Source organism: Tympanuchus pallidicinctus, unplaced genomic scaffold (assembly GCF_026119805.1).
Source record: "Tympanuchus pallidicinctus isolate F22 unplaced genomic scaffold, pur_lepc_1.0 scaffold34, whole genome shotgun sequence".
In the NCBI taxonomy this organism is placed as follows: domain Eukaryota; kingdom Metazoa; phylum Chordata; class Aves; order Galliformes; family Phasianidae; genus Tympanuchus; species Tympanuchus pallidicinctus.
The window spans coordinates 1-52,722 of NW_026294752.1; the positions used below are offsets into that span (position 1 = coordinate 1).

Genomic DNA, 52,722 nt, shown 5'->3' on the forward strand with positions numbered 1-52,722 from the left:
GCGACTCAGCCCCCGCTGCATCCACACGCAAACCTCACACGCACTAACCGCTCCTCAATACTCCGTTTCCCTCCTTTGCAGCCAGCTCCTTGCCTGCACGCAGCCCCACAATCCGCTCTTTCCTCTCCAGCAGTGCAGCAGGCAGGCGGGCAGGCAGGCAGGCAGGCAGCAGAAGGCAGTGCCGTGTACCAGTGCACCGTGCAGGCTCCTTCGTGGAAGGAGGAAGACGCCGACACGCCAAGCCAAAATGGCAGGCAGACAGTCTTGACGTGCAGCCTCTCCTCTCCTCTCCTCTCCTCTCCTCTCTCTCCTCTCCTCTCCTCTCTCCTCTCCTCTCCTCTCCTCTCTCCTCTCCTCTCCTCTCCTCTTCTCTCCTCTCCTCTCCTCTCCTCTCCTCTCCTCTCCTCTCCTCTCCTCTCCTCTCCTCTCTCCCCTCTCCCCTCCCCCTCCCCTCCCCTCCCCTCCCCTCCCCTCCCCTCCCCTCCCCTCTCCTCTCCTCTCCTCTCCTCTCCTCTCCTCTCCTCTCCTCTCCTCTCCTCTCCTCTCCTCTCCTCATCCCTCTCCTCTCTCAGTCTCCGGCTCAACAAGGTGCCCCTCGCAGCACCCAGGACGCTCCACACGCGCCGCTGCCCATGACGCGCTCGAAGCCATTGCAGCTGAAGCAGCTGAAGCAGCACGGCTCGCCGCCCTCCCAGCTCACGCCTGAGCTCTGGGCCCCAGGCGCTCACCTGCAGCCCTCCCGCTGCCCTCTCCTCCTGCCCCACTCCCAGCGCTGCTCTTCACACCAGCCCACCCGCACTTGAACTCCCCTTCAATCTGGGGTTTTTTACCCGAAATATGGCTTTTTACTCCCAGAAATCCCGGTTTTTACCCTTCAATCTGGTTTTTTTTTCCCCTTAAATACGACTTTTTCTGCCTGAAATTCCTGTTTTTCCTATTGAATCTGGGGTATTTCCCCTTACATGTGGCTTTTTCTGTTAGAAATATGGTATTTTCTGCTAGAAATCCCTGTTTTTCGATTAAATCTGGGGGTTTGCCCCTCAAATATGGCTTTTACTGCTAGAAATCCTGCTTTTCCATTAAATCGGGGGTTTTTCTACCAGAAATCCCTGTTTCTCTCCTAAAATCTGGGTTTGTTTTCCCCTTAAATATGGTTTTTTCAGCTAGAAATCCCTGTTTTCCCCTTAAATCTAAGATTTTTTCACCCTAAATATGGCTTTTTCTGCCAGATATCCCTGTTTTTCCCCTCAAATCTGGGGTTTTTCTCCTTTAATATGGGGTTTTTCCCTTCAATACGGCTTTTTTCTCCCAGAAATCCCTGTTTTTCCTCTTAAATGTGTGGTTTTCCCCTTAAATATAGCTTTTTCTCCCAGATATCCTGTTCTTCCCCTTAAATCCAGTGTTTTCTCGCAGAAATGCCTGTTTCAACTTAAATATGGCTTTTTCTGCCAGATATCTCTGTTTCTCCCCTTAAAAACTGTTTTTTTTCCCTCAAATATGGCTTTTTCTGCTAGATATCCCTGTTTTTCCCCTTAACTCTGGGGTTTTCACAGAATTGCAGGGGTTGGAAGGGACCTCCAGAGCTCATCGAGTCCAACCCCCCTGCCAAAGCAGTTCCCTACAGCAGGTCGCACAGGTCGGCATCCAGGCAGGTCTTGGACATCTCCAGAGCAGGAGACTCCCCCACCTCCCTGCAGCCTGTTCCAGTGCTCCTCACCTCACTGCACAGAAGTTCCTTCGCACATTGGTGCAGAACTTCCTATGCTGCAGTTTCCGGCCGTTTCCCCTTGTCCTGTCTCCACTCACCACTGAAAAGGGTCCATCCTCGCCATTCAGCCCCCCCACACCTCAGATACTGATAGACCTGGATCAGGTCCCCTCTCAGTCTTCTTTTCTCCAGGCTGAACAGACCCAGTTCTCTCAGCCTTTCCTCATAGCAGAGATGCTCCAGGCCCTTCACCATCTTGGTGGCCCTCCACTGGACTGTTTCCAAGAGATCCCTGTCTTTTTTGTCCTGGGGAGCCCAGAACTGGACGCAGTGCTCCAGATGAGGCCTCACCAGGGCAAGAGCAGAGGAGGAGGATCACCTCCCTCGACCTGCTGGCCACGCTCTGTGCAATGCACCCCAGGATGCCATTGGCCCTCTTGGCCACAAGGGCACACTGCTGGCTCATGGCCAACCTGTCGTCCACCAGGACACCCAGGTCCCTCTCCGCAGAGCTCCCCTCCAGCAGCTCATCCCCCCAACCTGTAGTGCTGCATGCAATTATTCCTCCCCAGATGCAAGACTCTACACGTGCTTTTGTTAAACCTCATCTGATTTTTTTCTGCCCAGCTCTCAGCCTGACCAGGTCTTGCTGAATGGCAGCACAGCCTTCAGGCTGTCAGCCAATCCTCCCAACTTCGTATCATCACAAACTTGCTGAGGGTGGCCATTATCCCCTCATCAAGGTCATTGATGAAGATGTTGAACAAGAGCGGACCCAGCACCGACCCCTGAGGAACAGGGCTGCTTACAGGCCTCCAACCGGCCTCTGCACCACCAACAGTGACCCTCTGTGCTCTGCCAGTCAGCCAGTTCTCAACCCACCTCACTGTCCACTCATCTGTCCCACACTTGCTCAGCTTTGTTATAAGGATGCCTTGCTGAAATCAAGGTAGACTACATGCACTGCTCTGCCCCCGTCCACCCAGCCAGAGACAACATCATAGAAGGCCACCAGGTTGGTCAAGCACGACCTCCCCCTGGTGAACCTGTGCTGACTGACATACCAGCTAAAAAAGAGGGCTACGAGGTGGGCACAAAACTGCCCCAAGGGCCAGACAGAGAGGGCTGCGAGAACTGGCAAAAAGCTCAGCTAGAAGCCAGTTCATAGAAAGGTGCCTTGGCCTCTACCCAGCACCAGCAACGTCCCACCCCTCCATCCATCAGGGCCCCGGCAGCACAGTCTGCAGATGATGCAGAGGTACGAGGAGCAGTTGAAACAGCACATCATCGTGCAGGAATTCAAAGGCAGAAACTCCAAGGAGCGACAGGAAAACACTGGGCAAAGCAGTGGCCCCTCATGGCTCAGCACAGCGCCCTCGCAGCGCCCTGGCACAACACGCGGCGCTGCCGTAACGCGCCTGAAGCCACTGGAGCTGCAGCAGCGCAGCACGGCTCAGTGTCCTCCAAGCTCGAGGCTGAGCTCTGCTCCGAGGCACATTCCCCTGCCGCCCACCCGCTGCCCTCTCCTCCTCCCCGCTCCCAGCGCTGCTCTTCATACCATCCCACCCACACCTCCACTCCTCGTGCCCCAACGCCAGGCTGACGCGCAGGCCACGGCTGCCCGCGTGCAGCTGGGCTTCCCGGGGCAAACAGCAACCCTCAGCACAGCCCAGGGCTGAGAAAGCCACCAGGAAGAGAGGCAAGCTCCAGGGGCCGAGTGCAGGGACGCCTGTCTCCCTCCCGGGACGCTTCCCCTCCTTCGTGCTTTTGCTAGCGGTCCTTGGAGAGCAAGGGCAGGCTCACAGCCTGTGGCCAGCAGCTACAGGGGGGCTGAAAGGCCACCCGTTGGGAAGACCCACAAGGAAACGGGGGAAAACCAGCAGAATTTCAGGGCAGAGCCGAGCGGTTCATGGCCCCGCGACTGCCAGCCCAAGCACGGCACCTTTTGACCAGCTACAGAAAGAGGCAGCACCGTGTGGAAAAAGTTGGTTTCGCTTTTATTCAGTACAAAAGGCTCTGGCTTGTATTTCTATCAACACAGCCCAAAATGAAACCCCAGCGCCCAGGGTTTCTGCTTAGCAAGGAGTCAATCAGCCTCCAGGCAGACACAAGCAGAAGCCTGACCCTGTGGCTACGTCAGCTCCTCTCCCTCCAGGCCCGGCTAGCCGTACTTCAATCTCACACTAGACCGGCCCTGGCCCTGAAGAGACGCAGCCTGAAGGAACACAGCCTCTCCATCTCTTGCCATAGATGAAGACCTGCCTCTGGCAAGCCCTCCTTGCTTGGAATGCAGCACAAGCCCTTCCCTTCCAGGTGCCTCAGCTCCGCTGCACTGTCCGTCACAGGGAAAGCACGGCCGTGCCACAAAACCGGACGCTGACTCAGTGCGCTGCCTTTGGTGCCACCTCCGAGGAAGCATTGCAGCTGATCCCAGTGTCCTGTGGGCCTTCTCGCTCAAGCCCTGCTCGGTTCTTTCTGCTCTCCTTCTGGGCTTTCTTCCTCAGCAGAGCAGCACTTGCCTTGGCTTTCTTCACTGGCTCGCCAGACCGAGTCCCAAGACTGTGCCAGTCCTACAAGAATCAAGGCACAAACGGTCAGGGAACCTGCACAGCTAACAAGTGGCTGACAGCTCGCGTGGGGAGCTCAAGTCACCGCCCGGGCAGCTGTGGCTGCCAGCACTGGAAACCACCTTCCTGCCATCAGGGCATGCCAGAAACTCCACCTCTATCTCCCTCCCCAAAGTCCCACACGAACTGGAACCCAAAGCCATCTCCTGCAAGGCAGCGCCTGCACACGGCTTGGACACTGCCTGGCAGCACGCACAGCACAGCAGCAGCAGCAGGTGAGCTTGCACCTCCAGGCTCCTTGCGTGCCACCAGGAACAGCACGCACGCCCAAGGAAGGGCACAACACACTGCCGCACTCTCAGCAATGCCGCGGCGCGCTACCGTAGGCAACGGCTCCAGCTGCTTCCCTCCCAGCCCATTTCCTCAGCATTTCTATCAACCTCTACCAAACAGAGCGCTACTTACTGTCTCTGGGCACTTGGCAACTGGCAGGGTTATGGCCCACACGCACACAAGCTGCAAAACGGCTCCAAAGAAGAGGCCGCAGCGCAGCACGTTCTCCATCAGCGTGGGCTCAGGGATCTCCGGGGCCGAGAAATGCACTTCAGCGGCCATAGCGCAGACAGCCTGCTGCTCTGCTGCTCTCCAGGAGGCTGCTTTCTGCAAGGGGGAAACGAGAGCCATCATTCCATTCGTGCGCCCCGACGGTGCGACTTCCTGCTAGCAAAAACTCCCAGCCTGACTCACAGACGTGCTCTCAAGATAGCCTTGGTCTTCCGACCCGACCACAAGGAGGGACGCCAAACTTGCATGTCAGCAAGAGCTGAGCAGGCAAGAATCAACTTCTCCCTGAGCTTGATCGCACACGCACGACCACTGTCTCATGAACACCACCAACAACAGTATTCCTACCATCAGCTGCACATCTGCATCTACCTGGGCACGTACATGTTCACGGCCTTGCTGCTGCTGTGCCGTACGGCACCAAGCACAGCAACAAAGCACGCAGAAAGCCCACCTGCTGAGCACAGGGGGAGCAGCTGGGCTCACGCCTAAGCACTGCTTACTGCAAAGGAAGGCACACCTACCTGGCAACGGCCACGCAGGACGCTCCACACACAGTCACACACTGTTCTCCTGAGGCCCAACGCAATGGCGCAGCCACTCACACTCTGCTCCTCGACGGTCTGCAACACAAAAGTCACAAGCTGGAAATTCAACCCATCCAAGATGCCATCGCGCCTCCGTGCTCACGGCACTCGCACTCATGTCTTCGCACCATCAATCAGGCGTGTGCTTACCGAGTGAGCGCTGCTCACTGCCACCTGACACCAGCAATCGACCCCTAACTGTCAAGTATGAACAGGAACCTATGCCTAACACTAAAAGACTACAAGTAACCTATGCCTAACTCTAACATAAGAACAGGAACCTATGCCTAACACTAAAAGACTACACGTAACCTATGCCTAACTCTAAAATACGAACAATAATCTACTCCTAACACTAACACTAAAATCAACAATAACAACAACAACAACAACTAAACCATAACTCCTGCAGCATTTAAATGGGAAGAGGAGATCTTGGCTCCCCAGGAGGCTCGGAGGAGGAGCTGATGGAAACTCATGCCACCCAGCTAATGCTGGGGGCGGGGGCCGCGCAGCGGGTAGGGAGCCGAGCGCCTGGACCAGCGGCCGTGGAGGGACGGCGCCGATGCGGGGCCTGGCACGGTGGTGTGGTGCCAGGCCAGCTGTGCCGCAGGCGGATCCACCTCCATGGGCTCATCCGGAGGTGGATCCACCTCCATGGGCTCATCCAGAGGTGGATCCACCTCCATGGGCTCCACGGAGGTGGTCGCAGCGCTGGCCCAGGCGCGATGGAAACGGAATCGCTGCCCCCTCCTCCGCTTGATCTTCAAGGCGGCCCCCCTCCTCCTCTTCGCTTCTGGGAAGCCAAGCTCCCTCTTCCCATTTAAAACAGGGCAAATTGTGCCCCTCGCCCTCTTCACTCCAGCCATGGCTGACAGAGCTCACAGAGGCGAGTGCGTTGGCCGGGGCAGCGGTGACCAAGGTGACGGCTGTGATGCGGCGAAGGTTCTAAAATGGCAGCCGCACTGCTGGCAATGGCGTTCCACAGAGCATGAGGAGGGGGCTGGAGGACAGGGCACGGGACGGCAGCTAGAAGGCACTCCCCGTGCCCAGCGGGCAGCCCTTCTCTCCGGCAAGCAAGAGGCCACAGAGGAGCCGGCCCCGAGAAAAGGGCCCTCGGCCTCCTTCATCCTCTCCCTTCTTCCACACCGGAATCTCTTGGGGCTGGCACACGCAGCACACAGCGCCATGTTCAGGGGCCTCCCGAGCCCAGCGCCAACAACAGCAGGCTCCACAGCGCACCTCACCACGCCTGCCTCCTGGCACACACCAGCTCCGCTTTCCACCTTAGCACCCAGCGCCTCTTCTTGCGCCTCACGGCTGGGAATTCAACCATTCCCTACCATCAATACGGCCAGCTGCATTTTCATTACAATCACTCTCACTCCATTCCACAGCCGCGCACAATGCCGGCACACACACACGGCGCCACCCTGGCTCACCGATGCCTCGCGGGGACCCACACAACAGCACGAGCAAAGCAGGCAGAAACGTGCCGTGCTCCTGACTGATGGCAGTCCGAAAATCTCCCTCTCCCTCCCCCCCGCTCTCCTAAGGCAGCACTTCTCCCGAGCAACAAACACAGTCACACACAACTGCAGCCCCGGCTCGTCCCGACAACGGACGTCCACAGGAAGCACATCTTCACAGACCTTCTGCCAGCTCCGCACCCTCCGGCCAACACAGCGCCCACGCGCCTTGCTCCACTGCCCGCCCGCCCGGCCTTTGCTGCCGACAACTCGGCCCTACGGGGCCTCCTCCTTCACACGCCCCAAACACCAACACAGCTCCGCTCTCGCACGGCCTTCCCTGAGAGGAAGCCGCCCCCCGACCCCGCACCACTCGCCGGCGCCGCACGCATCGCCTCCGCGTGCCGGCAGCACCGCCGGCTCCTCCCCCGAGCGCCCCTCCATGCCCCCGCACCGAGCCCCGACCCCGTTCCCAGCACACAGCCCGCTCCTCCCGGCCCCGCTCACCGGCCCGGCGCCGCCATGCCGCGCTGCCCCGGAAGTGCTCTCCGCCGGCACGAAGCACTTCCTGCCCCGGCCCTACCAACCGCCTGCGGCGTCCCGTTGCTGAGGGCGGCCCGGGGCCTGGAGGAGGGGGAGGGGCAGCCGGGGGGGCCGCTGCCGGATTCCCCTCGGGTGCCGCCGGCGCCATGTTCTAACAGAAATCCCTGTTTCTTTCCCCTTAAATCTGGGTTTTTCCCCTTAAATATGGATTTTTCTGCCAGAAATCCCTGTTATTCCTGTTAAATACAGCTTTTTCTGCCATAATCCCTGTTTTTCCCCTTCAATCTGGGTTTTTTTCCCCGTAAACATGGCTTTTTCTCCCAGAAATCCCTGTTTTTCCTGTTAAATCTGGTGTTTTCATAGAATCATAGAATCACCAAGGTTGGAAAAGACCTACAAGTTCACCCAGTCCAACCGTTCACCCATTCCCAACAGCTCCCACTAAACCACGTCCCTGAACACAACATGCAGCCTTTCCTTGAACACCCCCAGGCTCGGTGACTCCACCACCTCCCTGTGCATCCGTTCCAGTGCCTGACCACCCTTTCTGAGCAGTAACACTTCCTCATGTCCAGCCTGAATCTCCCCTGCCGTAGCCTGAAGCCATTCCCCCTGCTGCTATCACTGATGACACGAGAGCAGAGGCCGACCCCCAGCTCACTACAGCCTCCCTTCAGGAAGTTATAGAAAGCAATGAGGTCTCCCCTGAGCCTCCTCTTCTCCAGGCTGAACATTCCCAGCTCCTTCAGCCTCTCCTCATCAGCCCTGTGTTCCAGACCCCTCACCAGCTTTGTCGCCCTCCTTTGAACACGTTCCAGGGCCTCAATATCTTTCTTGCAGTGAGGGGCCCAAAACTGGACACAGCACTCGAGGTGCGGCCTCACCAGTGCTGAATACAGGGGAACAATCACCTCTCTGCTCCTGCTTGCAACGCTGTTTCTGATGCAAGCCAGGATGCCATTGGCCTTCCTGGCCACCTGGGCACACTGTGGGCTCATGTTCAGCCGAGCATCAATCAATACCCCCAGGTCCATTTCCTCTACGCCGTCCTCCAGCCACACCGCCCCAAGCCTGCAGCGTCGCCTGGGGTTGTTGTGGCCGAAGCGCAGGACCCGGCATTTGGCCTTGTTGAAACTCATCCTATTGGCTTCAGCCCAGCTCTCCAGCCTGCCCAGATCCCTCTGTAGGGCCTCGCTACCCCCAGGCAGATCCACACTTCCAGCCCATTTGGTGTCATCTGCGAATGTACTGAGGGTGCACTCGATGCCCTCATCGAGGTCATCAATCAAGATATTGAAGAGGACAGGCCCAGCACCGACCCCTGGGGAACACCACTCACGACCGGTCGCCAGCTGGATTTGACTCCGTTTTCCCCGTAAATATGGCTTTTTCTGCTACAAATCCCTGTTTTCCCATTAAATCCAAGTTTTTGCCCCTTAAATATGGCTTTTTCTGCTAGATATCCCTGTTTTTCCAGTAAATCTGGGTTTTTCTCCCAGAAATCCCTGTTATTCCTCTTATATCTGGGGGTTTCCCCTTAAAAATGGCTTTTTTTTTCCTAGAAATCCCTGATTTTCCATTAAATCTGGAATTTTTCTCATTAAATATGGCTTTTTCTCCTTGAAATCCCTATTTTTCCCATTAAATCTGGGGTTTTTCCTCTGAAACATGGCTTTTTCTGCTAGAAATCCCTGTTTTTCCATTAAATCGGGGGTTTTCTACCAGAAATCCCTGTTTCTCTCCTAAAATCTGGGATTTTTTCCCCTTAAATATGGCTTTTTCTCCCAGAAATCCCTATTTTTCCCCTTCAATCTGCGTTTTTTCCCCTTAAACATGGCTTTTTCTGCCAGAAATTCCTGTTTTTCCTATTAAATCTGGGGTTTTTCCCCTTAAATACGGCTTTTTCTGCCAGAAATTCCTGTTTTTCTTCTTAAATCCGTGGTTTTCCCCTTAAATATAGCTTTTTCTCCCAGATATCCCTGTTTTTCCCCTTAAATCCAGTGTTTTCTCGGAGAAACCCCTCTTTTCAATTTAAATATGGCTTTTTCTCCCAGATATTCCTGTTTTTCCATTAAATTGGGGGTTTTCTAACAGAAATCCCTGTTTCTCTCCTAAAATGTGTTTTTTTTTTCCCTTAAATATGGCTTTTTTCAGCTAGAAATCCCTTTCTTCCCCCTAAAATATGGGGGTTTTCCCCTTACATGTGGTTTTTTCTGCTAGAAATCCCTGTTCTTCTCATTAAATCTGGGGTTTTTCCTCTGAAATATGGCTTTTTCTCCCAGAAATCCCTGTTTTTCCATTAAATCGGGGGATATCTACCAGAAATCCCTGTTTCTCTCCTGAAATCTGGGGTTTTTGCCCCTTAAACCCCTTTTTCTCCCAGAAATCCCTATTTTTCCCCTTCAATCTGGGTTTTTTCCCCTTAAACATGGCTTTTTCTGCCAGAAATTCCTGTTTTTCCTATTAAATCTGGGGTATTTCCCCTTACATGTGGTTTTTTCTGCTAGAAATCCCTGTTTTTCCCCTTAAAAACAGGGTTTTTCCCCTCAAATATGGCTTTTTCTGCTAGATATCCCTGTTTTTCCCCTTAAATCTGGGGTTTTCACAGAACTGTAGGGGTTGGAAGGGACCTCCAGAAGAGATAAACGGGCAGGGTGCTGCAGGTGCAAACTTCTTCTCTTCCTGCCGTTGCCCGGTTTTGTTATTCTGGATAAGGCAGAGCAGCCCGGCCTTGTCTGGGCTCTGCAGGCACAGCTCTGATGGAAGAGGCAGCAGGAGGGCTGTTGGAACAGGGACTGTGGTGTTTTAAAGTAGCAGCTGAGCACAAATGTTTGCTGTTGGGCTTCGTGGGAGAAGGGGCACAGGCAGGTACAGCTCCCACAGTGCTTCTGTTAGCTGGCTTCTGTTGTGAATGCTGAAACCTCAGGCTTCCTGCACTGACTGCAGATTTTCACTTCACTGGGGAATTTGCAATGCATGTTGTCATCCTGTAATACTTGAATCAACCTTTTTTCTGTCTCTGGGCGAGCACTCGCACTTCCCCCTCCTGCTCTGTGTTGTTCTAGTCTTTCAGCTGACTTTTGTCTCCAGAGCTTCAGGGAGTGATGCACAAAAGAAGCACTGGTCGCTCCCCCAGAGCAGAGTCCCGTTCAGGAGGGAAAATATGCGATCCCTGAAGATGCCTGGTGCACAGATGGGTCCAGCAAGGGCACTTGCAAGAGCAAGCGGAGAGCAGCAGCGTAGCATCCTTCCAGCGAGACGATGCGGTTCAATGAGGGGATGGTCAGAGCAGGCAACGGGCAGAACTGCGAGCCGTGTGGATGGTTATGAGCAAGGCAGCCAGTGGTGGCATCCTGAACGTCTGCACAGGTGGTTGGGCTGTGTGCCGGGGGCTCCCTCTTTGCATTGCACAGTGGGCCGCCCAGGAATGGACTGTCCACCCCCCGATCTGGGGCAAGGACGTGGTTGGGGGTACAGGACTGCAAGTGCTACCGAGCTGCTGGTCATCAGCCCAGTGGCGTGGCCTGCTTGCACACTTGACACTCACCCCGTGTCTCTGCTCATTCCTAGGTGAATCTCAGTGGTTTCGACCCAGGCCCAGTGGTGGTGCACTGAGAGCTTCCTTCAGTGCCGAGCTCTCAGAAGCACGAATCGCTGCAGGTCTGATGGCTGCCTTGCACAGGACAGCAGTGATGGGGATAAGGAGCTGATCCACCCTCCGGCCCTCATTTCTCCTGGCTCTGCTGAAGATGCTGACCTGAGCCCAGCAGCCATCGCAGTCCCCGGCCTGGATTGGGACCCAGTGTCTTTGCAGTGCAGCCCAGCCAAGCGCAGTCCGAGTGCCCGGCCAGCAGCAGCTCCACGAGGAGCAGGTGGGCATCGCTGAGGAGCAGCCGAGCCTTTGGAGGAGGGCTTGGAATCAGGCAGCCGGTGCCAGGCAGCGGGCAGCACACACAGGGCTGGTGCAGTCACACTTCTCTGCAACTTCGGTGCTTGATTAAATCCAAACCAATCTTTATTCTATGACGAGCAAACCACGCTGTCTACCAAATGGTGTCAAAATATTCTTTCTCACCCTTCACTTCCCTTTCCTGCATGTGATACAGCAGCCCGCTGATCATCGGGGGCTCAGTTTGCCATCAGGGAGTGTCAGCGGTCGTCTGAAGGCTTCGTTGGCTGTCAGAGGGCTCCACTGATCATCAGAGATCTTCACTGAGGTCAGAGGGCTTTGCTAATCAGCAGAGGGTGTCATCGGTCATCAGAGAGGAGATCTGAGGAGCCCGAGGGAGGGATCTGGGGATTCCTTGTTGGGTAGGTAGTGATGGAGGGGAGGTGGGACTGAAGGGCTGAAGCAGATCCAAGTGAGGGGCAATTGGCTGCGATAAGAGAGGGGGTAAAAGGAGGCCATAGAGAAGGTGGAAGAAAGGGTGAAGGGTTTGGGAGGAACTGGAAGGAGGAAGTGGGAGAGAGCAGAGGGAGGGTACTGGGGCTGCTTGGCAGCACGGGGAGCTCTGTCCTTTTTGGAGCAGGCAGCACAGAGGGGTTGGAGAGGCCCATGGGTGCAGCACGTGGGGTGCGGGGTATGGAGCTGGGGACCCCTCCCAGCACTTAGAGGTGGCCTCTGCCAGGCAGGAGCAGACACGAACAGCCCCTGCTGAGCATGGGGACGCAGACACACACAGCGTGGCTCTGCTGAGGGCTTCATTGATCACTGGAGGATGTCAGAGCTGATCACATGCCTAGGACACCTCGAGACCCTCCTCCTCTGCACAGCTGTCCAAAGCATGAGGGAAGCTCTGCGGGTGGCAATGGTCCCCTGGTACGGGGCAGGGATGGCGCCCTCCATCCCATCCATCCCCAGGCCCTGACACACAGTGCTCAGGGCTCCAGGGATCCCCAGGGTCCCTCAGTGTCCCTGCTCCAGTGCCACCCTTATTGTAACTGACTTCTGCCCTACGTCCAATCTAAACTCTCTGACTCTTTCCCCTTCCTTCTTACAGCCCCCCTGAAGATAGCAAAGGCCAGAAGAAGAATAAGGCAGCAGAACTTATGCTCACGCTGCGTACAAATGCTACAGGAGCAGAAACAAACCGGGACGCTCTGGGTTCCTCCCGGGAAGGCAAAACTGCACAGAGACGCCCCAGCTGTGTTTGGCAGCGCCCTCCCTGCTCCTCGTGTGATCCCACTGCTGAGCCAGGATGCAGCTGCCCAGTGCTGCAGAGCACCGTCTAGAGCTGGGCCGGGACCTCCTCCCCTTCCTCTCCTGCAGCTCGGCGGGCAGCCTCACCTCCTCCTGTGGCAGAGCTGCTGATCCCACAGATGCCATCTGGATGCTCCTCTAACCCCGAGCTCCTGCCCACCCTGCCAAGAAAAAGCAAACCAACCCCCCACAGCAGGGAATGCACACAGCTTCACGCCGCTCCCCTTCACCCTGTCCTACCTCAGAGACCAAAGGAGCCCTGATCTGGAAATTGGCACAAAACACAGCAGCGTCACTTGAAAATGCAAGTTGTGTTTTCGTTGTCAGGGGTATTACAGCCCAAAGGTTGAAATAAAGTTTGTGCAAAGGAGGGTAAATTACAGGTGTTCCATGCACAAAAGCAAAGAGGAACGGTGTGAGGGTGTTTCCAATGAGACCCCAGAGGGAAACCGAGGCAAACAGTAACTGCTACACAACCAATGGTGCAGAGAGAGAATTCACTGCCAGGAGCAGCTCACAGTCCAGTGAGAAAGATTCACAGCACTGGCTGCAGGGTTGTCTTTTAATTAAAAACAATATACAAAAACAATCTGGATTTTTTGAGCTAACTTCTATAAATATTAGTAGGGGGGGAATTGCTAAATGGTGCTGCAAGCAATGTGGGGGCAGAAGAGCCAAGGCATGGGAGGTATCTTAATGCCTATGTGCACAGCAGGCTCTGCTGCCCCTGCTTCACTCCTCCACAGGAATCACAGAATTGTAGGGGTTGGAAGGGACCTCCAGAGCTCATCGAGTCCAACCCCTGCCAAAGCAGTTCCCTACAGCAGGTCACACAGGTCGGCATCCAGGCAGGTCTTGGACATCTCCAGAGCAGGAGACTCCACCACCTCCCTGGCAGCCTGTTCCAGTGCTCCTCACCTCACTGTACAGAAGTTCCTTCGCACATTGGTGCAGAACTTCCTATGCTGCAGTTTCCGGCCGTTTCCCCTTGTCCTGTCTCCACTCACCACTGAAAAGGGTCCATCCTCGCCATTCTGCCCCCACACCTCAGATACTGATAGACCTGGATCAGGTCCCCTCTCAGTCTTCTTTTCTCCAGGCTGAACAGACCCAGTTCTCTCAGCCTTTCCTCATAGCAGAGATGCTCCAGGCCCTTCACCATCTTGGTGGCCCCCGCTGGATCCCTGTCTTTTTTGTCCTGGGAGCCCAGAACTGGATGCAGTGCTCCAGATGAGGCCTCAGCAGAGCAGAGCAGAGGGGGAGGATCACCTCCCTCGACCTGCTGGCCACGCTCTTTGCAATGCACCCCAGGATGCCATTGGCCCTCTTGGCCACAAGGGCACACTGCTGGCTCATGGCCAACCTGTCGTCCACCAGGACACCCAGGTCCCTCTCTGCAGAGCTCCCCTCCAGCAGCTCATCCCCCAACCTGTAGTGCTGCATGCATTTATTCCTCCCCAGATGCAAGACTCTACACTTGCTTTTGTTAAACCTCATCCGGTTTTTCTCTGCCCAGCTCTCAGGTTGTCCAGCTCTTGCTGAATGGCAGCACAGCCTTCAGGCTGTCAGCCAATCCTCCCAACTTCGTATCATCACAAACTTGCTGAGGGTGGCCATTATCCCCTCATCAAGGTCACTGATGAAGATGTTGAACAAGAGCGGACCCAGCACCGACCCCTGAGGAACAGCGCTGCTTACAGGCCTCCAATCGGCCTCTGCACCACCAACAGTGACCCTCTGTGCTCTGCCAGTCAGCCAGTTCTCAACCCACCTCACTGTCCACTCATCTGTCCCACACTTGCTCAGCTTTGTTATAAGGATGCCTTGCTGAAATCAAGGTAGACTACATCCACTGCTCTGCCCCCGTCCACCCAGCCAGAGACAACATCATAGAAGGCCACCAGGTTGGTCAAGCACGACCTCCCCCTGGTGAACCCGTGCTGACTGCTCCTGATCTCCTGCTCTTCTTCCAGTTGTCTGGAGAGGACATCCAGCACAGCTGTTCCATCACCTTTCCAGGGACAGAGGTGAGGCGGGCTGGCCTATAATTGCCTGGCTCTTCCTTCTTGCTCTTTTTGAAGACCGCAGTGACATTGCCTATCCTCCAGACTTCAGGCTCCATTCCCCTCAAGTCGTCCCTGGACTCATTAAGAAAAAGGGTGACAGAGAGCAAAGGGGAAACCACGGGGTACCAATGTGACAGCTTCCCACGGGGGGGAGGGGCGGGGAAGTTTGGTTGGAGAGAAAACACCCGTGAATTCTGTTTCTCTCCACCTCAAGAAGGCTTTCCTCACTCTCTCTCACCACAGCCTCATAGGCAAGTTGATGACATACCAGCTAAAAAAGAGGGCTACGAGGTGGGCACAAAACTGCCCCAAGGGCCAGACAGAGAGGGCTGCGAGAACTGGCAAAAAGCTCAGCTAGAAGCCAGTTCATAGAAAGGTGCCTTGGCCTCTACCCAGCACCAGCAACGTCCCACCCCTCCATCCATCAGGGCCCCGGCAGCACAGTCTGCAGATGATGCAGAGGTACGAGGAGCAGTTGAAACAGCACATCATCGTGCAGGAATTCAAAGGCAGAAACTCCAAGGAGCGACAGGAAAACACTGGGCAAAGCAGTCGCCCCTCATGGCTCAGCACAGCGCCCTCGCAGCGCCCTGGCACAACACGCGGCGCTGCCGTAACGCGCCTGAAGCCACTGGAGCTGCAGCAGCGCAGCACGGCTCAGTGTCCTCCAAGCTCGAGGCTGAGCTCTGCTCCGAGGCACATTCCCCTGCTGCCCACCCGCTGCCCTCTCCTCCTCCCCGCTCCCAGCGCTGCTCTTCACACCATCCCACCCACACCTCCACTCCTCGTGCCCCAACGCCAGGCTGACGCGCAGGCCACGGCTGCCCGCGTGCAGCTGGGCTTCCCGGGGCAAACAGCAACCCTCAGCACAGCCCAAGGCTGAGAAAGCCACCAGGAAGAGAGGCAAGCTCCAGGGGCCGAGTGCAGGGACGCCTGTCTCCCTCCCGGGCCGCTTCCCCTCCTTCGTGCTTTTGCTAGCGGTCCTTGGAGAGCAAGGGCAGGCTCACAGCCTGTGGCCAGCAGCTACAGGGGGGCTGAAAGGCCACCCGTTGGGAAGACCCACAAGGAAACGGGGGAAAACCAGCAGAATTTCAGGGCAGAGCCGACCGGTTCATGGCCCCGCGATCGCCAGCCCAAGCACGGCACCTTTTGACCAGCTACAGAAAGAGGCAGCACCGTGTGGAAAAAGTCGGTTTCGCTTTTATTCAGTACAAAAGGCTCTGGCTTGTATTTCTATCAACACAGCCCAAAATGAAACCCCAGCGCCCAGGGTTTCTGCTTAGCAAGGAGTCAATCAGCCTCCAGGCAGACACAAGGAGAAGCCTGACCCTGTGGCTACGTCAGCTCCTCTCCCTCCAGGCCCGGCTAGCCGTACTTCAATCTCACACTAGACCGGCCCTGGCCCTGAAGAGACGCAGCCTGAAGGAACACAGCCTCTCCATCTCTTGCCATAGATGAAGACCTGCCTCTGGCAAGCCCTCCTTGCTTGGAATGCAGCACAAGCCCTTCCCTTCCAGGTGCCTCAGCTCCGCTGCACTGTCCGTCACAGGGAAAGCACGGCCGTGCCACAAAACCGGACGCTGACTCAGTGCGCTGCCTTTGGTGCCACCTCCGAGGAAGCATTGCAGCTGATCCCAGTGTCCTGTGGGCCTTCTCGCTCAAGCCCTGCTCGGTTCTTTCTGCTCTCCTTCTGGGCTTTCTTCCTCAGCAGAGCAGCACTTGCCTTGGCTTTCTTCACTGGCTCGCCAGACCGAGTCCCAAGACTGTGCCAGTCCTACAAGAATCAAGGCACAAACGGTCAGGGAACCTGCACAGCTAACAAGTGGCTGACAGCTCGCCTGGGGAGCTCAAGTCACTGCCCGGGCAGCTGTGGCTGCCAGCACTGGAAACCGCCTTCCTGCCATCAGGGCACGCCAGAAACTCCACCTCTATCTCCCTCCCCAAAGTCCCACACGAACTGGAACCCAAAGCCATCTCCTGCAAGGCAGCGCCTGCACACGGCTTGGACACTGCCTGGCAGCACGCACAGCACAGCAGCAGCAGCAGGTGAGCTTGCACCTCCAGGCTCCTTGCGTGCCACCAGGAACAGCACGCACGCCCAAGGAAGGGCACAACACACTGCCGCACTCTCAGCAATGCCGCGGCGCGCTACCGTAGGCAACGGCTCCAGCTGCTTCCCTCCCAGCCCATTTCCTCAGCATTTCTATCAACCTCTACCAAACAGAGCGCTACTTACTGTCTCTGGGCACTTGGCAACTGGCAGGGTTATGGCCCACACGCACACAAGCTGCAAAACGGCTCCAAAGAAGAGGCCGCAGCGCAGCACGTTCTCCATCAGCGTGGGCTCAGGGATCTCCGGGGCCGAGAAATGCACTTCAGCGGCCATAGCGCAGACAGCCTGCTGCTCTGCTGCTCTCCAGGAGGCTGCTTTCTGCAAGGGGGAAACGAGAGCCATCATTCCATTCGTGCGCTCCGACAGTGCGACTTCCTGCTAGCAAAAACTCCCAGCCTGACTCACAGACGTGCTCTCAAGATAGCCTTGGTCTTCCGACCCGACCACAAGGAGGGACGCCAAACTTGCATGTCAGCAAGAGCTGAGCAGGCAAGAATCAACTTCTCCCTGAGCTTGATCGCACACGCACGACCACTGTCTCATGAACACCACCAACAACAGTATTCCTACCATCAGCTGCACATCTGCATCTACCTGGGCACGTACATGTTCACGGCCTTGCTGCTGCTGTGCCGTACGGCACCAAGCACAGCAACAAAGCACGCAGAAAGCCCACCTGCTGAGCACAGGGGGAGCAGCTGGGCTCACGCCTAAGCACTGCTTACTGCAAAGGAAGGCACACCTACCTGGCAACGGCCACGCAGGACGCTCCACACACAGTCACACACTGTTCTCCTGAGGCCCAACGCAATGGCGCAGCCACTCACACTCTGCTCCTCGACGGTCTGCAACACAAAAGTCACAAGCTGGAAATTCAACCCATCCAAGATGCCATCGCGCCTCCGTGCTCACGGCACTCGCACTCATGTCTTCGCACCAGCAATCAGGCGTGTGCTTACCGAGTGAGCGCTGCTCACTGCCACCTGACACCAGCAATCGACCCCTAACTGTCAAGTATGAACAGGAACCTATGCCTAACACTAAAAGACTACAAGTAACCTATGCCTAACTCTAACATAAGAACAGGAACCTATGCCTAACACTAAAAGACTACACGTAACCTATGCCTAACTCTAAAATACGAACAATAATCTACTCCTAACACTAACACTAAAATCAACAACAACAACAACAACAACAACTAAACCATAACTCCTGCAGCATTTAAATGGGAAGAGGAGATCTTGGCTCCCCAGGAGGCTCGGAGGAGGAGCTGATGGAAACTCATGCCACCCAGCTAATGCTGGGGGCGGGGGCCGCGCAGCGGGTAGGGAGCCGAGCGCCTGGACCAGCGGCCGTGGAGGGACGGCGCCGATGCGGGGCCTGGCACGGTGGTGTGGTGCCAGGCCAGCTGTGCCGCAGGCGGATCCACCTCCATGGGCTCATCCGGAGGTGGATCCACCTCCATGGGCTCATCCAGAGGTGGATCCACCTCCATGGGCTCCACGGAGGTGGTCGCAGCGCTGGCCCAGGCGCGATGGAAACGGAATCGCTGCCCCCTCCTCCGCTTGATCTTCAAGGCGGCCCCCCTCCTCCTCTTCGCCTCTGGGAAGCCAAGCTCCCTCTTCCCATTTAAAACAGGGCAAATTGTGCCCCTCGCCCTCTTCACTCCAGCCATGGCTGACAGAGCTCACAGAGGCGAGTGCGTTGGCCGGGGCAGCGGTGACCAAGGTGACGGCTGTGATGCGGCGAAGGTTCTAAAATGGCAGCCGCACTGCTGGCAATGGCGTTCCACAGAGCATGAGGAGGGGGCTGGAGGACAGGGCACGGGACGGCAGCTAGAAGGCACTCCCCGTGCCCAGCGGGCAGCCCTTCTCTCCGGCAAGCAAGAGGCCACAGAGGAGCCGGCCCCGAGAAAAGGGCCCTCGGCCTCCTTCATCCTCTCCCTTCTTCCACACGGGAATCTCTTGGGGCTGGCACACGCAGCACACAGCGCCATGTTCAGGGGCCTCCCGAGCCCAGCGCCAACAACAGCAGGCTCCACAGCGCACCTCACCACGCCTGCCTCCTGGCACACACCAGCTCCGCTTTCCACCTTAGCACCCAGCGCCTCTTCTTGCGCCTCACGGCTGGGGATTCAACCATTCCCTACCATCAATACGGCCAGCTGCATTTTCATTACAATCACTCTCACTCCATTCCACAGCCGCGCACAATGCCGGCACACACACACGGCGCCACCCTGGCTCACCGATGCCTCGCGGGGACCCACACAACAGCACGAGCAAAGCAGGCAGAAACGTGCCGTGCTCCTGACTGATGGCAGTCCGAAAATCTCCCTCTCCCTCCCCCCCGCTCTCCTAAGGCAGCACTTCTCCCGAGCAACAAACACAATCACACACAACTGCAGCCCCGGCTCGTCCCGACAACGGACGTCCACAGGAAGCACATCTTCACAGACCTTCTGCCAGCTCCGCACCCTCCGGCCAACACAGCGCCCACGCGCCTTGCTCCACTGCCCGCCCGCCCGGCCTTTGCTGCCGACAACTCGGCCCTACGGGGCCTCCTCCTTCGCACGCCCCAAACACCAACACAGCTCCGCTCTCGCACGGCCTTCCCTGAGAGGAAGCCGCCCCCCGACCCCGCACCACTCGCCGGCGCCGCACGCATCGCCTCCGCGTGCCGGCAGCACCGCCGGCTCCTCCCCCGAGCGCCCCTCCATGCCCCCGCACCGAGGCCCGACCCCGTTCCCAGCACACAGCCCGCTCCTCCCGGCCCCGCTCACCGGCCCGGCGCCGCCATGCCGCGCTGCCCCGGAAGTGCTCTCCGCCGGCACGAAGCACTTCCTGCCCCGGCCCTACCAACCGCCTGCGGCGTCCCGTTGCTGAGGGCGGCCCGGGGCCTGGAGGAGGGGGAGGGGCAGCCGGGGGGGCCGCTGCCGGATTCCCCTCGGGTGCCGCCGGCGCCATGCAACTTGGCTTCTTCTCCTTTTATGCCTTTTCCCCCTTTTGCTTTCCTTTGCCTTGCTTCTCTTTTCTCTTCCTTTCCTTTTCTCTTTCTTTCTTCCCCTTCACATTTCCCTTTTTCTTTCCTTTCATTTCTTACTTTCTTCCCCTCCCCTCCCTTCCATTTGCTTTCTGTCCACGCTCAGTCTGCACATCTCCAATGGACATGCCTGGAGAAGATCACCTACGCAGGCAATGAACGGCTTGTGCTGTGCTTCACTGCTTTGTGCTCTTGAAAGACACTGATTTGTTTTGCCCTTTCCTAACCCCCAAGTATCAGGAGGGCCCGGCTGGCTTTGCTGCGGAGCCTTATCACCCCGCAGTCTGAAGACTTGGGGGAAAAGCCCAGCAGCTACGTAGCTGCCAAGGGAAGATTTCATGCCCTGGCCTTCGTACAGCCCGGCTCTCCCCGCTCTGCTCTGCACTCCTGGCATCCCCTGCAGCCCCTGTGCTGCGACAAACACGAGCGCGGCTCGGGCCCAACGCCCTCCCTGCTGCACGCCCTCTCACGGCCCCATGTGCTGCACCCACACCACTGCCCCAGCCCCGCAGCCCTCCTGCCCGCAGCGCAGCCACACGCACCGGGCTCGGCCCCAGCCCCCAGGAGCTGATGGAGGCGACTCAGCCCCCGCTGCATCCACACGCAAACCTCACACGCACTAACCGCTCCTCAATACTCCGTTTCCCTCCTTTGCAGCCAGCTCCTTGCCTGCACGCAGCCCCACAATCCGCTCTTTCCTCTCCAGCAGTGCAGCAGGCAGGCGGGCAGGCAGGCAGGCAGGCAGCAGAAGGCAGTGCCATGTAGCACGCTGCACCCAGTGCACCGTGCAGGCTCCTTCGTGGAAGGAGGAAGACACCGATGCGCCAAGCCAAAATGGCAGGCAGACACTCTTGACGTGCAGCCTCTCCTCTCCCCTCCCCTCCCCTCCCCTCCTCTCCTGTCTTCTCCCCTCCCCTCCCCTCCCCTCCCCTCCCCTCCCCTCCCCTCCCCTCCCCTCCTCTCCTCTCTCAGTCTCCGGCTCAACAAGGTGCCCTCGCAGCACCCAGACGCTCCACACGCGCCGCTGCCCATGACGCGCTCGAAGCCATTGCAGCTGAAGCAGCTGAAGCAGCACGGCTCGCCGCCCTCCCAGCTCACGCCTGAGCTCTGGGCCCCAGGCGCTCACCTGCAGCCCTCCCGCTGCCCTCTCCTCCTGCCCCACTCCCAGCGCTGCTCTTCACACCAACCCACCCGCACTTGAACTCCCCTTCAATCTGGGGTTTTTACCCGAAATATGGCTTTTTACTCCCAGAAATCCCGGTTTTTACCCTTCAATCTGGTTTTTTTTCCCCTTAAATACGACTTTTTCTGCCTGAAATTCCTGTTTTTCCTATTAAATCTGGGTTATTAACCCTTACATGTGGCTTTTTCTGTTAGAAATATGGTATTTTCTGCTAGAAATCCCTGTTTTTCGATTAAATCTGGGGGTTTGCCCCTCAAATATGGCTTTTACTGCTAGAAATCCCTGCTTTTCCATTAAATCGGGGGTTTTCTACCAGAAATCCCTGTTTCTCTCCTAAAATCTGGGTTTGTTTTCCCCTTAAATATGGTTTTTTCAGCTAGAAATCCCTGTTTTCCCCTTAAATCTAAGATTTTTCACCCTAAATATGGCTTTTTCTGCCAGATATCCCTGTTTTTCCCCTCAAATCTGGGGTTTTTCTCCTTTAATATGGGGTTTTTCCCCTTCAATACGGCTTTTTCTCCCAGAAATCCCTGTTTTTCCTCTTAAATGTGTGGTTTTCCCCTTAAATATAGCTTTTTCTCCCAGATATCCCTGTTCTTCCCCTTAAATCCAGTGTTTTCTCGCAGAAATGCCTGTTTTCAACTTAAATATGGCTTTTTCTGCCAGATATCTCTGTTTCTCCCCTTAAAAACTGTTTTTTTCCCCTCAAATATGGCTTTTTCTGCTAGATATCCCTGTTTTTCCCCTTAACTCTGGGGTTTTCACAGAATTGCAGGGGTTGGAAGGGACCTCCAGAGCTCATCGAGTCCAACCCCCTGCCAAAGCAGTTCCCTACAGCAGGTCGCACAGGTCGGCATCCAGGCAGGTCTTGGACATCTCCAGAGCAGGAGACTCCCCCACCTCCCTGCAGCCTGTTCCAGTGCTCCTCACCTCACTGCACAGAAGTTCCTTCGCACATTGGTGCAGAACTTCCTATGCTGCAGTTTCCGGCCGTTTCCCCTTGTCCTGTCTCCACTCACCACTGAAAAGGGTCCATCCTCGCCATTCAGCCCCCCACACCTCAGATACTGATAGACCTGGATCAGGTCCCCTCTCAGTCTTCTTTTCTCCAGGCTGAACAGACCCAGTTCTCTCAGCCTTTCCTCATAGCAGAGATGCTCCAGGCCCTTCACCATCTTGGTGGCCCTCCACTGGACTGTTTCCAAGAGATCCCTGTCTTTTTTGTCCTGGGGAGCCCAGAACTGGACGCAGTGCTCCAGATGAGGCCTCACCAGGGCAGAGCAGAGGAGGAGGATCACCTCCCTCGACCTGCTGGCCACGCTCTGTGCAATGCACCCCAGGATGCCATTGGCCCTCTTGGCCACAAGGGCACACTGCTGGCTCATGGCCGACCTGTCGTCCACCAGGACACCCAGGTCCCTCTCCGCAGAGCTCCCCTCCAGCAGCTCATCCCCCAACCTGTAGTGCTGCATGCAATTATTCCTCCCCAGATGCAAGACTCTACACGTGCTTTTGTTAAACCTCATCTGATTTTTTTCTGCCCAGCTCTCAGCCTGACCAGGTCTTGCTGAATGGCAGCACAGCCTTCAGGCTGTCAGCCAATCCTCCCAACTTCGTATCATCACAAACTTGCTGAGGGTGGCCATTATCCCCTCATCAAGGTCATTGATGAAGATGTTGAACAAGAGCGGACCCAGCACCGACCCCTGAGGAACAGGGCTGCTTACAGGCCTCCAACCGGCCTCTGCACCACCAACAGTGACCCTCTGTGCTCTGCCAGTCAGCCAGTTCTCAACCCACCTCACTGTCCACTCATCTGTCCCACACTTGCTCAGCTTTGTTATAAGGATGCCTTGCTGAAATCAAGGTAGACTACATGCACTGCTCTGCCCCCGTCCACCCAGCCAGAGACAACATCATAGAAGGCCACCAGGTTGGTCAAGCACGACCTCCCCCTGGTGAACCTGTGCTGACTGACATACCAGCTAAAAAAGAGGGCTACGAGGTGGGCACAAAACTGCCCCAAGGGCCAGACAGAGAGGGCTGCGAGAACTGGCAAAAAGCTCAGCTAGAAGCCAGTTCATAGAAAGGTGCCTTGGCCTCTACCCAGCACCAGCAACGTCCCACCCCTCCATCCATCAGGGCCCCGGCAGCACAGTCTGCAGATGATGCAGAGGTACGAGGAGCAGTTGAAACAGCACATCATCGTGCAGGAATTCAAAGGCAGAAACTCCAAGGAGCGACAGGAAAACACTGGGCAAAGCAGTCGCCCCTCATGGCTCAGCACAGCGCCCTCGCAGCGCCCTGGCACAACACGCGGCGCTGCCGTAACGCGCCTGAAGCCACTGGAGCTGCAGCAGCGCAGCACGGCTCAGTGTCCTCCAAGCTCGAGGCTGAGCTCTGCTCCGAGGCACATTCCCCTGCCGCCCACCCGCTGCCCTCTCCTCCTCCCCGCTCCCAGCGCTGCTCTTCACACCATCCCACCCACACCTCCACTCCTCGCGCCCCAACGCCAGGCTGACGTGCAGGCCACGGCTGCCCGCGTGCAGCTGGGCTTCCCGGGGCAAACAGCAACCCTCAGCACAGCCCAGGGCTGAGAAAGCCACCAGGAAGAGAGGCAAGCTCCAGGGGCCAAGTGCAGGGACGCCTGTCTTCCTCCCGGGCCGCTTCCCCTCCTTCGTGCTTTTGCTAGCGGTCCTTGGAGAGCAAGGGCAGGCTCACAGCCTGTGGCCAGCAGCTACAGGGGGGCTGAAAGGCCACCCGTTGGGAAGACCCACAAGGAAACGGGGGAAAACCAGCAGAATTTCAGGGCAGAGCCGAGCGGTTCATGGCCCCGCGACTGCCAGCCCAAGCACGGCACCTTTTGACCAGCTACAGAAAGAGGCAGCACCGTGTGGAAAAAGTTGGTTTCGCTTTTATTCAATACAAAAGGCTCTGGCTTGTATTTCTATCAACACAGCCCAAAATGAAACCCCAGCGCCCAGGGTTTCTGCTTAGCAAGGAGTCAATCAGCCTCCAGGCAGACACAAGCAGAAGCCTGACCCTGTGGCTACGTCAGCTCCTCTCCCTCCAGGCCCGGCTAGCCGTACTTCAATCTCACACTAGACCGGCCCTGGCCCTGAAGAGACGCAGCCTGAAGGAACACAGCCTCTCCATCTCTTGCCATAGATGAAGACCTGCCTCTGGCAAGCCCTCCTTGCTTGGAATGCAGCACAAGCCCTTCCCTTCCAGGTGCCTCAGCTCCGCTGCACTGTCCGTCACAGGGAAAGCACGGCCGTGCCACAAAACCGGACGCTGACTCAGTGCGCTGCCTTTGGTGCCACCTCCGAGGAAGCATTGCAGCTGATCCCAGTGTCCTGTGGGCCTTCTCGCTCAAGCCCTGCTCGGTTCTTTCTGCTCTCCTTCTGGGCTTTCTTCCTCAGCAGAGCAGCACTTGCCTTGGCTTTCTTCACTGGCTCGCCAGACCGAGTCCCAAGACTGTGCCAGTCCTACAAGAATCAAGGCACAAACGGTCAGGGAACCTGCACAGCTAACAAGTGGCTGACAGCTCGCGTGGGGAGCTCAAGTCACCGCCCGGGCAGCTGTGGCTGCCAGCACTGGAAACCACCTTCCTGCCATCAGGGCACGCCAGAAACTCCACCTCTATCTCCCTCCCCAAAGTCCCACACGAACTGGAACCCAAAGCCATCTCCTGCAAGGCAGCGCCTGCACACGGCTTGGACACTGCCTGGCAGCACGCACAGCACAGCAGCAGCAGCAGGTGAGCTTGCACCTCCAGGCTCCTTGCGTGCCACCAGGAACAGCACGCACGCCCAAGGAAGGGCACAACACACTGCCGCACTCTCAGCAATGCCGCGGCGCGCTACCGTAGGCAACGGCTCCAGCTGCTTCCCTCCCAGCCCATTTCCTCAGCATTTCTATCAACCTCTACCAAACAGAGCGCTACTTACTGTCTCTGGGCACTTGGCAACTGGCAGGGTTATGGCCCACACGCACACAAGCTGCAAAACGGCTCCAAAGAAGAGGCCGCAGCGCAGCACGTTCTCCATCAGCGTGGGCTCAGGGATCTCCGGGGCCGAGAAATGCACTTCAGCGGCCATAGCGCAGACAGCCTGCTGCTCTGCTGCTCTCCAGGAGGCTGCTTTCTGCAAGGGGGAAACGAGAGCCATCATTCCATTCGTGCGCTCCGACAGTGCGACTTCCTGCTAGCAAAAACTCCCAGCCTGACTCACAGACGTGCTCTCAAGATAGCCTTGGTCTTCCGACCCGACCACAAGGAGGGACGCCAAACTTGCATGTCAGCAAGAGCTGAGCAGGCAAGAATCAACTTCTCCCTGAGCTTGATCGCACACGCACGACCACTGTCTCATGAACACCACCAACAACAGTATTCCTACCATCAGCTGCACATCTGCATCTACCTGGGCACGTACATGTTCACGGCCTTGCTGCTGCTGTGCCGTACGGCACCAAGCACAGCAACAAAGCACGCAGAAAGCCCACCTGCTGAGCACAGGGGGAGCAGCTGGGCTCACGCCTAAGCACTGCTTACTGCAAAGGAAGGCACACCTACCTGGCAACGGCCACGCAGGACGCTCCACACACAGTCACACACTGTTCTCCTGAGGCCCAACGCAATGGCGCAGCCACTCACACTCTGCTCCTCGACGGTCTGCAACACAAAAGTCACAAGCTGGAAATTCAACCCATCCAAGATGCCATCGCGCCTCCGTGCTCACGGCACTCGCACTCATGTCTTCGCACCAGCAATCAGGCGTGTGCTTACCGAGTGAGCGCTGCTCACTGCCACCTGACACCAGCAATCGACCCCTAACTGTCAAGTATGAACAGGAACCTATGCCTAACACTAAAAGACTACAAGTAACCTATGCCTAACTCTAACATAAGAACAGGAACCTATGCCTAACACTAAAAGACTACACGTAACCTATGCCTAACTCTAAAATACGAACAATAATCTACTCCTAACACTAACACTAAAATCAACAACAACAACAACAACAACAACTAAACCATAACTCCTGCAGCATTTAAATGGGAAGAGGAGATCTTGGCTCCCCAGGAGGCTCGGAGGAGGAGCTGATGGAAACTCATGCCACCCAGCTAATGCTGGGGGCGGGGGCCGCGCAGCGGGTAGGGAGCCGAGCGCCTGGACCAGCGGCCGTGGAGGGACGGCGCCGATGCGGGGCCTGGCACGGTGGTGTGGTGCCAGGCCAGCTGTGCCGCAGGCGGATCCACCTCCATGGGCTCATCCGGAGGTGGATCCACCTCCATGGGCTCATCCAGAGGTGGATCCACCTCCATGGGCTCCACGGAGGTGGTCGCAGCGCTGGCCCAGGCGCGATGGAAACGGAATCGCTGCCCCCTCCTCCGCTTGATCTTCAAGGCGGCCCCCCTCCTCCTCTTCGCCTCTGGGAAGCCAAGCTCCCTCTTCCCATTTAAAACAGGGCAAATTGTGCCCCTCGCCCTCTTCACTCCAGCCATGGCTGACAGAGCTCACAGAGGCGAGTGCGTTGGCCGGGGCAGCGGTGACCAAGGTGACGGCTGTGATGCGGCGAAGGTTCTAAAATGGCAGCCGCACTGCTGGCAATGGCGTTCCACAGAGCATGAGGAGGGGGCTGGAGGACAGGGCACGGGACGGCAGCTAGAAGGCACTCCCCGTGCCCAGCGGGCAGCCCTTCTCTCCGGCAAGCAAGAGGCCACAGAGGAGCCGGCCCCGAGAAAAGGGCCCTCGGCCTCCTTCATCCTCTCCCTTCTTCCACACGGGAATCTCTTGGGGCTGGCACACGCAGCACACAGCGCCATGTTCAGGGGCCTCCCGAGCCCAGCGCCAACAACAGCAGGCTCCACAGCGCACCTCACCACGCCTGCCTCCTGGCACACACCAGCTCCGCTTTCCACCTTAGCACCCAGCGCCTCTTCTTGCGCCTCACGGCTGGGGATTCAACCATTCCCTACCATCAATACGGCCAGCTGCATTTTCATTACAATCACTCTCACTCCATTCCACAGCCGCGCACAATGCCGGCACACACACACGGCGCCACCCTGGCTCACCGATGCCTCGCGGGGACCCACACAACAGCACGAGCAAAGCAGGCAGAAACGTGCCGTGCTCCTGACTGATGGCAGTCCGAAAATCTCCCTCTCCCTCCCCCCCGCTCTCCTAAGGCAGCACTTCTCCCAAGCAACAAACACAGTCACACACAACTGCAGCCCCGGCTCGTCCCGACAACGGACGTCCACAGGAAGCACATCTTCACAGACCTTCTGCCAGCTCCGCACCCTCCGGCCAACACAGCGCCCACGCGCCTTGCTCCACTGCCCGCCCGCCCGGCCTTTGCTGCCGACAACTCGGCCCTACGGGGCCTCCTCCTTCGCACGCCCCAAACACCAACACAGCTCCGCTCTCGCACGGCCTTCCCTGAGAGGAAGCCGCCCCCCGACCCCGCACCACTCGCCGGCGCCGCACGCATCGCCTCCGCGTGCCGGCAGCACCGCCGGCTCCTCCCCCGAGCGCCCCTCCATGCCCCCGCACCGAGCCCCGACCCCGTTCCCAGCACACAGCCCGCTCCTCCCGGCCCCGCTCACCGGCCCGGCGCCGCCATGCCGCGCTGCCCCGGAAGTGCTCTCCGCCGGCACGAAGCACTTCCTGCCCCGGCCCTACCAACCGCCTGCGGCGTCCCGTTGCTGAGGGCAGCCCGGGGCCTGGAGGAGGGGGAGGGGCAGCCGGGGGGGCCGCTGCCGGATTCCCCTCGGGTGCCGCCGGCGCCATGCAACTTGGCTTCTTCTCCTTTTATGCCTTTTCCCCCTTTTGCTTTCCTTTGCCTTGCTTCTCTTTTCTCTTCCTTTCCTTTTCTCTTTCTTTCTTCCCCTTCACATTTCCCTTTTTCTTTCCTTTCATTTCTTACTTTCTTCCCCTCCCCTCCCTTCCATTTGCTTTCTGTCCACGCTCAGTCTGCACATCTCCAATGGACATGCCTGGAGAAGATCACCTACGCAGGCAATGAACGGCTTGTGCTGTGCTTCACTGCTTTGTGCTCTTGAAAGACACTGATTTGTTTTGCCCTTTCCTAACCCCCAAGTATCAGGAGGGCCCGGCTGGCTTTGCTGCGGAGCCTTATCACCCCGCAGTCTGAAGACTTGGGGGAAAAGCCCAGCAGCTACGTAGCTGCCAAGGGAAGATTTCATGCCCTGGCCTTCGTACAGCCCGGCTCTCCCCGCTCTGCTCTGCACTCCTGGCATCCCCTGCAGCCCCTGTGCTGCGACAAACACGAGCGCGGCTCGGGCCCAACGCCCTCCCTGCTGCACGCCCTCTCACGGCCCCATGTGCTGCACCCACACCACTGCCCCAGCCCCGCAGCCCTCCTGCCCGCAGCGCAGCCACACGCACCGGGCTCGGCCCCAGCCCCCAGGAGCTGATGGAGGCGACTCAGCCCCCGCTGCATCCACACGCAAACCTCACACGCACTAACCGCTCCTCAATACTCCGTTTCCCTCCTTTGCAGCCAGCTCCTTGCCTGCACGCAGCCCCACAATCCGCTCTTTCCTCTCCAGCAGTGCAGCAGGCAGGCGGGCAGGCAGGCAGGCAGGCAGCAGAAGGCAGTGCCATGTAGCACGCTGCACCCAGTGCACCGTGCAGGCTCCTTCGTGGAAGGAGGAAGACACCGATGCGCCAAGCCAAAATGGCAGGCAGACACTCTTGACGTGCAGCCTCTCCTCTCCTCTCCTCTCCTCTCCTCTCCTCTCCTGTCTTCTCCCCTCCCCTCCCCTCCCCTCCCCTCCCCTCCCCTCCCCTCCCCTCCCCTCCCCTCCTCTCCTCTCTCAGTCTCCGGCTCAACAAGGTGCCCTCGCAGCACCCAGACGCTCCACACGCGCCGCTGCCCATGACGCGCTCGAAGCCATTGCAGCTGAAGCAGCTGAAGCAGCACGGCTCGCCGCCCTCCCAGCTCACGCCTGAGCTCTGGGCCCCAGGCGCTCACCTGCAGCCCTCCCGCTGCCCTCTCCTCCTGCCCCACTCCCAGCGCTGCTCTTCACACCAACCCACCCGCACTTGAACTCCCCTTCAATCTGGGGTTTTTACCCGAAATATGGCTTTTTACTCCCAGAAATCCCGGTTTTTACCCTTCAATCTGGTTTTTTTTCCCCTTAAATACGACTTTTTCTGCCTGAAATTCCTGTTTTTCCTATTAAATCTGGGTTATTAACCCTTACATGTGGCTTTTTCTGTTAGAAATATGGTATTTTCTGCTAGAAATCCCTGTTTTTCGATTAAATCTGGGGGTTTGCCCCTCAAATATGGCTTTTACTGCTAGAAATCCCTGCTTTTCCATTAAATCGGGGGTTTTCTACCAGAAATCCCTGTTTCTCTCCTAAAATCTGGGTTTGTTTTCCCCTTAAATATGGTTTTTTCAGCTAGAAATCCCTGTTTTCCCCTTAAATCTAAGATTTTTCACCCTAAATATGGCTTTTTCTGCCAGATATCCCTGTTTTTCCCCTCAAATCTGGGGTTTTTCTCCTTTAATATGGGGTTTTTCCCCTTCAATACGGCTTTTTCTCCCAGAAATCCCTGTTTTTCCTCTTAAATGTGTGGTTTTCCCCTTAAATATAGCTTTTTCTCCCAGATATCCCTGTTCTTCCCCTTAAATCCAGTGTTTTCTCGCAGAAATGCCTGTTTTCAACTTAAATATGGCTTTTTCTGCCAGATATCTCTGTTTCTCCCCTTAAAAACTGTTTTTTTCCCCTCAAATATGGCTTTTTCTGCTAGATATCCCTGTTTTTCCCCTTAACTCTGGGGTTTTCACAGAATTGCAGGGGTTGGAAGGGACCTCCAGAGCTCATCGAGTCCAACCCCCTGCCAAAGCAGTTCCCTACAGCAGGTCGCACAGGTCGGCATCCAGGCAGGTCTTGGACATCTCCAGAGCAGGAGACTCCCCCACCTCCCTGCAGCCTGTTCCAGTGCTCCTCACCTCACTGCACAGAAGTTCCTTCGCACATTGGTGCAGAACTTCCTATGCTGCAGTTTCCGGCCGTTTCCCCTTGTCCTGTCTCCACTCACCACTGAAAAGGGTCCATCCTCGCCATTCAGCCCCCCACACCTCAGATACTGATAGACCTGGATCAGGTCCCCTCTCAGTCTTCTTTTCTCCAGGCTGAACAGACCCAGTTCTCTCAGCCTTTCCTCATAGCAGAGATGCTCCAGGCCCTTCACCATCTTGGTGGCCCTCCACTGGACTGTTTCCAAGAGATCCCTGTCTTTTTTGTCCTGGGGAGCCCAGAACTGGACGCAGTGCTCCAGATGAGGCCTCACCAGGGCAGAGCAGAGGAGGAGGATCACCTCCCTCGACCTGCTGGCCACGCTCTGTGCAATGCACCCCAGGATGCCATTGGCCCTCTTGGCCACAAGGGCACACTGCTGGCTCATGGCCAACCTGTCGTCCACCAGGACACCCAGGTCCCTCTCCGCAGAGCTCCCCTCCAGCAGCTCATCCCCCAACCTGTAGTGCTGCATGCAATTATTCCTCCCCAGATGCAAGACTCTACACGTGCTTTTGTTAAACCTCATCTGATTTTTTTCTGCCCAGCTCTCAGCCTGACCAGGTCTTGCTGAATGGCAGCACAGCCTTCAGGCTGTCAGCCAATCCTCCCAACTTCGTATCATCACAAACTTGCTGAGGGTGGCCATTATCCCCTCATCAAGGTCATTGATGAAGATGTTGAACAAGAGCGGACCCAGCACCGACCCCTGAGGAACAGGGCTGCTTACAGGCCTCCAACCGGCCTCTGCACCACCAACAGTGACCCTCTGTGCTCTGCCAGTCAGCCAGTTCTCAACCCACCTCACTGTCCACTCATCTGTCCCACACTTGCTCAGCTTTGTTATAAGGATGCCTTGCTGAAATCAAGGTAGACTACATGCACTGCTCTGCCCCCGTCCACCCAGCCAGAGACAACATCATAGAAGGCCACCAGGTTGGTCAAGCACGACCTCCCCCTGGTGAACCTGTGCTGACTGACATACCAGCTAAAAAAGAGGGCTACGAGGTGGGCACAAAACTGCCCCAAGGGCCAGACAGAGAGGGCTGCGAGAACTGGCAAAAAGCTCAGCTAGAAGCCAGTTCATAGAAAGGTGCCTTGGCCTCTACCCAGCACCAGCAACGTCCCACCCCTCCATCCATCAGGGCCCCGGCAGCACAGTCTGCAGATGATGCAGAGGTACGAGGAGCAGTTGAAACAGCACATCATCGTGCAGGAATTCAAAGGCAGAAACTCCAAGGAGCGACAGGAAAACACTGGGCAAAGCAGTGGCCCCTCATGGCTCAGCACAGCGCCCTCGCAGCGCCCTGGCACAACACGCGGCGCTGCCGTAACGCGCCTGAAGCCACTGGAGCTGCAGCAGCGCAGCACGGCTCAGTGTCCTCCAAGCTCGAGGCTGAGCTCTGCTCCGAGGCACATTCCCCTGCCGCCCACCCGCTGCCCTCTCCTCCTCCCCGCTCCCAGCGCTGCTCTTCATACCATCCCACCCACACCTCCACTCCTCGTGCCCCAACGCCAGGCTGACGCGCAGGCCACGGCTGCCCGCGTGCAGCTGGGCTTCCCGGGGCAAACAGCAACCCTCAGCACAGCCCAGGGCTGAGAAAGCCACCAGGAAGAGAGGCAAGCTCCAGGGGCCGAGTGCAGGGACGCCTGTCTCCCTCCCGGGACGCTTCCCCTCCTTCGTGCTTTTGCTAGCGGTCCTTGGAGAGCAAGGGCAGGCTCACAGCCTGTGGCCAGCAGCTACAGGGGGGCTGAAAGGCCACCCGTTGGGAAGACCCACAAGGAAACGGGGGAAAACCAGCAGAATTTCAGGGCAGAGCCGAGCGGTTCATGGCCCCGCGACTGCCAGCCCAAGCACGGCACCTTTTGACCAGCTACAGAAAGAGGCAGCACCGTGTGGAAAAAGTTGGTTTCGCTTTTATTCAGTACAAAAGGCTCTGGCTTGTATTTCTATCAACACAGCCCAAAATGAAACCCCAGCGCCCAGGGTTTCTGCTTAGCAAGGAGTCAATCAGCCTCCAGGCAGACACAAGCAGAAGCCTGACCCTGTGGCTACGTCAGCTCCTCTCCCTCCAGGCCCGGCTAGCCGTACTTCAATCTCACACTAGACCGGCCCTGGCCCTGAAGAGACGCAGCCTGAAGGAACACAGCCTCTCCATCTCTTGCCATAGATGAAGACCTGCCTCTGGCAAGCCCTCCTTGCTTGGAATGCAGCACAAGCCCTTCCCTTCCAGGTGCCTCAGCTCCGCTGCACTGTCCGTCACAGGGAAAGCACGGCCGTGCCACAAAACCGGACGCTGACTCAGTGCGCTGCCTTTGGTGCCACCTCCGAGGAAGCATTGCAGCTGATCCCAGTGTCCTGTGGGCCTTCTCGCTCAAGCCCTGCTCGGTTCTTTCTGCTCTCCTTCTGGGCTTTCTTCCTCAGCAGAGCAGCACTTGCCTTGGCTTTCTTCACTGGCTCGCCAGACCGAGTCCCAAGACTGTGCCAGTCCTACAAGAATCAAGGCACAAACGGTCAGGGAACCTGCACAGCTAACAAGTGGCTGACAGCTCGCGTGGGGAGCTCAAGTCACCGCCCGGGCAGCTGTGGCTGCCAGCACTGGAAACCACCTTCCTGCCATCAGGGCATGCCAGAAACTCCACCTCTATCTCCCTCCCCAAAGTCCCACACGAACTGGAACCCAAAGCCATCTCCTGCAAGGCAGCGCCTGCACACGGCTTGGACACTGCCTGGCAGCACGCACAGCACAGCAGCAGCAGCAGGTGAGCTTGCACCTCCAGGCTCCTTGCGTGCCACCAGGAACAGCACGCACGCCCAAGGAAGGGCACAACACACTGCCGCACTCTCAGCAATGCCGCGGCGCGCTACCGTAGGCAACGGCTCCAGCTGCTTCCCTCCCAGCCCATTTCCTCAGCATTTCTATCAACCTCTACCAAACAGAGCGCTACTTACTGTCTCTGGGCACTTGGCAACTGGCAGGGTTATGGCCCACACGCACACAAGCTGCAAAACGGCTCCAAAGAAGAGGCCGCAGCGCAGCACGTTCTCCATCAGCGTGGGCTCAGGGATCTCCGGGGCCGAGAAATGCACTTCAGCGGCCATAGCGCAGACAGCCTGCTGCTCTGCTGCTCTCCAGGAGGCTGCTTTCTGCAAGGGGGAAACGAGAGCCATCATTCCATTCGTGCGCCCCGACGGTGCGACTTCCTGCTAGCAAAAACTCCCAGCCTGACTCACAGACGTGCTCTCAAGATAGCCTTGGTCTTCCGACCCGACCACAAGGAGGGACGCCAAACTTGCATGTCAGCAAGAGCTGAGCAGGCAAGAATCAACTTCTCCCTGAGCTTGATCGCACACGCACGACCACTGTCTCATGAACACCACCAACAACAGTATTCCTACCATCAGCTGCACATCTGCATCTACCTGGGCACGTACATGTTCACGGCCTTGCTGCTGCTGTGCCGTACGGCACCAAGCACAGCAACAAAGCACGCAGAAAGCCCACCTGCTGAGCACAGGGGGAGCAGCTGGGCTCACGCCTAAGCACTGCTTACTGCAAAGGAAGGCACACCTACCTGGCAACGGCCACGCAGGACGCTCCACACACAGTCACACACTGTTCTCCTGAGGCCCAACGCAATGGCGCAGCCACTCACACTCTGCTCCTCGACGGTCTGCAACACAAAAGTCACAAGCTGGAAATTCAACCCATCCAAGATGCCATCGCGCCTCCGTGCTCACGGCACTCGCACTCATGTCTTCGCACCATCAATCAGGCGTGTGCTTACCGAGTGAGCGCTGCTCACTGCCACCTGACACCAGCAATCGACCCCTAACTGTCAAGTATGAACAGGAACCTATGCCTAACACTAAAAGACTACAAGTAACCTATGCCTAACTCTAACATAAGAACAGGAACCTATGCCTAACACTAAAAGACTACACGTAACCTATGCCTAACTCTAAAATACGAACAATAATCTACTCCTAACACTAACACTAAAATCAACAATAACAACAACAACAACAACTAAACCATAACTCCTGCAGCATTTAAATGGGAAGAGGAGATCTTGGCTCCCCAGGAGGCTCGGAGGAGGAGCTGATGGAAACTCATGCCACCCAGCTAATGCTGGGGGCGGGGGCCGCGCAGCGGGTAGGGAGCCGAGCGCCTGGACCAGCGGCCGTGGAGGGACGGCGCCGATGCGGGGCCTGGCACGGTGGTGTGGTGCCAGGCCAGCTGTGCCGCAGGCGGATCCACCTCCATGGGCTCATCCGGAGGTGGATCCACCTCCATGGGCTCATCCAGAGGTGGATCCACCTCCATGGGCTCCACGGAGGTGGTCGCAGCGCTGGCCCAGGCGCGATGGAAACGGAATCGCTGCCCCCTCCTCCGCTTGATCTTCAAGGCGGCCCCCCTCCTCCTCTTCGCTTCTGGGAAGCCAAGCTCCCTCTTCCCATTTAAAACAGGGCAAATTGTGCCCCTCGCCCTCTTCACTCCAGCCATGGCTGACAGAGCTCACAGAGGCGAGTGCGTTGGCCGGGGCAGCGGTGACCAAGGTGACGGCTGTGATGCGGCGAAGGTTCTAAAATGGCAGCCGCACTGCTGGCAATGGCGTTCCACAGAGCATGAGGAGGGGGCTGGAGGACAGGGCACGGGACGGCAGCTAGAAGGCACTCCCCGTGCCCAGCGGGCAGCCCTTCTCTCCGGCAAGCAAGAGGCCACAGAGGAGCCGGCCCCGAGAAAAGGGCCCTCGGCCTCCTTCATCCTCTCCCTTCTTCCACACCGGAATCTCTTGGGGCTGGCACACGCAGCACACAGCGCCATGTTCAGGGGCCTCCCGAGCCCAGCGCCAACAACAGCAGGCTCCACAGCGCACCTCACCACGCCTGCCTCCTGGCACACACCAGCTCCGCTTTCCACCTTAGCACCCAGCGCCTCTTCTTGCGCCTCACGGCTGGGAATTCAACCATTCCCTACCATCAATACGGCCAGCTGCATTTTCATTACAATCACTCTCACTCCATTCCACAGCCGCGCACAATGCCGGCACACACACACGGCGCCACCCTGGCTCACCGATGCCTCGCGGGGACCCACACAACAGCACGAGCAAAGCAGGCAGAAACGTGCCGTGCTCCTGACTGATGGCAGTCCGAAAATCTCCCTCTCCCTCCCCCCCGCTCTCCTAAGGCAGCACTTCTCCCGAGCAACAAACACAGTCACACACAACTGCAGCCCCGGCTCGTCCCGACAACGGACGTCCACAGGAAGCACATCTTCACAGACCTTCTGCCAGCTCCGCACCCTCCGGCCAACACAGCGCCCACGCGCCTTGCTCCACTGCCCGCCCGCCCGGCCTTTGCTGCCGACAACTCGGCCCTACGGGGCCTCCTCCTTCACACGCCCCAAACACCAACACAGCTCCGCTCTCGCACGGCCTTCCCTGAGAGGAAGCCGCCCCCCGACCCCGCACCACTCGCCGGCGCCGCACGCATCGCCTCCGCGTGCCGGCAGCACCGCCGGCTCCTCCCCCGAGCGCCCCTCCATGCCCCCGCACCGAGCCCCGACCCCGTTCCCAGCACACAGCCCGCTCCTCCCGGCCCCGCTCACCGGCCCGGCGCCGCCATGCCGCGCTGCCCCGGAAGTGCTCTCCGCCGGCACGAAGCACTTCCTGCCCCGGCCCTACCAACCGCCTGCGGCGTCCCGTTGCTGAGGGCGGCCCGGGGCCTGGAGGAGGGGGAGGGGCAGCCGGGGGGGCCGCTGCCGGATTCCCCTCGGGTGCCGCCGGCGCCATGTTCTAACAGAAATCCCTGTTTCTTTCCCCTTAAATCTGGGTTTTTCCCCTTAAATATGGATTTTTCTGCCAGAAATCCCTGTTATTCCTGTTAAATACAGCTTTTTCTGCCATAATCCCTGTTTTTCCCCTTCAATCTGGGTTTTTTTCCCCGTAAACATGGCTTTTTCTCCCAGAAATCCCTGTTTTTCCTGTTAAATCTGGTGTTTTCATAGAATCATAGAATCACCAAGGTTGGAAAAGACCTACAAGTTCACCCAGTCCAACCGTTCACCCATTCCCAACAGCTCCCACTAAACCACGTCCCTGAACACAACATGCAGCCTTTCCTTGAACACCCCCAGGCTCGGTGACTCCACCACCTCCCTGTGCATCCGTTCCAGTGCCTGACCACCCTTTCTGAGCAGTAACACTTCCTCATGTCCAGCCTGAATCTCCCCTGCCGTAGCCTGAAGCCATTCCCCCTGCTGCTATCACTGATGACACGAGAGCAGAGGCCGACCCCCAGCTCACTACAGCCTCCCTTCAGGAAGTTATAGAAAGCAATGAGGTCTCCCCTGAGCCTCCTCTTCTCCAGGCTGAACATTCCCAGCTCCTTCAGCCTCTCCTCATCAGCCCTGTGTTCCAGACCCCTCACCAGCTTTGTCGCCCTCCTTTGAACACGTTCCAGGGCCTCAATATCTTTCTTGCAGTGAGGGGCCCAAAACTGGACACAGCACTCGAGGTGCGGCCTCACCAGTGCTGAATACAGGGGAACAATCACCTCTCTGCTCCTGCTTGCAACGCTGTTTCTGATGCAAGCCAGGATGCCATTGGCCTTCCTGGCCACCTGGGCACACTGTGGGCTCATGTTCAGCCGAGCATCAATCAATACCCCCAGGTCCATTTCCTCTACGCCGTCCTCCAGCCACACCGCCCCAAGCCTGCAGCGTCGCCTGGGGTTGTTGTGGCCGAAGCGCAGGACCCGGCATTTGGCCTTGTTGAAACTCATCCTATTGGCTTCAGCCCAGCTCTCCAGCCTGCCCAGATCCCTCTGTAGGGCCTCGCTACCCCCAGGCAGATCCACACTTCCAGCCCATTTGGTGTCATCTGCGAATGTACTGAGGGTGCACTCGATGCCCTCATCGAGGTCATCAATCAAGATATTGAAGAGGACAGGCCCAGCACCGACCCCTGGGGAACACCACTCACGACCGGTCGCCAGCTGGATTTGACTCCGTTTTCCCCGTAAATATGGCTTTTTCTGCTACAAATCCCTGTTTTCCCATTAAATCCAAGTTTTTGCCCCTTAAATATGGCTTTTTCTGCTAGATATCCCTGTTTTTCCAGTAAATCTGGGTTTTTCTCCCAGAAATCCCTGTTATTCCTCTTATATCTGGGGGTTTCCCCTTAAAAATGGCTTTTTTTTTCCTAGAAATCCCTGATTTTCCATTAAATCTGGAATTTTTCTCATTAAATATGGCTTTTTCTCCTTGAAATCCCTATTTTTCCCATTAAATCTGGGGTTTTTCCTCTGAAACATGGCTTTTTCTGCTAGAAATCCCTGTTTTTCCATTAAATCGGGGGTTTTCTACCAGAAATCCCTGTTTCTCTCCTAAAATCTGGGATTTTTTCCCCTTAAATATGGCTTTTTCTCCCAGAAATCCCTATTTTTCCCCTTCAATCTGCGTTTTTTCCCCTTAAACATGGCTTTTTCTGCCAGAAATTCCTGTTTTTCCTATTAAATCTGGGGTTTTTCCCCTTAAATACGGCTTTTTCTGCCAGAAATTCCTGTTTTTCTTCTTAAATCCGTGGTTTTCCCCTTAAATATAGCTTTTTCTCCCAGATATCCCTGTTTTTCCCCTTAAATCCAGTGTTTTCTCGGAGAAACCCCTCTTTTCAATTTAAATATGGCTTTTTCTCCCAGATATTCCTGTTTTTCCATTAAATTGGGGGTTTTCTAACAGAAATCCCTGTTTCTCTCCTAAAATGTGTTTTTTTTTTCCCTTAAATATGGCTTTTTTCAGCTAGAAATCCCTTTCTTCCCCCTAAAATATGGGGGTTTTCCCCTTACATGTGGTTTTTTCTGCTAGAAATCCCTGTTCTTCTCATTAAATCTGGGGTTTTTCCTCTGAAATATGGCTTTTTCTCCCAGAAATCCCTGTTTTTCCATTAAATCGGGGGATATCTACCAGAAATCCCTGTTTCTCTCCTGAAATCTGGGGTTTTTGCCCCTTAAACCCCTTTTTCTCCCAGAAATCCCTATTTTTCCCCTTCAATCTGGGTTTTTTCCCCTTAAACATGGCTTTTTCTGCCAGAAATTCCTGTTTTTCCTATTAAATCTGGGGTATTTCCCCTTACATGTGGTTTTTTCTGCTAGAAATCCCTGTTTTTCCCCTTAAAAACAGGGTTTTTCCCCTCAAATATGGCTTTTTCTGCTAGATATCCCTGTTTTTCCCCTTAAATCTGGGGTTTTCACAGAACTGTAGGGGTTGGAAGGGACCTCCAGAAGAGATAAACGGGCAGGGTGCTGCAGGTGCAAACTTCTTCTCTTCCTGCCGTTGCCCGGTTTTGTTATTCTGGATAAGGCAGAGCAGCCCGGCCTTGTCTGGGCTCTGCAGGCACAGCTCTGATGGAAGAGGCAGCAGGAGGGCTGTTGGAACAGGGACTGTGGTGTTTTAAAGTAGCAGCTGAGCACAAATGTTTGCTGTTGGGCTTCGTGGGAGAAGGGGCACAGGCAGGTACAGCTCCCACAGTGCTTCTGTTAGCTGGCTTCTGTTGTGAATGCTGAAACCTCAGGCTTCCTGCACTGACTGCAGATTTTCACTTCACTGGGGAATTTGCAATGCATGTTGTCATCCTGTAATACTTGAATCAACCTTTTTTCTGTCTCTGGGCGAGCACTCGCACTTCCCCCTCCTGCTCTGTGTTGTTCTAGTCTTTCAGCTGACTTTTGTCTCCAGAGCTTCAGGGAGTGATGCACAAAAGAAGCACTGGTCGCTCCCCCAGAGCAGAGTCCCGTTCAGGAGGGAAAATATGCGATCCCTGAAGATGCCTGGTGCACAGATGGGTCCAGCAAGGGCACTTGCAAGAGCAAGTGGAGAGCAGCAGCGTAGCATCCTTCCAGCGAGACGATGCGGTTCAATGAGGGGATGGTCAGAGCAGGCAACGGGCAGAACTGCGAGCCGTGTGGATGGTTATGAGCAAGGCAGCCAGTGGTGGCATCCTGAACGTCTGCACAGGTGGTTGGGCTGTGTGCCGGGGGCTCCCTCTTTGCATTGCACAGTGGGCCGCCCAGGAATGGACTGTCCACCCCCCGATCTGGGGCAAGGACGTGGTTGGGGGTACAGGACTGCAAGTGCTACCGAGCTGCTGGTCATCAGCCCAGTGGCGTGGCCTGCTTGCACACTTGACACTCACCCCGTGTCTCTGCTCATTCCTAGGTGAATCTCAGTGGTTTCGACCCAGGCCCAGTGGTGGTGCACTGAGAGCTTCCTTCAGTGCCGAGCTCTCAGAAGCACGAATCGCTGCAGGTCTGATGGCTGCCTTGCACAGGACAGCAGTGATGGGGATAAGGAGCTGATCCACCCTCCGGCCCTCATTTCTCCTGGCTCTGCTGAAGATGCTGACCTGAGCCCAGCAGCCATCGCAGTCCCCGGCCTGGATTGGGACCCAGTGTCTTTGCAGTGCAGCCCAGCCAAGCGCAGTCCGAGTGCCCGGCCAGCAGCAGCTCCACGAGGAGCAGGTGGGCATCGCTGAGGAGCAGCCGAGCCTTTGGAGGAGGGCTTGGAATCAGGCAGCCGGTGCCAGGCAGCGGGCAGCACACACAGGGCTGGTGCAGTCACACTTCTCTGCAACTTCGGTGCTTGATTAAATCCAAACCAATCTTTATTCTATGACGAGCAAACCACGCTGTCTACCAAATGGTGTCAAAATATTCTTTCTCACCCTTCACTTCCCTTTCCTGCATGTGATACAGCAGCCCGCTGATCATCGGGGGCTCAGTTTGCCATCAGGGAGTGTCAGCGGTCGTCTGAAGGCTTCGTTGGCTGTCAGAGGGCTCCACTGATCATCAGAGATCTTCACTGAGGTCAGAGGGCTTTGCTAATCAGCAGAGGGTGTCATCGGTCATCAGAGAGGAGATCTGAGGAGCCCGAGGGAGGGATCTGGGGATTCCTTGTTGGGTAGGTAGTGATGGAGGGGAGGTGGGACTGAAGGGCTGAAGCAGATCCAAGTGAGGGGCAATTGGCTGCGATAAGAGAGGGGGTAAAAGGAGGCCATAGAGAAGGTGGAAGAAAGGGTGAAGGGTTTGGGAGGAACTGGAAGGAGGAAGTGGGAGAGAGCAGAGGGAGGGTACTGGGGCTGCTTGGCAGCACGGGGAGCTCTGTCCTTTTTGGAGCAGGCAGCACAGAGGGGATGGAGAGGCCCATGGGTGCAGCACGTGGGGTGCGGGGTATGGAGCTGGGGACCCCTCCCAGCACTTAGAGGTGGCCTCTGCCAGGCAGGAGCAGACACGAACAGCCCCTGCTGAGCATGGGGACGCAGACACACACAGCGTGGCTCTGCTGAGGGCTTCATTGATCACTGGAGGATGTCAGAGCTGATCACATGCCTAGGACACCTCGAGACCCTCCTCCTCTGCACAGCTGTCCAAAGCATGAGGGAAGCTCTGCGGGTGGCAATGGTCCCCTGGTACGGGGCAGGGATGGCGCCCTCCATCCCATCCATCCCCAGGCCCTGACACACAGTGCTCAGGGCTCCAGGGATCCCCAGGGTCCCTCAGTGTCCCTGCTCCAGTGCCACCCTTATTGTAACTGACTTCTGCCCTACGTCCAATCTAAACTCTCTGACTCTTTCCCCTTCCTTCTTACAGCCCCCCTGAAGATAGCAAAGGCCAGAAGAAGAATAAGGCAGCAGAACTTATGCTCACGCTGCGTACAAATGCTACAGGAGCAGAAACAAACCGGGACGCTCTGGGTTCCTCCCAGGAAGGCAAAACTGCACAGAGACGCCCCAGCTGTGTTTGGCAGCGCCCTCCCTGCTCCTCGTGTGATCCCACTGCTGAGCCAGGATGCAGCTGCCCAGTGCTGCAGAGCACCGTCTAGAGCTGGGCCGGGACCTCCTCCCCTTCCTCTCCTGCAGCTCGGCGGGCAGCCTCACCTCCTCCTGTGGCAGAGCTGCTGATCCCACAGATGCCATCTGGATGCTCCTCTAACCCCGAGCTCCTGCCCACCCTGCCAAGAAAAAGCAAACCAACCCCCCACAGCAGGGAATGCACACAGCTTCACGCCGCTCCCCTTCACCCTGTCCTACCTCAGAGACCAAAGGAGCCCTGATCTGGAAATTGGCACAAAACACAGCAGCGTCACTTGAAAATGCAAGTTGTGTTTTCGTTGCCAGGGGTATTACAGCCCAAAGGTTGAAATAAAGTTCATGCAAAGGAGGGTAAATTACAGGTGTTCCATGCACAAAAGCAAAGAGGAACGGTGTGAGGGTGTTTCCAATGAGACCCCAGAGGGAAACCGAGGCAAACAGTAACTGCTACACAACCAATGGTGCAGAGAGAGAATTCACTGCCAGGAGCAGCTCACAGTCCAGTGAGAAAGATTCACAGCACTGGCTGCAGGGTTGTCTTTTAATTAAAAACAATATACAAAAACAATCTGGATTTTTTGAGCTAACTTCTATAAATATTAGTAGGGGGGGAATTGCTAAATGGTGCTGCAAGCAATGTGGGGGCAGAAGAGCCAAGGCATGGGAGGTATCTTAATGCCTATGTGCACAGCAGGCTCTGCTGCCCCTGCTTCACTCCTCCACAGGAATCACAGAATTGTAGGGGTTGGAAGGGACCTCCAGAGCTCATCGAGTCCAACCCCCTGCCAAAGCAGTTCCCTACAGCAGGTCGCACAGGTCGGCATCCAGGCAGGTCTTGAACATCTCCAGAGCAGGAGACTCCCCCACCTCCCTGGCAGCCTGTTCCAGTGCTCCTCACCTCACTGCACAGAAGTTCCTTCGCACATTGGTGCAGAACTTCCTATGCTGCAGTTTCCGGCCGTTTCCCCTTGTCCTGTCTCCACTCACCACTGAAAAGGGTCCATCCTCGCCATTCAGCCCCCCACACCTCAGATACTGATAGACCTGGATCAGGTCCCCTCTCAGTCTTCTTTTCTCCAGGCTGAACAGACCCAGTTCTCTCAGCCTTTCCTCATAGCAGAGATGCTCCAGGCCCTTCACCATCTTGGTGGCCCTCCGCTGGACTCTTTCCAAGAGATCCCTGTCTTTTTTGTCCTGGGGAGCCCAGAACTGGATGCAGTGCTCCAGATGAGGCCTCAGCAGAGCAGAGCAGAGGGGGAGGATCACCTCCCTCGACCTGCTGGCCACGCTCTGTGCAATGCACCCCAGGATGCCATTGGCCCTCTTGGCCACAAGGGCACACTGCTGGCTCATGGCCGACCTGTCGTCCACCAGGACACCCAGGTCCCTCTCCGCAGAGCTCCCCTCCAGCAGCTCATCCCCCAACCTGTAGTGCTGCATGCAATTATTCCTCCCCAGATGCAAGACTCTACACTTGCTTTTGTTAAACCTCATCCGGTTTTTCTCTGCCCAGCTCTCAGCCTGTCCAGGTCTTGCTGAATGGCAGCACAGCCTTCAGGCTGTCAGCCAATCCTCCCAACTTCGTATCATCACAAACTTGCTGAGGGTGGCCATTATCCCCTCATCAAGGTCACTGATGAAGATGTTGAACAAGAGCGGACCCAGCACCGACCCCTGAGGAACAGCGCTGCTTACAGGCCTCCAACCGGCCTCTGCACCACCAACAGTGACCCTCTGTGCTCTGCCAGTCAGCCAGTTCTCAACCCACCTCACTGTCCACTCATCTGTCCCACACTTGCTCAGCTTTGTTATAAGGATGCCTTGCTGAAATCAAGGTAGACTACATCCACTGCTCTGCCCCCGTCCACCCAGCCAGAGACAACATCATAGAAGGCCACCAGGTTGGTCAAGCACGACCTCCCCCTGGTGAACCCGTGCTGACTGCTCCTGATCTCCTGCTCTTCTTCCAGTTGTCTGGAGAGGACATCCAGCACAGCTGTTCCATCACCTTTCCAGGGACAGAGGTGAGGCGGGCTGGCCTATAATTGCCTGGCTCTTCCTTCTTGCTCTTTTTGAAGACCGCAGTGACATTGCCTATCCTCCAGACTTCAGGCTCCATTCCCCTCAAGTCGTCCCTGGACTCATTAAGAAAAAGGGTGACAGAGAGCAAAGGGGAAACCACGGGGTACCAATGTGACAGCTTCCCACGGGGGGGAGGGGCGGGGAAGTTTGGTGGGAGAGAAAACACCCGTGAATTCTGTTTCTCTCCACCTCAAGAAGGCTTTCCTCACTCTCTCTCACCACAGCCTCATAGGCAAGTTGATGACATACCAGCTAAAAAAGAGGGCTACGAGGTGGGCACAAAACTGCCCCAAGGGCCAGACAGAGAGGGCTGCGAGAACTGGCAAAAAGCTCAGCTAGAAGCCAGTTCATAGAAAGGTGCCTTGGCCTCTACCCAGCACCAGCAACGTCCCACCCCTCCATCAGGGCCCCGGCAGCACAGTCTGCAGATGATGCAGAGGTACGAGGAGCAGTTGAAACAGCACATCATCGTGCAGGAATTCAAAGGCAGAAACTCCAAGGAGCGACAGGAAAACACTGGGCAAAGCAGTCGCCCCTCATGGCTCAGCACAGCGCCCTCGCAGCGCCCTGGCACAACACGCGGCGCTGCCGTAACGCGCCTGAAGCCACTGGAGCTGCAGCAGCGCAGCACGGCTCAGTGTCCTCCAAGCTCGAGGCTGAGCTCTGCTCCGAGGCACATTCCCCTGCCGCCCACCCGCTGCCCTCTCCTCCTCCCCGCTCCCAGCGCTGCTCTTCACACCATCCCACCCACACCTCCACTCCTCGTGCCCCAACGCCAGGCTGACGCGCAGGCCACGGCTGCCCGCGTGCAGCTGGGCTTCCCGGGGCAAACAGCAACCCTCAGCACAGCCCAGGGCTGAGAAAGCCACCAGGAAGAGAGGCAAGCTCCAGGGGCCGAGTGCAGGGACGCCTGTCTTCCTCCCGGGCCGCTTCCCCTCCTTCGTGCTTTTGCTAGCGGTCCTTGGAGAGCAAGGGCAGGCTCACAGCCTGTGGCCAGCAGCTACAGGGGGGCTGAAAGGCCACCCGTTGGGAAGACCCACAAGGAAACGGGGGAAAACCAGCAGAATTTCAGGGCAGAGCCGACCGGTTCATGGCCCCGCGATCGCCAGCCCAAGCACGGCACCTTTTGACCAGCTACAGAAAGAGGCAGCACCGTGTGGAAAAAGTCGGTTTCGCTTTTATTCAGTACAAAAGGCTCTGGCTTGTATTTCTATCAACACAGCCCAAAATGAAACCCCAGCGCCCAGGGTTTCTGCTTAGCAAGGAGTCAATCAGCCTCCAGGCAGACACAAGGAGAAGCCTGACCCCGTGGCTACGTCAGCTCCTCTCCCTCCAGGCCCGGCTAGCCGTACTTCAATCTCACACTAGACCGGCCCTGGCCCTGAAGAGACGCAGCCTGAAGGAACACAGCCTCTCCATCTCTTGCCATAGATGAAGACCTGCCTCTGGCAAGCCCTCCTTGCTTGGAATGCAGCACAAGCCCTTCCCTTCCAGGTGCCTCAGCTCCGCTGCACTGTCCGTCACAGGGAAAGCACGGCCGTGCCACAAAACCGGACGCTGACTCAGTGCGCTGCCTTTGGTGCCACCTCCGAGGAAGCATTGCAGCTGATCCCAGTGTCCTGTGGGCCTTCTCGCTCAAGCCCTGCTCGGTTCTTTCTGCTCTCCTTCTGGGCTTTCTTCCTCAGCAGAGCAGCACTTGCCTTGGCTTTCTTCACTGGCTCGCCAGACCGAGTCCCAAGACTGTGCCAGTCCTACAAGAATCAAGGCACAAACGGTCAGGGAACCTGCACAGCTAACAAGTGGCTGACGGCTCGCCTGGGGAGCTCAAGTCACCGCCCGGGCAGCTGTGGCTGCCAGCACTGGAAACCGCCTTCCTGCCATCAGGGCACGCCAGAAACTCCACCTCTATCTCCCTCCCCAAAGTCCCACACGAACTGGAACCCAAAGCCATCTCCTGCAAGGCAGCGCCTGCACACGGCTTGGACACTGCCTGGCAGCACGCACAGCACAGCAGCAGCAGCAGCAGGTGAGCTTGCACCTCCAGGCTCCTTGCGTGCCACCAGGAACAGCACGCACGCCCAAGGAAGGGCACAACACACTGCCGCACTCTCAGCAATGCCGCGGCGCGCTACCGTAGGCAACGGCTCCAGCTGCTTCCCTCCCAGCCCATTTCCTCAGCATTTCTATCAACCTCTACCAAACAGAGCGCTACTTACTGTCTCTGGGCACTTGGCAACTGGCAGGGTTATGGCCCACACGCACACAAGCTGCAAAACGGCTCCAAAGAAGAGGCCGCAGCGCAGCACGTTCTCCATCAGCGTGGGCTCAGGGATCTCCGGGGCCGAGAAATGCACTTCAGCGGCCATAGCGCAGACAGCCTGCTGCTCTGCTGCTCTCCAGGAGGCTGCTTTCTACAAGGGGGAAACGAGAGCCATCATTCCATTCGTGCGCTCCGACGCTGCGACTTCCTGCCAGCAAAAACTCCCAGCCTGACTCACAGACGTGCTCTCAAGACAGCCTTGGTCTTCCGACCCAACCACAAGGAGGGACGCCAAACTTGCATGTCAGCAAGAGCTGAGCAGGCAAGAATCAACTTCTCCCTGAGCTTGATCGCACACGCACGACCACTGTCTCATGAACACCACCAACAACAGTATTCCTACCATCAGCTGCACATCTGCATCTACCTGGGCACGTACGTGTTCACGGCCTTGCTGCTGCTGTGCCGTACGGCACCAAGCACAGCAACAAAGCACGCAGAAAGCCCACCTGCTGAGCACAGGGGGAGCAGCTGGGCTCACGCCTAAGCACTGCTTACTGCAAAGGAAGGCACACCTACCTGGCAACGGCCACGCAGGACGCTCCACACACAGTCACACACTGTTCTCCTGAGGCCCAACGCAATGGCGCAGCCACTCACACTCTGCTCCTCGACGGTCTGCAACACAAAAGTCACAAGCTGGAAATTCAAGCCATCCAAGATGCCATCGCGCCTCCGTGCTCACGGCACTCGCACTCATGTCTTCGCACCAGCAATCAGGCGTGTGCTTACCGAGTGAGCGCTGCTCACTGCCACCTGACACCAGCAATCGACCCCTAACTGTCAAGTATGAACAGGAACCTATGCCTAACACTAAAAGACTACAAGTAACCTATGCCTAACTCTAACATAAGAACAGGAACCTATGCCTAACACTAAAAGACTACAAGTAACCTATGCCTAACTCTAAAATACGAACAATAATCTACTCCTAACACTAATACTAAACACTAAAATCAACAACAACAACAACAACTAAACCATAACTCCTGCAGCATTTAAATGGGAAGAGGAGATCTTGGCTCCCCAGGAGGCTCGGAGGAGGAGCTGATGGAAACTCATGCCACCCAGCTAATGCTGGGGGCGGGGGCCGCGCAGCGGGTAGGGAGCCGAGCGCCTGGACCAGCGGCCGTGGAGGGACGGCGCCGATGCGGGGCCTGGCACGGTGGTGTGGTGCCAGGCCAGCTGAGCCGCAGGCGGATCCACCTCCATGGGCTCATCCGGAGGTGGATCCACCTCCATGGGCTCATCCAGAGGTGGATCCACCTCCATGGGCTCCACGGAGGTGGTCGCAGCGCTGGCCCAGGCGCGATGGAAACGGAATCGCTGCCCCCTCCTCCGCTTGATCTTCAAGGCGGCCCCCCTCCTCCTCTTCGCCTCTGGGAAGCCAAGCTCCCTCTTCCCATTTAAAACAGGGCAAATTGTGCCCCTCGCCCTCTTCACTCCAGCCATGGCTGACAGAGCTCACAGAGGCGAGTGCGTTGGCCGGGGCAGCGGTGACCAAGGTGACGGCTGTGATGCGGCGAAGGTTCTAAAACGGCAGCCGCACTGCTGGCAATGGCGTTCCACAGAGCATGAGGAAGGGGCTGGAGGACAGGGCACGGGACGGCAGCTAGAAGGCACTCCCCGTGCCCAGCGGGCAGCCCTTCTCTCCGGCAAGCAAGAGGCCACAGAGGAGCCGGCCCCGAGAAAAGGGCCCTCGGCCTCCTTCATCCTCTCCCTTCTTCCACACGGGAATCTCTTGCGGCTGGCACACGCAGCACACAGCGCCATGTTCAGGGGCCTCCCGAGCCCAGCGCCAACAACAGCAGGCTCCACAGCGCACCTCACCACGCCTGCCTCCTGGCACACACCAGCTCCGCTTTCCACCTTAGCACCCAGCGCCTCTTCTTGCGCCTCACGGCTGGGGATTCAACCATTCCCTACCATCAATACGGCCAGCTGCATTTTCATTACAATCACTCTCACTCCATTCCACATCCGCGCACAATGCCGGCACACACACACACACGGCGCCACCCTGGCTCACCGATGCCTCGCGGGGACCCACACAACAGCATGAGCAAAGCAGGCAGAAACGTGCCGTGCTCCTGACTGATGGCAGTCCGAAAATCTCCCTCTCCCTCCCCCCCGCTCTCCTAAGGCAGCACTTCTCCCAAGCAACAAACACAATCACACACAACTGCAGCCCCGGCTCGTCCCGACAACGGACGTCCACAGGAAGCACATCTTCACAGACCTTCTGCCAGCTCCGCACCCTCCGGCCAACACAGCGCCCACGCGCCTTGCTCCACTGCCCGCCCGCCCGGCCTTTGCTGCTGACAACTCGGCCCTACGGGGCCTCCTCCTTCGCACGCCCCAAACACCAACACAGCTCCGCTCTCGCACGGCCTTCCCTGAGAGGAAGCCGCCCCCCGACCCCGCACCACTCGCCGGCGCCGCACGCATCGCCTCCGCGTGCCGGCAGCACCGCCGGCTCCTCCCCCGAGCGCCCCTCCATGCCCCCGCACCGAGCCCCGACCCCGTTCCCAGCACACAGCCCGCTCCTCCCGGCCCCGCTCACCGGCCCGGCGCCGCCATGCCGCGCTGCCCCGGAAGTGCTCTCCGCCGGCACGAAGCACTTCCTGCCCCGGCCCTACCAACCGCCTGCGGCGTCCCGTTGCTGAGGGCGGCCCGGGGCCTGGAGGAGGGGGAGGGGCAGCTGGGGGGGCGGCTGCCGGATTCCCCTCGGGTGCCGCCGGCGGCATGTGCTAACAGAAATCCCTGTTTCTTTCCCCTTAAATCTGGGTTTTTTTTTCCCTTAAATATGTCTTTTTCTGTTAGATATCCCTGTTATTCCTGTTAAATACAGCTTTTTCTGCCATAAATCCCTGTTTTTCCCCTTCAATCTGGGTTTTTTTCCCCTTAAATATGACTTTTTCTGCCAGAAATTCCTTTTTTTCCTATTAAATCTGGGGTATTTCTCCTTACGTGTGGATTTTTCTGCTAGAAATCCCTGTTTTTCCCGTTAAATCTGCAGTTTTCCTCTGAAACATGGCTTTTTCTGCTAGACATTCCTGTTTTTCCATTAAATCGGGGGTTTTCTACCAGAAATCCCTGTTTCTCTCCTAAAATCTGGGTTTTTTTCCCCTTAAATATGGCTTTTTCTCCTAGAAATCGCTGTTTTTCCCCTTAAATCTGTGTTTTTCCTCTGAAATATGGGGTTTTCCCCTTAAATATGGCTTTTTCTGCTAGAAATCCCTCTTTTTCCCCTTCAATCTGGGGTTTCTCCCGTTAAATATGGCTTTTTTTGCCAGAAATTCCTCTTTTTCCTCTTAAATCTGGGGTATTTCCCCTTAAATACGTTTTTTTTCTGCTAGAAATCACAGAATCATCCGGGTTGGAAGGGACCTCAAGGATCATGTAGTTCCAACCCCCCTGCCCAGCAGGGCCACCAAACACACATTCAGATCAGGTTGCCCAGGACCCCGTCCAACCTGGCCTTGAACACGTCCAAGGACGGGGCATCCACAACCTCCCTGGGCAGCCCGTTCCAGGGCCTGATTGCTCTCCTTGTGAAGAACTTCCCCCTAACATCCAACCTAAATCTTCCCTCCCTCAACTTGGATCCATTTCCCCTAGTCCTGCTGTTGTCAGCCCTTCTGAAGAGTTTACTCCCCTCCTGGCTGTAGGTTCCCTTCAGGTATTGATAGGCTGCAATGAGGTCACCCCGCAGCCTTCTCTTCTCCAGGCTGAACAAGCCCAACTCCCTCAGCCTGTCCTCATGGGGGAGGTGCTCCAGCCCCCTGATCATCTTAGTCGCCCTCCTCTGGACCCTTTCCAAGATCTCAATGTCTTTCTTGTACTGAGGGCTCCACACCTGGACACAGTACTCCAGATGGGGCCTCACAAGAGCCGAGTAGAGAGGGACGATCACCTCCCTGTCCCTGCTGACCACCCCTCTCCTGATGGAGCCCAGGATCCCATTTGCCTTTCGAGCTGCCAGAGCGCACTGCTGCCTCATGTTCAGTCTCTCGTCCATCAGGACCCCGAAATCCCTGTTTTTCCCCTTAAATCCAGTGTTTTCTCGCAGAAATCCCTGTTTTCAACTTAAATATGGCTTTTTCTCTCAGATATTCCTGTTTTTCCATTAAATCGGGTGTTTTCTACCAGAAATCCCTGTTTCTCTCCTAAAATCTGGGTTTTTTTCCCCCTTAAATATGGCTTTTTCAGCTAGAAATCCCTTTCTTCCCCCTAAAATCTGGAGTTTTTCCCCTTAAATATGGCTTTTTCTGCTAGATGTCCCTGTTTTCCCCTTAAATCTGGGGGTTTTTCCCCTTAAATATGGCTTTTTCTGCTAGATGTCCCTGTTTTCCCCTTAAATCTAAGGTTTTTCCCCTTAAACATGTTTTTCTCTCCCAGAAATCCCTGTTTTTCCCCTTAAATGTGGCTTTTTCTCCCAGAAATCCCTGTTTTTCCCTTACATTTGGTGAGTACTTAAATGTGCATCCTCACACGGCATCAAACCAGGCCAGTTATACACACCGAGGAGTGAATTAACAGCCAAAGAGCTGAAGCTGTTTGAAGCCAAGAAGTTCACACTAGGAAAGGTCCCTCTAAAACCACCACCTGCACACCTTTTATATGATAAGGATTTACATTAATTCTGAAGTTATATGTCTTAGTTGTTCTGTGACTCTTCCAATAAACAACTGTTGTGATGGAGCAGCTTTTCTGTGACTTAAATTCTCATTTAATCTCTTTAGTCTTCAATGATAATCAGAATAATCAATGATTATACAGGTGTTATAATTAAGAAATATGCAAGAGAGTTTTACTAAACACGTTATGACACCAAAAAGAACAGATAAAAGGCTTACCCTTGTGCTGGGCTCACTGGAAAGCTCCAGTAGGAGGTATCTCCAAAAGAGATCCTTCCCCACTGGCAGTCAGCTCTTCAATGGGGTCTAGGAGAGGTGCAGCCAGGCTCCATCCCTTCCAGCAGCACAGCAAATTGCCTTCACTTGTGCTCCCAGGGCTGATCAGCGCTCGCCTCAGGTGATCAATCAGAGGTTCAGGCTGTGATTCAGCAGTTCCCATACAGTCTTCACAGTAAGATACCTTGTGGTATCAGCATTTCCACTACAACGGTCTAGGCTCATAGGTCCTTGAGCACTGGCCAAGCAGGTGGCTTCTACCAAATGCTTCTCCCACTGCTTTAATGTTCCTCCCCCCATTGCCTTCAACATACTTTTCAACAACCCACTGTACCTTTTTTTTTAACCAGCAGCTGGTGCATGCAAGGGAATATGAGATAAGTCCACTTGATGCCAAGATCTTTGGCCCAAGTATTTGCAAGGGAATTTTCAAAATGTGTCCCCTCCATCTGCCTCAATTCTTTCACTGTAGAGAGGACCTAAAATATGCAATTCAGCAACTGCTTTGTGTGCACATATCTATCTATCTATCTATCTATCTATCTATCTATCTGCTACATTCCATTTAATCTTACCCATCAATCTTGCTAAGCACACACATAGAAAGCAGGGTTGTTCAGCTGTGCCCTTCCCCAGGTCAGTCTGCTCTCCTCAGACCCCCAGGGCTGTCCAAGAAGCATCTTTCATCAGCCCTTCCTAGAATGTGCTGCCTGCTTTTGTAGCACAGATGCAGTAGGTCATGGTGAACTCCTGACTTCCTCATGCTTGGGACAACTCCATGGGCCTCCTCAGCCACCTGCACCAGCCCTGCATGTTGTTTGTCTCCACAAACAGCACCCCTACCACCGCATGTTCTTTCCAGAGCTGTTTCCCCTTCTCTGACTAAGAGAGTGAATCTGCTCTGGATCTTCTCCAGGTCTCTGTCACTGCAGCATGCGCTACAGACCTCACGTCAGGACATGTTCTGCAAACTCCTACTGCCACTTTCCTTGTGACAGATCCATCATTTTGCATCCAGTCCTTCAGTGCTGCCATTCCAGCACTGAAAAAGTGAACATTAGGGGCAGGACGGCTGCTGGTAGGGAGAGGAAACGACGGACTCATCCTGGAATTCCTTCCTCTGCTGAAGCCTGTGGGGACGCCCTGAAGGCTGAGAGATGGGTGCAGGAAGGCAGCTGTGCTTCTCGGCACTTGTATCAAAGTGTGCAGCTCAGGTTGCAGCCAGCTTTCTGTAAGGGCTGCCCACAGGCTGCTCCCGCTGTGAGTCTCCCAGTAGGCACAGTAGTAGGTACCTTCATCTCCATCCTGTATGTTCTTAACTGAGAGAGTGCACATTTTATTCTCATTTTTATAAGACGAATATTTGTTCCTATAGGATTCTGATTCATAGGAAACTTGTGATTTTGCTGTCAGAAAAAGGAGCCGTTCAGGAGCTCTGGCAGGCAGTTGTCGGTACCAGTGGATGTAGGCATTCTGAAAGTCATCTATGCCCTCAGCTTGGCACTCAATATTCACAGTTGTGGATCTCTCTCTGGTAACAGATGGTGGACTCTGTTGCAGCAGCACTTGTGCATGTCCGTGTATCAGAAGGAGAGAAAAGGCAGCAAGCACTGCCAGCCTGCTGCCCGCAGGTGTACGCAGGACAGCCTGCTGCTGCTGCAAGTGGAGCCGCCATGGGGAGGGGAATGGATGCAACCAGGCTTCAGCCAGGGCCAGAAGTGGCAGCAGCAGCAGCAGCAGCATTCTTCTCGTGGTGCCTGCGTGCTGTGCCCCGCAGAAAGCCCCCAGCTCTGTGGCAGGGACAGGGGCTGTGCCTGAGGGCAGGATGTGACTCACTGGCGGCCGCCCAGAGAGGGGCCCTGCGCAGCCAGCAGGTGATGCTGGGAGAAAGCAGCACCAACAGAGGCACCTTCTAGGCTGGGCCAAACGGTACGAGAAACGCAACCGTTTTAGAGCCCACATAGGATGTGCTAGAATAAAGATGCAGACAATTCCCCAGGCTTGAATGCCCATCATTCAGGATTTTGTGTCCTGAGGTGAAACTTGAAAATCATTTGAGATGCAAACTCAGTGACTTAATTCTTCATGCCCTTCTGTCTCCTAGCCACTTCCCATACCACTTCTTCCTTCCTTGCTCTCTTTCTCTTGGACAACTCTAGTTCCCAATCAAGCATTTCCTAAACATTTTTCGTTTCGTAACACCATCACTAATTCCATATAAAAGGCAATGACCCTAAGTCTGGCAGTCAGTGTGGGCAGCCCCCTGACCACATCTCGCAAGATTGGCTGAACTGGAGAATACATGTGGTCATAACTATAATTCTTTGTATACATATAGTCATAACTATAACTCTTTTCTCTATCTTAGTAAACAATTTTATCTTAAGCCATGAGTTCTAGTTTGTGGTTGCTTTTATTTTTCCAATTATC

General features: G+C 56.4%; 2 protein-coding genes and 1 long non-coding RNA gene across 20 annotated transcripts; 1 reads left to right on the top strand and 2 right to left on the bottom strand.

The window, feature by feature from the left end:
• Positions 1-3,949: 3,949 nt before the first annotated feature.
• LOC128088430 (uncharacterized) lies at positions 3,950-48,044 on the bottom strand. Of its 17 annotated transcripts, XM_052698951.1 has the most exons (13): positions 47,940-47,959; positions 47,202-47,298; positions 45,896-45,994; positions 45,273-45,467; positions 33,679-33,777; positions 33,056-33,250; positions 25,619-25,717; positions 24,996-25,190; positions 17,564-17,662; positions 16,941-17,135; positions 5,364-5,462; positions 4,741-4,935; positions 3,950-4,278 (listed from the first exon to the last, which is right to left on the bottom strand). In XM_052698951.1, exons 4-13 carry the CDS (start codon positions 45,420-45,422, stop codon positions 4,090-4,092), a joined length of 1,515 nt encoding a protein of 504 aa, XP_052554911.1. In that variant the 5' UTR covers positions 45,423-45,467; positions 45,896-45,994; positions 47,202-47,298; positions 47,940-47,959; the 3' UTR covers positions 3,950-4,089. The 17 variants fall into 17 exon arrangements, with proteins under 17 accessions (XP_052554911.1, XP_052554910.1, XP_052554912.1 ...); XM_052698950.1 differs by lacking the exon at positions 47,202-47,298 and having other exon boundaries at positions 47,940-48,044; XM_052698952.1 differs by lacking the exons at positions 45,896-45,994; positions 47,202-47,298 and having other exon boundaries at positions 47,940-48,001.
• LOC128088431 (uncharacterized) lies at positions 11,059-41,542 on the top strand. 2 transcript variants are annotated; one of them, XR_008210249.1, is made up of 4 exons: positions 11,059-11,310; positions 11,545-11,655; positions 12,439-12,983; positions 41,299-41,542. It is a non-coding gene; the product is annotated as an uncharacterized LOC128088431 (long non-coding RNA). The 2 variants fall into 2 exon arrangements; XR_008210250.1 differs by having other exon boundaries at positions 11,548-11,655.
• Positions 48,045-51,174: 3,130 nt separating the features above from the next.
• Positions 51,175-52,106, bottom strand: LOC128088432 (uncharacterized). The gene has a single exon (XM_052698969.1). It carries the CDS (start codon positions 52,033-52,035, stop codon positions 51,175-51,177), a length of 861 nt encoding a protein of 286 aa, XP_052554929.1. The 5' UTR covers positions 52,036-52,106.
• Between the last annotated feature and the right edge of the window lie 616 nt (positions 52,107-52,722).

Excerpts from the sequence above, each read along its gene's own strand:
- LOC128088430 (XM_052698950.1), bottom strand. The coding sequence starts at position 45,422 with ATGGCCGCTGAAGTGCATTTCTCGGCCCCGGAGATCCCTGAGCCCACG. Across the intron at positions 33,251-33,678 it reads TCCTGCGTGGCCGTTGCCAG|AAAGCAGCCTCCTGGAGAGC; the intron begins GTAGGTGTGCCT and ends TCCCCCTTGCAG. Across the intron at positions 17,136-17,563 it reads TCCTGCGTGGCCGTTGCCAG|AAAGCAGCCTCCTGGAGAGC; the intron begins GTAGGTGTGCCT and ends TCCCCCTTGCAG.
- LOC128088432 (XM_052698969.1), bottom strand. The coding sequence starts at position 52,035 with ATGCTGCTGCTGCTGCTGCTGCCACTTCTGGCCCTGGCTGAAGCCTGG.